The sequence below is a fragment of the Dendronephthya gigantea genome, unplaced genomic scaffold (assembly GCF_004324835.1).
Source record: "Dendronephthya gigantea isolate DGI-Jeju-01 unplaced genomic scaffold, DenGig_1.0 000037F, whole genome shotgun sequence".
Lineage (NCBI taxonomy): Eukaryota > Metazoa > Cnidaria > Anthozoa > Malacalcyonacea > Nephtheidae > Dendronephthya > Dendronephthya gigantea.
This window is the reverse complement of record NW_021163047.1, coordinates 1,113,568-1,185,656: the sequence shown is the minus strand read 5'-3', so window position 1 is coordinate 1,185,656 and position 72,089 is coordinate 1,113,568. Positions and strand designations below refer to the sequence as shown.

Sequence of the window (72,089 nt, the reverse complement as noted above, 5' to 3'; positions counted from 1 at the left end):
CTGTTGTCGGCAGAAGAGGCACACGTTTGTGTAGATGAAATTGATAGTAGAAATTCATAAACTGCTTTTCCCCACTGCTATAAGTTTTAATGGTACCTTGAGCTAACGAGGCAATTTGATAGCGACGTAAATCGGCGTCTAGAGACGAGAAAGCTCCTCGGGTAGAGGTTGAGGTTGCTGGTCTGCATGCGGTGCTAGCCGCCGAAATCTGGTTTGCTGAAAACGGGAGATAGAATCAGCAATGTCATTACAATGGCCTGGGACATGCAGGGCTTTGAAATAAAAGTTATGTTTCAATGTTTGTAAGGTTAGAGCACGCACTAAGTCCATGATACGAGCGCTTTTTGAACGTTTGGAATTGATTATGGAAACCACAGTTTGGTTATCGCAATAAAACACAATCCGTTTTTGAGCCCATAAAGGTGCCCATAAGTAGGAAGCTACCACAATAGCATAGAGCTCTTGCCAATCAATGCTGATATTTTTTGTGTCCAGGGTTTGGTGAGGCAACCATTTACCCTGAAACCACTGGGTGCGGAAAATGCCCCCGAAACCAAGAGTACCAGAGGCATCCGTATACAGGGAAAGATTTGTTGAATTCTCCCAGAAAGAGTTGAGAAATAAGGTTGTTCCATTCCAGTCCTTAAGAAAATTTTGCCACATTTTTATATCTTCGCGAAAACCATTTGTCAAGCGAATGTGATGATGTGGTTTGGAGACCCCCCGTGTCAGACTGATGATACGTTGCAGAAAAGCTCGGCCCGGGGGAATAACTTTGCATGCAAAATTTAATGTTCCAATTAGTGATTGGAGCTCTTGGAGTGTAGCTGACGTTTTTGTGTGCCACGAATTTAGGTCGACAGAGAGGCGGCGCAATTTATCGGCTGGGAGACGAGCCTCCATCGTTTGTGAATCGAGGATAATGCCTAGAAATTCTATGATGAGACTTGGTCCTTCAGTTTTATGTTCTGCAATTGGAACGCCTAGCGTGCGGAAAGTTAGTAACATGCTAGAAAGGCTAGTTTGGCATGCATGAGAAGGAACCCCAGTTTTGGCTGGTGGTTCCATAATAAGGAGATCGTCTAGTATGTGCCCAACATAGCTTATGTAGCACTTGTTGAGTAAAATCCACTCAAGTGCGTCGGAAAGTTGATTAAAAATATACGGCGCACTACGCAGACCAAAGGGCAACACTTTATCGAAATAATAGGACTTGTTCCAGTACATGCCTAATAACTCCCAGTCGTCCGGATGAACAGGGAATTGACGAAAAGCAGACTCTACGTCAGTTTTAGCAAGATAAGTACCTCTGCTTAATCGGATTAAAGCCGCAATAGGCAATAGCGTCGTCGATTTTAATATACTGCAATGCAAAATCATCTTTCTCGATAAAGGAATTGATTGATTCTCCCGTTTTTGGAAACGAGAGGTGAAAAATGGTTCGAAATTTATCCGAATGCTTTTTGGGTACGATACCAATCGGCGAAACCTGTAAATTAGCAAACGGGGGATTGGTGAAAGGACCAGCTGTGTGGCCAAGAGCAACTTCCTTAGCTATAGGTTAGTTGAAACAATAGTTGGATTGTCAATGGCAGACTTGAGATTTTTCGAAAATTTGGACATGCGAGGACAATCGTAGCCAATGCGAGCACCGAAACGCAAGTCCGAACAGAGTTTCAAAACGAATGATGGGTCAGAATGCCCACGCAGAGCATCTTCGAGCGCGTCAACGCGAATTGGCGTAACTATAGTATTATCTAAAGGTATTAAATTACTGCTATTATATATACTAGGTATGAAACTAACAGTTCTATTTTCTGTTGGTCTTTTTGGAACTACGGGCGGATTTTGAGGAGTGATCTTCGTTATGATCGTTTTCTTCACGGGATTGTGTGCATTGGTACCCAGGGTGTTTTCCCCCACAGCCAAATCGGTTACATCGGTGAGTGTAGGGGCAATTGGGTCGTAATGGGCAAGGTCTTCCCCTGTTGTAGCTGTGGAAAAGTCCGTCCCTCGCTGCCCCAGCTTTGATTGAGGGTCCGTTAGAAAAAAGGGAATAATCTTCCCGCAATTGAGTGGAGCTAGCGGTGAAAATACGCAACCATAACTGCATATCAATGTTGGCCCACGACAATGTTCGACACGCGGCGGCTTTATATCGGAATTTATGGTCATATACACACCAGCCTAAACCGCCATGCGTTTTTGCCGCATGACGGATGGTTTCCATGTACTGTAAAAGTTCTGATGCACGGTTTGGGAACTTTTTAACAATAATTAACATATACGTGTTGAAAGCGGTTGTCCACTCTTCAATGTCAGTGAGCACTTGAGGTTTGCGTGGTGTTAATGAGATTCCCGTGGAGGAAATTGTGAAACCCACGTTGTCGGAATAATCGGAACCAACATTTGACTTATTTAAATTTTTAGGTAGTAATCTAGCAAGCTCAAAAAACTCACCACTTTCGATGTCGCGAACGTATTTGCTTGGAATCTCTGGCGTGAAACCCCCGTCCGCTTGCACGTTTGAGGCTGCGGGCTCATGAAATGGGGCCGGCTGCTGCTGGAGTTCTCTGGAACTTAAAAACGGGAATTGACCAAGCTGTTCTAGTCTTTCGAGTGGCGTTGGCGGTGGCGGGTTAGTCGTCTGTTCCTCTACGCGCGTTGAAGCGGTTGTGGGAGGTTGGTTTTCGAAGAATGATGAGATTGACTGCGAAACAATCTGTCTGTTCTGTGCCAGTTGGTCGTCGCTGAAGCTCTCTCTCGCGTCGGGAACAGATGGCGAGTTGTTGGCTGAAACGGTTTGAACGTTTTCAACATTGGTTTGCGGTGTATTCGTATTTAAGCGTTCGCGTTCGTTCTGTAGGCGCGTTGTAAGCACCCGACGGCCACCAGCGCAGGAAAAGTTGAGTTCGCGGCAAAGATTCTTCAACTCTAAAGTTGATAGCTCGCCCAAATTCTGCGGTATTTCGACAGACGGTTGAGTACTGGATGGTCGATCTTGCTGACGAGCCCTTGATCGTGGTTTGCTAATTCTTGGCATTGTTTTTCGTTTAGTGTTAAGAAATAATAAGCGTGAAACGCTGAATTTTAAAAATAAATTTAGTTGTCTCTTTTACTCGGTCCTGAGAGCTCGCAATCCAAATGAGAATGATAGCCAGATACGGCTAACACGGGTAACTGCCTGTGGGCTTAACTATAGTTTCATTGTTATATTTATGAATAGGTCAAACATAGTAGTTTGGACATAGTTAATAAACGATACTGGGTGCAGTAGCCTGCGGGTTTGGCAAGCAAATAATGAAAGTCTGTGATATAGTCTTTCTTTGTTTCGACAATATGTTTAATCTATAAACTTCCAGGTCTATAGTGCGTTGAGTATCGTCCATTAACAATAATTTGTACTCGTAAAAATTATCATTTAGAACAATAAACAATGATAACTACAGTTAGAAAAAGGATAACTACAGTTAGAACAATGATAACTTCAGTTAGAACAAACAATGATAACTACAGTTAGAACAAACAATGATAACTAGAGTTAGAACAAACAATGATAACTACAGTTAGAACAAACAATGATAACTACAGTTAGAACAATGATAACTACAGTAATAAACAATGATAACTATAGTTAGAACAATGATAACTGCAGTTAGAACAATGATAACTACAGTTAGAACAAAGATAACAACAGTTAGAACAATGATAACTACAGTTAGAACAAACAATGATAACTACAGTTAGAACAAACAATGATAACTGCAGTTAGAACAATGATAACTGCAGTTAGAACAAGCACAAATTGCAGTTAGAGCAAGAATGACTACAGTTAGAACAAACGTGACTACAGTTAAAACAATGAAAGGAAATTGAAAGGAACTGCAACAATAGCTGATAACAAGCAATGATTTACACCAATTGCTGCCTTATTAGGTAAGATTTTAACTCGACATTTCAGAACACCAAGAGTGGCTTTACCAATGAGCATTGCACCAAGTTTAACATAAGATCTTCTTTGTAAATACATGCATGATGAAGACAGCAAGTTTGGTCTTCGTGTTACCAACGTACGTAAAGATAAATGGATTGCTTATGGGGATGGAATGCTCAAGAACACAAAGGATGAGGTAAACTCTCAAATGTTCATTTTGTGCTTTGCTAATTGTTTTGAAACCTATTGATTTTAACATGATAAAATATACAGCAAGGTTCCTTAATTATCCTTTTCGCCAAACCACTGTATATTCTTCCTTTGATTGTATATTTCTAATGACAACTTACTACATTGCGCTATTATAATTTAATTCTGTAGCGAAACCAAATGCAATTTTTATTGAGTTCACAAAAATGAATTCAACAGTTAACTGAAATTAACAACTGACAATGTATTTTCGTTAATACGTGATGCATTAGGTGTTGCCATCACCCAGGAACACCTCCGCCAAATTTTCCTTGTAGGTCTTGCAGGGGTGCACATTAGGGAGGTGTATTGTGAAATTAGTCCTAAGCGACGGGAGTCCCAAGACATATGTACTACACCAGAACTACACCAGTGTCTTACACATATTTATGCATTTTACATCATTACAGTAGCAAAATAATATACCAAAATTATGTATTCACTTTATAACTAACAAATGTTTTACCTGTTTATTTGCCAAATGACTGAGTTTAGTCGTCCATACTCCATGGACCATACTCCCGGGGGCCAGGGCGGAGCACAAACCAACAGTCAATTTTACTAGTTTAATTGCACTTTACAATTTCCTATAGCATTTTGCAATATTTCATTCATTTGCTATATAATACAAATATATAAATATTTACATTAGTTTTATCTATTTATATACTTGTCGATTACAATGACAAAATCATCCAAAAAAGATTGTTTATGTTTCTTAAGAAAAATTTCGAAATTGCTGTGGAAGCATCACAAGCATCTGTTGACCAAGTAGTCAAAGCGTACAAAAACCCTGATGAGAAAATAGATCCAAGTGCAGTCACTGATCTCTTACCATTTGTGGACGAGAGTGAGAAAAACAACACCCCATTGTTTCAAGTCAAAGATGGTAAACTTCATCGTAGATCAGATATCAATATTTCTACAAGATAAGAAAACTATCACGAACTGGTGGGGATCAACTACGGCTGTGAAACTACATTGGTCGTATTCACCTCACAATTCTGCCATATAATATTTCTGCGACACTTTTATTATGTAACTTGGACAGTGTTATGAGTGTAGTGTGCGACATACTATGCTTTGATTACCGCAATGCATACTGGGGTAGGTATAAAAAGAGGACTGCCCAGTTTTGTATTTTAGTCTTATATTATATTTGTTATACGATACTTGCCTTCGTTTCTTCTTGCTTTGGCACGTTACTACAATGACTATACAAAACGGTACCCTTAGCTAGTGATCTATATGTATAAATAAATTAGCATGCAGTATGGTTAAACTCAGGGGCGTATCGAAGAGGGTGCTGTTTGGGAGTCGCACCTACCTGCAAAGTTCATGCTAACATGCATGAAAGCATATTTAGACTGGGGATCCAAGAATAGTGCAAAGTTATATAGATAATGCTAAGGGGAACGTTTTGACTTATGGCAGTAAAAATATAAAGTACTAGGTTAAACATTACCCTTGATCATACAGGAAATTACTCAAAGTACTCAAATTACGTTAGCTGGTAAATTATAATTTTAGTTGCTCATGCAAAGTATTACAGGGTTCGGCAAAAAAACGCCATGTCTCTTCTCTGCAGAATATCAGGTATCGACTTGGTATCGACATAATATACATTCGTGTAAGAGATCTATCCATACATAAACAACACAGCGTCGTTTCTTCCTAACCTCTTAGCTCTATTGATGGAATAAACCGTCCAAATTATATTTGTGTTTAATTGAATGCTCGTAATTTATAACATAAGTTATGAATTGCATCGATTCGAGTTACTGGATTTTTGCACCCGGAATGTTTTAAGCAACACTCGTCGCTCCTCGTTTCTTTACATCGTGAATATTTATTGTTCAAGGCCAGGTGGCATAACGAGCGACTAACTCGTTTGAACTTTCGCCACTCATCATTTCGTGGTAAAATATCGGGAGTTCTCCTCCACATCTGTGCATGTATGAAATTACGTATGAATGGTATGATTAAATCCTTTATTATATTTAAAAATTTAAATAAAAAGCGTTTCTCTCAATCTGATTGGTTAAAAATAGTCTAATTAATTCGCAAATCGCACTATTTTTGCGCATTAATCACATCATTTATAAGCCAATAACATTGAAGCTCTGCGCCACAATAACCAATCAGATTTAGTATTTCAGTGTAACTATCCGATCAAATTACAGGGGAAAATGGGACAAAATTTTTATTATTTTAAATTTTTAATGGCCCCGCAAAATTTCTTGAGAAAAATAGATGAAAATTACTCGAACACGAGGAATAATTTGTATCTGTTAAGGTGGAAGTCAAAGCCCTATGTACTGAACAAACTGTTTGTTTACATTTTGAACTTCACTATTTTTTAAAATACGATATGCTGTCTGAATATCCAGTGGCGTAACCAGCCTGACGATTTTGTCCCGCTGTGAAAATTTCCAGTTATTATAATTATTCTTGTCTTTAGAAATTTATTGTTTTCACAGTCAGCTAAAATATTAACATAGTGGGACAAATCGACACTGTGAATATCTAACACTATTTAAGTTCGTTACGCTTCTAAATTAATAAGAAGTAGAGTTTATGTTAAGAAAAAATAAGAAACATGCGAAATTTAGGCAATTTTCACATCAAAGGTCCCTCAATTGTTATGAGCTAAATCTATGCGCAGAACCTCTGGCGCTAAACGGACTTGACTTCCACTTTAAATATCTTCTTTCACTTATATATCACTACTTGTATCCAAATTGTCGTAACCGGCCTGAAAACAGCTCCCACGCGTATTAAAGCTTGTGCTAGCTAACATGCACTGAATACATTGAAAATTCAAACTGCAAAATTACACGACAAATTAAAAGAGCTGATAAAAACTTATTGATCAGCAATACTGACAAAAAATTATATTACGGAGTTTAAGCTTCGCGTTATTCTGGAAAAAGGCAAACAGCAAGGCCTTACTTTCTTTACAGAGTTTCCAATCCTCTCCTTCGAATTCGTCTCATATTTTCGTTCTAATCTTATGTTATATGGCTGATGCAGTGAACTCTATATATATGGAAGGCTCGCTCCAGTTCAAAGTGTGAAGCCAAACATGGCGGATCATGAAGGCTGCTTGGGTACCGAACCAGTCCCCCACGATGCATAAAATGCGCGAACCGCGCGTGGAAATTAAAAACACGAATTATAAAATTATGACGAAAAATAAAAAAGCTAACATTTCGGACGTTACAAAGTTTTAAAATTACGAAGTTTTTAAAAATGAATACATACAATTTGTTACAACCTTACATGGCAATATTTTTCTTTCTAGAGAGGTAACTTATGCCGTATATTTGTGTTGTGTTTACAAAACTGACCGAGTTCAACTCCTACACGTTGCCACCATTTTGAAATATAACAGCTCGTGCGTGGAGGTCTGGTTCGGTACCCAAGCAGCCTTCATGATCCGCCATGTTTGGCTTCACTTTTTGATTACGCAATGTACATCATCATCATCATCATCATCATCATCATCATCATCATCATCATCATCATCATCATCATCATCATCATCATCATCATCATCATCATCATCATCATCATCATCATCATCATCTATTCTATTCATCCATAGAAATTCTATTTTCTGTACATCTTTGGCGTTTTTAATCCACTGCATGAAGGCTATTATCATATTTTCCGTCATCAATCCTAAGCCCAATATAGCTACCGCTGCAGAAAAGGGTCTTTTTGTGTTGTTTTTTTAATCAAGCCCACTAGACATGTCAAGTTGGGTGACAATATATTATAACGTATCCCTGCAGCAAATGATTCACAAAAGAGGCATATTAATTTTTATTTTATCGAGTAACGTTTCGTCTCATTACGTGCAAGCGACATCTTCAGACTAAATACATGCAGCTAAAAATGTATTATAGAGTACAGGCTGTTAGTGTAAGCTCTAACACCATCGAACGCAAACAGTAATCCCAATTGAGGCGGGGAAAACAGTCCAAAACGCACTCAGAATCGGTAGATAGACTTTTTCCAATGGCAACGACAATAATAGTTTATAAACTCGTATACAATCTGAATATAATATTTTTAATCCAAAATTGACGATATGCAATTCGTGAACGTGAACGTGGTTCGACTAAATAGAACAAATACATAAATGTAAATTAATATAGCGTAACTCTAGAACCAAACTTTACAATAACTAAATACAAATAAAAAAAACGACTGACAGATGTTTTCCCAGTAACTCAGAACTTTACTTTAGCTTGTAGATTTTGCTCTTCGCTTGCGAACCTTTAGCTCCTTACTGCCAGAACACCTCAACTATACTGCCAAGTTTCTGGGCCGGCTGCATGCCTTACCCATGCGTAAATCTAGTTACTTAATTTCCTATGGTACTTGAGATAGACTAACGAACATAACATAGACTAGTAGTTCCAAACCCACAATTAGCCTATATTTGTGAAAAAGGGACTGACATCTCATTTTTCAGTCACAAAGAAGTTGATATTTGATAGTATATATTTCTATTCTCACATATTTGAAAATCCACTGTAAACTCTTTTGGGAAAAAGCTAATAAAACTGACCAGTGGTCAGAACATACATAGTTATGAGCTGATTACCGCCGGTTCGCTTGTGGCTGGTTCAGGGTCGACGTCACTGCTGCAAAAGCCCATGCAGCTTTTAAACATAAGTTTGAACATAAGCAAACCCAAGTTGGCTGCCATTGCACCTAATACGCATTCCGTCACCAATGGTCTCACTGCACCCATATGGGTGTCTTTCCGTATAGGGTCAAAGGCGGCAATCATGATTACCATAATAATGTTCACTACGACAATCACGATGTATGTCCATTTATAGTGTGTTTGCATTCGGTTTTCATCATCCTTAAACAGTGCGGTGAAAAGTGCCTTGGACGGATATAACAAAAACGGGATAAAAGCATATGCGAAAACGATGAACAATAAAACCCCACACACTAACGCCGATTTCAAAATATGATTAAAATCTTCCCTGGAGCCAAAGTAATGTTTTTCGATGTAATTTAGAGTCAGCGCGAGGGCAACAAAATGAGCGGCAAAGGCAATAGCCAAAAACAGCGGCGTAAATGCGTACGCAAAGACAGCAATTACGACGAATCGAGAAATGAAACCAGACAGCTCGTGCAAGAAAGATAAAGCAAAGAATAGCAAGTTATTATACTCGTCTTCCAGTATTTTTCTTTCAAGGCCGATAGTACTCGAAGTCAAGCCAAGAAGGGAAAACACGGTGGACAGTATGGTATACCATGGGAATTCCCATTTAAGTAACATGATGTAAACCTGAAAGCACCATTGTGGAGCGGACTCATACATTGCCTCCATATAACGTGCTATAACGAGAGTATCTCCAATATCACGAACTTCGTATAGTTTTTTTGCATAGCAAGGCGCCAAAACGCTGATGACAAGAGGAATGACAGTAAAAACTAGTGTCCAAGCAAACCACCCTTGATCACCATTCTCGCGATGTTTAATAGCCACGTAAATATCTGTGCCCAGATCAGCTGCAAACATAACGAAGCTTACGATATACATTATCTTCCCCATGATCTTAAGATGAGCTGTAAAACGAAAATGTAAAGTTGTATATAGAGTGTCTCAAAAAAACCCACAAACAATTCCGGTCACGCCTGACAAAAAGAATAGTAATGGCATTCATCCTTCGTATTTATTACATGATCAATCTTTTATCGGTTGATCATGAAAACTAATAATCGTACTAGTATTCTGTATCAAATGTTACAGATTGCTGTGGTCTGCATTGGATATACAAAGGCTGCCATATGAACCAAATGGAGCAATATGATGCTTTTTGCATGATTAATTATGCATGAATTTAACAAATATATACAAATGAACACAACGCTGACGTACAAGCTGAATGAAACGACTTTTTACTCTACTATATTTTAATTTTTCTTTTTTAATGAGAAAATACAAGAATCTACCACACGATTTGGGCCTATGGGCTATGGCGCTTAGCAACTGCTCAAACGGTTAAACCAAACTCTCCGATATAGCGTTGATTTTCCCCAAGGGTAGCCCAACAGTCTTGTAAGACAGCTAAATCATTCACAGCGAATGCGGATTGAACCGTTTCGCAAATACAAGGAGTTACAGACATACCGAATCTTTCATAGAAATCTTCGACAAAGCTCCAATGATTTCAGAAGGACAGCGCAGCATATCGTACGCGTCAAATACTAGTATAAATAACAGATGGTCAGTTTTCGCAATTTCCTCCCACTTGTGCAGGCTCATTATGTCAGTGAGCATCCGCAATAATATCTAATTATGGCGTGACCTTTGCGCAATCTGTCAAATTTTAGCACTTCTGTACAGGCAAATACAGGCTGTATAGCGCACAAATTATACAAAATAATGACTTCTTAAAGTTCATCCTTGGACCTAAAGTCCAAAGGTAGCGATACAGGTTGTGGAGAGTAATTTTAGAATCGTATTGATGAAGTTTCGTTGAAGCAAGTATGCAGCATCACTAAGTCTGTAACCCATGAACATATTGATCGTTTTTACTGACTTTGACGGTCACGCATTAATCGAATGCTTCGTATGAAGAAAATATGTCTCTATTTATGCTAACATCAACTTATATTGCGGTGCGCAAATCGCGTGTTTGTCATATGATATCAGGGTGTATCAAAAAAAAGTAGACAATTTTGAAATGTTTAGAAAACTATAAATTTATCAAAATATCTCATAGATTTGTGCTAGTATGGGTACTTTGGCATCTTCAGGTCATTCTAACACTAAAAACAAACAGAAAAATTAACCTCGAAAAATGGAAGAGCGGTTTGTGGAAGCATCATTTTGAATGGCTTTTGCAAACATGAATGAGAAGTTTAAAATCCAATTTGAATTCAAGGGCTGAACGTTTGGGTATTTGATTGATTGATTGATTGATTAAAATTAAGATCACATGGCAGCAGAAACTGAATTGCGTGACTTATTACAAGGGTTGGTTACACTAGTATAGTAAAGCTGCTACTATTAGTATATAAACAAAGATTCTTGATTACACTACTATATTAAAAAAACTACTGTAATTATATATCCAAAAAACCTTATATAGGATGATTACTCTAGAATAAAAAGTTCTGTATTATTTTATGTACAAGATTCTTAATTACACTACTGTATTTAAGGTTCTACTATAATTATGTTAACAAAAGTCCTTATATAGGATAATTACTCTGGATAAAAAGTACTGCTATCATTAGTTACATGTATAAGATTCTTGGTTACGCTACAATTTTAAAAATTCTACTATAATTATATTCAAATTCCTTATATAGGACGTTTAAGGTTTCATTAGCCTAAGATGGACATTTCTTATACAACTGGTTATTATATGCTTTACTACCAGCAATTATGAATGAGTTGGAGAAACGTTTAGTAGTAGTTGTTGGTACTACTAGGGGGTATTGTACCCTCAGGTCATAAGCTTTAGGAACATGACTTTCCTGTAGTAGATGTTTCAATTTATTATCTGGGCTTTCCTTTATGTTTTTGAATAGTCTGTTGGTGAGCGCTTCATGATAATCGTCAATGGTTTGAATATTGGCTAACTCCAGGGCGGTAGAGTACGAAACACCCGGAAAGATAAACCTCAACGCTCTCTTCTGGATGCGCTCCAGTTCTTCTCTCAGATATATTGGGAGGGCGTGATGGAAGACGGGACAGGCATAATCCAATGTTGAACGTATACATGCACAATAGTATTGTACTATATCGGCAGTGTTTACTCCAGATCATTTAAGTTGAATCAAGAAATAAAATTTTTGGAAAGCACTCTTCACTAAATATTCGACATGGTTATTCCACGTGAGGCGCGAGTTGAGCATTAATCCCAAGAGTTTTACACTTGTTACTTTTCTGATTGGTTGACCGTTAATCAATACCGGTGGGCAAATTTCTTCTTTATTTTGTCTGCTGTAGCTGATAACAAGTTCTTTTGTTTTGTCACAATTTAACTGGAAAAGATTATTTTTCGACCATTCGTTAACTTCATTAACAGCCAGCTGGGCACAACTCTGATCTCCTTTCTGTATAGTTTCCGAAACAGTTGAATCGTCAACGTACTTCCATAGATCGAAAGGATAGGCGGTAGAAAGATCGTTTATCATAATTAGGAATAGCCAAGGGCCCAACTTTGTTCCTTGGGGGACCCCTGACCTCACTAGGCCCCAATCTGAGAAACAGTCACATCCTATCTTCACTCTCGGTGATCTGCCGGTGATGAAGCTTATTATCCAATTTAAAATACTGTTCGGGATATTTAATTGTTTTAGTTTGGTTATAAGCAAGGAATGATCGATAAGATCGAAAGCTTTACGAAAGTCAAAAAACATCGCTCGAACAGTGGAACCAGTACCATCGGTGTCATTCAGCCATTATGGAGCATGCTAATTAGAGCTATAGTTGTGGACGAGCCAGGTATAGTTCCATATTGGTTTGGGTCGAGAGATCTGATTACAGATGGTTTAATGTAATCAGTCACAACAAAATCTTCAGCTATCTTAGATATTGACGCGGTGAGAGAGATGGGTCGGAGCTCTTTTTGAGGATCGCTGACCTTCTTAACTTTAGGAATAGGAATTACATCTGCGAGTTTCCAGTTGCTTGGAATTTTTTGCTCTTTAAATGAAGCATTCAGAATGTAAGTGACAGGTTCGGCTAAAATCTCAGCATATTCTTTTAATAACCAATTTGGGATGCCATCAGGACCACAAGATTTGTGTTTGTTTAATTTAATTCTTTTTTGTAGTAATGTTTTATAAACTCTTGCGTCGGTAATGTGCTATTATATAGAGTACGTTGAGTTTGAGCTGTTTTTCATGTTGCGCTTGTGCTGTGTTCGGGTTGTATTTGAGTTGTGCTTGTGCTATATTTGTTCGGGTTGGTGCGATGTTCGTGTTGTATTAGTGTTTTTGTTTGCGTTGCGGTCGAGTTGTCTTTTTGCTGTGCGGTTACGTTTGTGTAGCGTTTGTGTTGTAATGATAGTAATAATAAAGATTTTATTAGCATATCCAGTATTACAAAGGCTCTTCATCTGGAATACAAATTTAAGACTATATAGAATTTATGAAACATTACTACAAAAAAGAATTAAAAAATAATTACTACATTACTACAAAAAAAAAATTCTAATAGCAGCAGTGTTTTGCTTGTGCTTGTGCTTATACTTGTGCGAATATTTGATTGCGCGAAGTGGATTAAAGGCATCGTTGATTTTACCGTGACCGATCTCATGCAAGGATCAGGCAAATGAATAAATTAAAGCGAGAAACTGAACACAAAGACAAAGCGATTTAATATTATTTAATTATATTTTAATAACAATATATACTTTATCTGAATCCTCAAACCATTGTGCAATTATAGGATCAATTTTATTACGCACAGCCTCAATTTTTTTCCTACTAAAAACAGATTATTTAATCGTTTAAATGGCTACATGAGGACCCGCACAATGTGTGAAAAAATTAAGGCAAAAAGTGTTCGTTCCCATGGCATCTGTTTGGTAGGTGTTTGAGGGTTGACATGTAGAAATTGAATTAACTCGCTCCTTTATTTCGTGCAAGTGTAATTTGATACTCCGTTTTCATTCTATGTTTATATATTGATAAGCTGCGTCGATCTGGCTAATAATTTATTAATTCTTAATAGCTAAACACGATTGTCAACGCCGCATTTAGGAGTTATAAAGGCAAACGCGCGCCAATATTTGACTAAAACCGCGAAGTTGTTGAGCCGCTTGAGCGCGACTAGTCAATTCAACTTGCGAAATGTACTACCGAGTATATTCGCATTGCTTAGACTATAGCAAGAATTGGTATGCTTACAATGACTTGCTTTTTGGATATCCAAAATCTGGTAGAAAGCACGAAGGAAGCGCGACATTCTGTTTGTTCTCCAGCGAAGTACAAAAGGTTAATATCGCTGATCTCAGAGACCGCGACGGCAAACAGCCATCGAACAACATCAACAGAAAACGACCTAGAGCCAAGTCCGTTCGAATGGAAAGACATATCAATCTTCTATGCTCGCGCTCGAGAATGCCTAAATAAACTAGGCAAATCCATACCGGTTCAATGTCCCGCCAAAATTACATGCCGCGCGCGCCTTCTAGCGCTCTCATTAAATCGAATGAAATAGCACCACAAAGCGCCACATTGAGGAAATCAATGATGTATCTGTACCATCACCGGTAGGATTTACAAATGTCTCCATTGTTTATTTCAGAGAGTATGTAAACACTAAATGCATTTTTCTACCTTACTAACAATGCATATATAAATACTAATTGAGAGGTAAACTTTTACTCTAATTTCACAATAAATTATACCATAAAATATTTTTAGTATTCAAGGCATGAAAAATACATTGCTGTTGTACAGTATAGAAATTGTGAGAATTCTTTTAGTGGACACTCTTGTGTCAGAAAGATGCAGTCATCTTTTGCTGACAGATTAAGAAGATGTAGTCATCTTTGCTTAATCAGTTGAAGCTGAAAGTTTTCTGATGATTATTACACAGCAAATTATATCTAAATGAGAGTAGCTTGAAAACTCCAATATATATTATAATTTTACCATCAAGTACTGTTCAAGACATAAAAAATATATTGCTGTTGTACAGTATAAAAATTGTGAGAATTCTTTTAGTGGACACTCTTGTGTTAGAAAGATGCAGTCATCTTTTGCTGACAGATTAAGAAGATGTAGTCATCTTTGCTTAATCAGTTGAAGCTGAAAGTTTTCTGATGATTATTACACAGCAAATTATATCTAAATGAGAGTAGCTTGAAAACTCCAATATATATATTATAATTTTACCATCAAGTACTGTTCAAGACATAAAAAATATATTGCTGTTGTACAGTATAAAAATTGTGAGAATTCCTTTAGTGGACACTCTTGTGTCAGAAAGATGCAGTCATCTTTTGCTGACAGATTAAGAAGATGTAGTCATCTTTGCTTAATCAGTTGAAGCTGAAAGTTTTCTGGTGATTATTACACAGCAAATTATATCTAAATGAAAAGTACCTAGAAAACTCCAATATATATTTTATAACTTTACCATCAACTACTGTTCAAGACATATAAAATATATTGCTGTTGTACAGTATAGAAATTGTGAGAATTCCTTTAGTGGACACTCCTGTGTCAGAAAGATGGGGTCATCTTTTGCTGACAGATTAAGAAGATGTAGTCATCTTTGCTTTATCAGTTGAAACTAAGAGTCGTATCACAACTATTGCACAGCATATCTGATCAAAGACAAACATTTATGTATAAAGTACATGTAACATATAATTTCGCACAGGGTGCACTAATTTATTAAATACTAATTATATTTGCCATCATATTCTCTTGTCCTTATAAATTAATGCTCATTGTAAGTCTTATTCTGAACCAATTTGCAAAATTATTACAATCTGACTGATGCAATACAGTGTACGTGATCTTATTTGTTGTTTCCTCTATCAAAGACCAGTTAATTTAATGTGATAGTTTATGGGTACTGTTATAATGCAATCAATTTATTGTGGATAATGTTTTGATAATGCAATAGTTATGTTTGCGAAACTGACCCTTGTCCTTTCCTTACACTGATCTTAGCCCTAACCATAACCCCAAATCTCAACCTCCCAAATTTCTTTTCCCACCAATACAAATGAGCCTAAAAAATTTTAAATTCAAACAGCAGCTACTGTACTGGTCCTACTGATGTTCACTAAACTACAGTCTCATATACAGGTGATGCCAGTACATGAAAAAAGGGTATTTTTTGGCACCTCTCTTGGTTATAACAAAGTATACTGTTTAAATATATATATATTATATTTATATATATATTATATTATATATAATATATATTTATATATATATAAACCTTTTATATATATAAACCTGTTAACCTTTTACTAGTGTTAAAGTGCATGTGTACGGCAAAACATTTTCAGATAAACTGTTTTCTGATTACAATGACAAGACATTGTGCGGTAGCGACTTCATACAAGACCCGAAAAATTTTTTGTCCTATACGTGATCAATAGAACTTGTTAAGGAAAAAGTGGCAACGAAAAAAGTTCCCCCGCATGCAGCTACCGGATTTTATTGTATACAGACATTGGCCTTATTGTATGGCTGTTACAGTGGAATGACTAGGATTTTAGTAATAGCGAAAGCAGTACTGAGAAAATTGCTTTGACAGGGTAAGATATTTGACTCCCTTTCTCTATGCGTTGATACTTGTTCCGCACTGCCTTATAGCTTCACGCAGCGAGCATTTTTAAATTAATAACTTGTTAATAACAGAATTTCAACCGAGTACCTACTGCGAGTAATGAAACTAATAGTGGATTGATGACAGTTTTTGCAATTATATTTAATGAGATAATGCGCTCTGGTTTCCTGACTTTTGCGGATTCAATCCGCAAAAGTTGCTTTTTCCAGGCCGTGCGGGTCGTCATGAACATAATTATAGCTACAGCTCTTGCGCATGCATAGCATATATAATATATGTATTTTGTTATTCACCTTAATTTAAAGCATCCACAAAATCCTTTTCTTTTTGCATATTTTCGTCATGTTCCTTTGTATCCTTAGTCGGAACAACACCCGGTTGTCCAATTAGATAAATTCACGCCGTTTCCAATATTGTTGTACTCGTTAGTTTGAAAACGGTCGATTACGGCATCGTTAATATCGTTGTGGTTGAAAGAATGAAATAGATTTTTCTGTAAATGATACATGTAAATTTGATTAGTCAACTAAGCCCTTTAATTGTTGAATGTGGAATCTAAATTCACTTCGATTTAGGCCTAGGTTAAACGCGCGTCGAATGCAATTCAAACAATAAATGAGATCATGATGAAGCTTAATGAGATTAATTATCTCATTAATATTATTTGTTGTTTGAATTGCATTCAACGCGACCAGAATCAGTGTTGCCAGATTACTGAAAAAAGAAGCCAAACATTGTTGTTGTCGGCCCTTTGATCTCTTAATTTGTTTGAAACAATGAAATTATACTATACAATACTATATTACTACCATGATGTAGAAGGCTTGCGATACTAAATTTTTGCATCATGAAGAAAGTAGTACGGGGGGGGATCTCGTTTTATAGTTTAATGCGAAACAGCGAAAGTGAAAATGGAAAATGTTGCACTATAGTCGTGTATAATAATATTACAATTTTTTTCAAAGAATATAAAATAGACTGTGTAGATATGTGGCACTTTAATTTTCCTGATGCATTTCGTAAAATTGGTAGTAAATGCGTGCACAAATCTTATATTATTTACCAGTAGGATTTTATGACAACCTATGCTCTATTATATTCTGATGATCGATTGATTGTAAGTAGCTTTAATTCTATAAATCCATAGATACATCAACGAAAGACCAAATATGGCTATATAAATGTAAAGTGTAATGTTATACGTCCTAAACATATCACCATGCATGTAACTGATATAACCTCTTATATATTGATGTAATTTTTTCCTGTAATATCAGAGTGAATAAAACAGTCAGACACTAAGTTGTCGTGTAAAGTTGTACTTGTTTGAAGCAGTGGAAAATGGCTACGCCTCAAACCTAACAAGATTTTCTATTACTCGAATTTGATACGATGCGCGTGCGCGCCGGAGCGTCTTTTGAGAATCGGCCCATGGGACCATGACGGGTCTGAAAAACAAAGCGCGCTTCACCCGCGCGGGCGGAGCGGACGTAATGGAGAATCGCCTTTAGCATTGAGTAAACATGTAGTACGGGAACGCGACGACGCGGCTGAAAGATTCCTTTGGACCCTCGCATAATTGTGGGGAGTCGTTGTTAAATCTTGTGAGTTTAGCCTGTGAATTAAGCCTCACTTAAATTATAGCGTTCGCAGGTATCATGAAATGGGAACGTTGTGCTACAAGACGGGAAACACGAAACATATTGATATTTACAGTTGTATAAAGGCGGATTTCCAGCGAAATCGTTCGCTAGTGAAATATTTGCATATTTTCTTTTGAATTTTAACAGCATAAATAAATCAGTGCGACTTGACTGTTCTCAATTCAAAAGTGGAAATCCGCCTTCAACTGCGACACTATACCGTCATTTCAGAAGCACATGCATAAGATGCGAAGGAGTGAATTAATTACGGATGTTCAAATAAAAGCTTTTATATACATCAGAGTATTCTAGGCTAACTAAAATTGAACATAAATACCCAGAAACGAGCGTAAACGAGCCTTAGCTTAAGGTTTAAAGTTTTGTCTTGTTTACAATGACCGATCCGTATGTTCGGATCTTCAATCAACTTTTTCACGTTCGTTACCAACTTCCTCGTGATCATGACTCACACACTTGGCGACATCTGTTTCATCTGTAGATCATAAAATGAAAGATTTTGCTACAAAACTCTGAATTTTAATTTCTTCAACAAGCACTTGCAATGATATTATATAACGACAATTATATTACACACAGCTTCAATTTTTTTCCTTCTGCATGGAAACAGATTATTAAATAGTTTTAATAGCTATTAACACGTAATTATACTAATAGCTATTTTAATAGCTATTAACACGTATTTGCATGGTATATATAACATATGTATTTGGTTCTTCACATTTATTCAATCCTTTCCATTTGTATTCTTAGTCGGAACAACTGACCCCTCGGTTATCTCACGGTCATTAGGTTTTTCAATAGGTTTGCTAGAAGGTAAATTTATGTTGTCTCCAATTCCTAAGTGCTCGGGAGTAGCAAAGGCCACGAGAATTCTTGGTGTTATATTGCTTGCATCGTTAATACCTTTGTGGCTGGAGGAATTAAATACATTTTTCTGCAAAAAATACAAATTTGATTAATCAACTAACACTTCATTTGTTTACACTCAATTCATTGGCAAGCGTGGCTAAAATTGGTACCCATATCCAACTAAAGTGCACAGACTCTAATAGAAAGGTTAACAACAACCTATTATACAGGGTGTCCCAAAAAAAAAAGCAACCCTTAAATATGCAGAACATTAATACAGCTCTAAAGCGCAATAGATAAGCACCTCTGGGAATTGAGAATGGCTCTTAATCTTTCATTTACAATGCTAAAAGTCATTTTAGCTGAACTATGGTGCAAACCCGAACAATATTAATATTCTTGCATATTTAAGTGGTTGCGTTTTTTTTTGGGACACCCTGTATATAGGGACTTTAATTGGAGCGTTTGGGAAATACAACGATAACGGTAACACAAACGCGTTCTTCAACAATGGCATTAATTGATCCTTAAGAAAATGTAAATTACGTGACTTTAAACGTTTTTGTAGTTGCTGACGCTGCATCGTTATTCCACCAATTTCACGTTTCACGACAATTAGCAAGCCAAAACGAAAAAATTTTTCTGATCGACTATAGTTTAACATTTTGATTACATTTTATTATAACTGTTTGAGAGAAAGAGAAAACTTGAATCTAGAAGCAAATAATGTGTAGGGTAACTCGTAATTTTGCTGGAAGACCACAATATCGAGTGAATTAATATATTTTTGCCATTGCCATTGCCATTGCCGTGCTAGATCTAACTCTCGAATAAACATGTGCACTCGGAAACGCGACGACGCAGCTGAAAGACTCCCTCACATAATTCCTTTGGATTCATTGTTTAATCTTGTGAATTTAACGAGGTATAGCAGTCTTTAAAAACATTAGGTTTATATTTGAAAACCATTCAATCTTAAAGTATAGCGCTCGCAGGAATCTTGAAATGGGGACGTTGCGCCACAAGACGTGAAAACCTGAGATTTCCTTGATTCAATGACTGGTTGTATAAATATCTATCAGCGTTTTGCCGTCATATACATGCCTGATGTCCCTCTATAACTGCGATGACGACGTTTGTAAACGATTGTAAGCAATATACAGGCTATACCTGCCCTACCTGGCCATTAATCAAGGAGTACGAATCAGGAATCACACAGGAAAGAGCGATAATTATACAGACAAATAAGTTGAATATTCACCTTTGGTGCTGTTCGACCCTCCTTATCACCCATTTAGTTGAAAAGAAAGTCAGCGTTGTGCATCAACCAACCAAAAATGATGTGCTCTTCTCACTATCAAGCAAAGGATAAATTGCACCAAAATGAAACATCTTATGACTTATGTATATAAACAGAAATCTTCCGGATTACCAAGAAAATATTTAAAGATTCTTTGTTCAGTGTTTCGTAGGATTTCAGTCTTCCTGTATGGAAATCCCTCCTAATAAGAATCAATATTGAAATCCCTCCTAGTAAGAATCAATATTGAAATCCTTCCTAGTAAGAATCAATATTGAAATCCTTGGAAAAGCGCTTTAAATACTATTTACTACACAACTATTGAAGTGCATTAAAAGGATTTCAACTAAACACTTAAGACTCGTTATATTTTAATGTTTTATTGATATACGTATTTTTCTCCCTAATTGGTATACCACATACTTTTATCAAGATGAGCTAGACGTATCATTTGAGAGGGGGCGTATATACAGCATGTCATAACATAAGGACTTAGGTAAACACAATTAATCTCGTTCAAAAGTATGAAGTCGAGGGTCGAGGGTTGATTTTCGGTTATTCGAGGTTATTAAAAAAATTTAGACATTAAAGTCTAACTGAACTTATGCCTCTAACTCAATGTGTTTGAGTGTGAGTGAGCTTTCAGAATTATAAATACAGGACCTGTAAATTTCTAATAGCTCACTCACTCTCATTGATTTTAATCTTCTCGTGACGTTTAATTCCATTGCGGTAATTTCAGTAAAATAACAGCTTGATTTCATTGTTTTTCCTTTAAATCTTTCCATTAAAAAGCAATGTCTCACTGAACAGCAATATCAAAATTTCTATGTCACACTCAAACACAATGAAATAAATGAACGTGAGTATTAATGAATATTTTCAATACAGGCGATAGAGTCGTATTCGCTGTTATGTTAATCGTTTTGTCGTTTTTACGGAAACTAAATTTGTAACATCGGTATATACCTGTTACGTTGACATATATATTTTAAAACCGAATATCATTTATCTTAATAACAAGGAAGCGTCGCATGAGTCCACATTCAAGAGCAATTTTAAAAGCACGAGCGAAAACTAAAGTAAAGTATTAAAGTAAAGTAAGTTAGCTAGTAAGCTAGTTAGTTCATTAGTTAATTGTCTAGTTAACTCGTTAATTTGCACACGAATTCCCTAAATGAGGGAAGTGCAGGGAACGAGATTGCGTTATGCTGGACTTGTAGACATCAGCCTAGCTGATGAATAAGCTATGAAAGTGCCGGACTAAAAGCAGGAGGGCTGTTTCGGAAGGAAGAGGTACGAAGGCTGTTTCACTCAACATATATATTATTATGAATTGATTGACAAAGGCTGCATACTCAACCTACTCCTAGTTTAATGTTTATATTTCATGTGTTTTCTCTTTTGAACGTCTGCAATATTGCCTATTATTGGTTTGAAACTTTGTAATTTGGCTAATATAATATATTGTGCTGTGACGGGAGGTACTTGCGTGACCTGAGAAGTTAAAGCTGTATTATTATCTTATTTCATTTGGTGCATGCTTTTCTTAACTGTGACAGAATACGTGCGATATAAAATTCGATTATAAAGGACCATTTACGTGTAATTTTAAGTTTGCTGATGGATGAAACTGGTATAAGAATGTAATTTAGGCATTCAGTCCAATTTCATCCGCAACAAAACTGAAATTGAACATAGTGTAAAAAGATAAAATTGGTACCGGATGAAATTATAAACTGCGAAATAGGGTTAAATTTCACCCGTAAGTTTGGAAGTGAGCGCCCGTGTGATGCGATAGACCTTTTGTCCGGAGTGAGTTTGACATGAAAAATGTGTGTAGTGTAAATGGGTCTTTAGTTGCTTCGTTGCATGTTCGCCGATGAACGACAAATTTTTTTAACGCATTGACACGTTGTTATATTGCTGTGTTTGTTAGTGTCTCCGTGCATTGTTGATCGATGAATATATTATTCTGGCCAACCTCGCGTTTACATCGCTACGAATGATGAATATTTTAACGAATATTTTTCGCGCAGACAATATATAAGGCGGTAGACTAGGTGCATGGCAGACTTTTCGCACTGATCTTTTCCAATTCCCACTTTTCGTCTAGATCTTTTGATAGATGTGAAGAGTGAATTAATTATGTTCCCATAAGAGCTTTTATACATCAAAGTATTCTAGGCTAATTAAAATTGCACATGGTCTCATTGATCAGCAATAACTGACACAATTTCTATGTCACACTAACACACACAATGAAATGAATGAATGTGAGTGTTAATGAATATTTTGAATGCTATCGAGTCATATTGACATAAGTCAATCGTTTTGTATTTACGAAACATTGTAGCAGCATTATACCTGTTATGTTGACATACTTTAAAATATTAAGCCAATATATATCATTTATCTTAAAAACAAGCAAACTGCAGGTTGTCGTGTCAGCTAGCGGAACTATACCGTCATTTTAGGAGCACATACATAAGATATGTGAAGGAGTGAATTAATTACGGATGTTCACATAAGAGTTCTTACATCAAAGTATTCGTAAGTAGGCTAATTAAAATTACACATAAATACACAGCAAAGAACTCATTTGCAAATAAAGTGTTTAAAGTGCTACTTTGTTTACAATGATCATTCTATGTTTGGATCTTTAATCAACTTTTTTAAGATCTTAGAACACTTTTCAAAGGAGGCTGTAAATTATTACACAAACTGTGAGTTTCGTTACATTTTGTACATACTTAGGCACCATACCCGGGAACAATATAGGGTATATAACTCGAACACTTCTGTTGATAGATTTCCTGCATTTCCTATAAACAGTGAGTATTTTAAACAGTGAGTATAAAATTATTGTATCAACTGTTTATTCTTAATTGTGATGGTGCTACCTGAAGTTACGAGCAAGCTAAAAATGTGACTTGACCACGGTGGGAATGAAAGCCATGAATTTCTTGTATATTTATTCCTCTCTTTGGCATAAAGATGCTATTCATGTGTTGGGTGGAATATCTAACAGAGATGTTGGAATATTTATTGTTATAGCACATTGACTACATTCTTATTTTTTCGGCAAAACATATAAGCTGCAGTTGTCATGGGACTTATCTAAATGTTGTGATTTGCATTTCCACCACGTCATTGCCTTAAGGGCTGCTTTCCACTGTCGCGTTTTTTGCACGCGCGTAAAAGCTTAAAACCTTTTTATGCCAGAAGAAACACATGAAATCATCAAAAGAATCCAACCCCATGCATCTATTCAATCGTTTTCATAAGTATCATTTAAATAATTTTTCGTTCGTATATATACGTACAAAAACGCAACAGTGCGAAACAGCCCTAATATTCATGCATTTCTGAAGATAAAATCATAAATAAGGGTAATATTATATTTCAATTTCCGCATTATTAATCAATTGCCAAACGAGAATGTCTGATGCTCCTATATATGAGGTGAAATGCAATGCAAAAATGCATGGTAAATATATGGCGCCAAAACCACAAAATAATAACTATGTATAGCATTGGCGTCAATCGAACGTAAGCAGAATATATGAATATGGCCCCCCTCAGTTACCGTTCGATTGACGCCAATGATAACTAGTAATTACAAAATGACATAATTGCAGGAAATAAAACAAATTCACATTTTTGCGATGATGTTATTTCTTCCTAAATTAATTGATACGTGTTTACCTCATTCTTGCAAGCAATTATCTACAATATTTGAACAAATATTTACTTATTCAGGTCCACCTGGTAAACGTTATTGCTGTATTTTGCAGATAGAAAACGAGAAGAATTAACTGATATAATCGTATCGGGCAAGAAAAGCTTGTTTGAAATATGAAATCAGCTTTTTTATTATATTTTCTGGCAGCTGTGATTTTAATAATTTCATTTACACTTCATCGAAAATAGTGTAGTGACTCACGATCTAAAAATTTTCAAAGGAACTCGGAAAAGTATAAAGTATTTATTAGATAGATATAAGCTGGAATTCCCGAAAAGAGACTTTTGGGTCTCTTTAATGCCAGACGCTCACCATATTTTCGCGTGCACGTGCGAAAGCTTCGTTTATGTCCCGGTGTTACGTGCGTCGGGCTTAGGTAACCCCAGCCGGCGGACATGCGCTCTCTGGGACTAGTAGTTAGACGTCGAGTAGTTACGAACGTCGAACACGAGTAGCATGAGCCTCTTGTTCGGCTTGACCCTGCAGCTTTGTGACACTTTGTGCATTGCTGCACCAGTCTCTAAAAGATCTTCTTTACGGAGAAACGAGCCGTGCAAGCGTGGTTCGATAATGCCGTCAATTCTCCAGCATCAGGGCTTGTCACCAGTGTCTTGCTAAGCGAAAAACCAGCGCCAGTTTATGTCGACGCGGGACGCTACAATCCGGATCAGGTGGTCTCTTTTTGCCTTGCCTTCGTTGGCGGAAGTTCGTCGTCACCATCACCCAGACCACGGGTGCCACCACGAGCACCACTGTGGTCATCATCCACTGTAGTCATCATCCACTGTGGTCATCATCCACTGTGGTCATCATCCACTGTGGTCATCATCCACTGTGGTCATCATCCACTGTAGTCATCATCCACTGTGGTCATCATCCACTGTGGTCATCATCCACTGTGGTCATCATCCACTGTGGTCATCATCCACTGTGGTCATCATCCACTGTAGTCATCATCCACTGTGGTCATCATCCACTGTGGTCATCATCCACTGTGGTCATCATCCACTGTGGTCATCATCCACTGTGGTCATCATCCACTGTGGTCATCATCCACTGTAGTCATCATCCACTGTGGTCATCCCTATGCCCTGTCGACCACCCTGGACACTCATAACTTATAGTAAGCACTAATGGAAACGTTTCTTCATTGTACAGCCTTTCCCCGACTTGATTTTCACCAGTACTGACAGTAGTTGACGCCGAATGACTCCTATAATTAAGCAATATAAAATGAGTGAAGAATCGCGTATTATATAAATCATAATTATTACATATTTGGCATATAGGGAGAAATGGCAAACAATATTCCTACTCCCGTTTCCTTCTTTAATACTGGTGAACATGAAACGATAGGATATCAACTAGATATTGGTAAGATTATAAAACATAAATTTGAAATGAAATAATAGCCTTTTTCTTCTATACACGAACCGTACTACAATTTATTAAGCTTTATATCTCAGACGTAATACAAAAATACTTCGTCTGCAATAATATCGCATTCACGAATTTTATCGTGTTGGTAAAGAGTGTTTAAGGAACCGCATATTGTAGTTGATTGAGCAATCTTCTCTGAAGGCAACAGTGTGGTATTAGAGAGTTTTAGTTTGACGTTTTTTCTTGACGTTGAAATTTTGCCGTTTGACGTTTGCGGTTCGCGTTTTCAACCGCTGGAGGTGTATTTTCACGTAGCCCCAATACCAGAGCGTATTGTCATTGCAATAGTGTGTCGTTTCACGTATAAACACTCCTAGTAGACATATTGAATACCCAAATTTTATTTGTGGTAATTTTCAAGCCTGTTATGTAGTTCGATAGTCGCTTATTAAAATGGAGGGCCCTCTCAGCCCGAGTGTAAACGCGACATTGGTTTTCTAAAAAATTAAAGCATTATAAATAGCTAGAAGCGATTTCACAGCGAAACTGTTTACTGGATGCCAATTTTGAATCGTTTTCATAGGTATAGGTGAATGACTACTAACTAAATGTCAAATTTGCAACAACGGCCATTTATGGCAACGTCAAACCGCTAACGCGACACCGCGGTTTGCGGTTTGCTGTGAACGTCTAACTAAACTTCTCTATTAATAAAGACAGAAAACCCTAGAGATTTCGGAGAGCTGGAGTGTTGTTCGAGAAGACGACTGGGTCAAAAAAAACTGCTTGAAATGTGTTAGGAGGATGAAAAAATGTTTAGAGAAGTGTGCTGCCCACCGTTTTGAGCAAGAACTTTCAGTAAATTTAATTTTTTTCACAATTTTACACAGGGAAGAAAATAATTACTCTTCCAAATGGAGTATCTCTGAAATTTGCAGATATCATTGCACTTGCTGGGGATTATTATGGCATACCAGATGCTCCCATTGCAAATCCTTTGGAAAATCCTGGTCAGCCTGATCCAGGTGTGACAAAAAGATTCAAGAATGCGTACTCCACGTTGGCAGAAACCCCATACAAAGGAAAATATAAGGTTATAGATATTAATATTTCACTCAATACCGTTGACTAGGAAAAGGAAAGAACAAACAGAAATTAATTTCCCCAAGTCTATAGGGAGGTTTATATCATGTAGCAGTTATGATATATGATCCTAACGAATTAGCCATTCTAACAAAGGCGAATATGCGGCCATTTTGAGGTTAGAGTACATCAATATCGTAGGATTTCTCAATACCAGCGACTGCTTTTATTCATAGATTGTACATCAATTCGTAAAAATTGCATTTTATACTGTTATGTTTGTTTAAATTCGCTTAAAGATTCGTCATCGTGAGAAGGCTAACATGTATTTATAAGTCTTTGCATATATAATGCAGTAGCTACAAACGAGTTCAAACTCCTTGTTTTCATATTTTATTTGTAAAACAAAGATAAATGATAACTGATAATTTATATTCTAACATTCATACATCAAGGAGCAACTGGACAAACTATTAAAAATGATCAAAGACGAGATGCTTTGCAAAACTGCAGGATGTCATCACACTGACAAAGAATGGGACGAGGCAACAGGCGGAATATGGGTGGGTGGAATACCTGTGGTTCCTGGGAGAATGCTTTTACTTGGAGAAAAAAACTTTGATCACTTTGAACCCCATGCTCAGATGGCCTATCTTGCTGGACACGTATACTCTATTCAGAAAGCAAGAGAAGCAGGTAGGTACTTTACTCATCAGCATTAATTTAGTCTCGTTCACATTGGACGTCAGAAAATTCACTACATTTTCTTTAGAAAAAAGCAGTGAAAAAGATCGAGAAAAGTTGCTTGATATGGCGTACTCAATTGAAGCATTTGCCCTTCACTTCTTTACCGACTCATTTGCAAGTGGACATATCAGGTAACAAAAAACGTTAATTTAAACAACCGAAACTTTTGCTGACTAGGATTAAACAAATTCAAAGTATCCAGTGATCATGAATAAAGACAAATAACATTACAACAGTGGTAACAACGAACAAGGATTACTACAGTTAGAACAATGATAACTAGAGTTAGAACAATGATAACTAGAGTTAGAACAATGATAACTAGAGTTAGAACAATGGTAACTACAATTAGAACAATGAGGATAAATACAGTCAGAACAAAGATAACTACAGTTAGAACAAGGATAACTACAGTTAGACAAGGATATCTACAGTTACAACAGTGAAAATAACTACAGATAGAACAATGATAACTACAGTTAGAACAAGGATAATTACAGTTAGAACAAAGATAACTACAGTTAGACAAGAATAACTACAGTTAGAACAAGGATAACTAAAGTTAGAACAACGATAACTACCGTTAGAACAAAGATAACTACAGTTAGAACAGCAGGTATTACTACAGTTAGAAAAATGATAACTACAGTTAGAACAGCAGGGATTACTACAGTTAAAACAAGGATAACTACAGTTAGAACAAGGATAACTACAGTTAGAACAGCAGGGATTACTGCAGTTAGAAAACGGATTACTACAGTTAGAACAAGGATAACTACAGTTAGAACAATGATAACTACAGTTAGAACAATGATAACTACAGTTAGAACAATGATAACTACAGTTAGAACAATGATAACTACAGTTAGAACAATGATAACTACAGTTAGAACAATGATAACTACAGTTAGAACAATGATAACTACAGTTAGAACAAGGATTACTACAGTTAGAACAATGATAACTACAGTTAGAACAATGATAACTACAGTTAGAACAATGATAACTACAGTTAGAACAATGATAACTACAGTTAGAACAATGATAACTACAGTTAGAACAATGATAACTACAGTTAGAACAAGGATTACTACAGTTAGAACAATGATAACTACAGTTAGAACAATGATAACTACAGTTAAAACAATGATAACTACAGTTAGAACAATGATAACTACAGTTAGAACAATGATAACTACAGTTAGAACAAGGATTACTACAGTTAGAACAATGATAACTACAGTTAGAACAATGATAACTACAGTTAGAACAAGGATAACTACAGTTAGAACAAAGATAACTACGGTTAGAACAATAATAACTACAGTTAGACAAGGATAACTACAGTTAGAACAAGGATAACTACAGTTAGAACAATGATAACTACAGTTAGACAAGGATATCTACAGTTACAACAGTAAAAATAACTACAGATAGAACAATGATAACTAAAGTTAGACAAGGATAACTGCAGTTAGAACAATGACAACTACAGTTAGACAAGGATATCTACAATTAGAACAGTAAGAATAACTACAGTTAGAATAAAAATAACTACAGTTAGAACAATGATAACTACAGCTAGAACAATAATAAATACGGTTAGACAAGGATATCTACAGTTAGAACAGTAAGAATAACTACAGTTAGAACAAAGATAACTACAGTTAGAACAATAACTACAGTTAGAACAAAGATAACTACAGTTAGAACAATGATAACTACAGTTGAAACAAGGATAACTACAGTTAGAATAATGATAACTACAGTTAGACAAGGATATCTACAGTTACAACAGTAAAAATAACTACAGATAGAACAATGATAACTACAGTTAGACAAGGATAACTACAGTTAGACAATGATAACTACAGTTAGACAAGGATATCTACAGTTAGAACAGTAAGAATAACTACAGTTAGAACAAATATAACTACAGTTAGAAAAAGGATATCTACTGTTAGATCAGTAAGGATAACTACAGTTAGAATAATGATAACTAGAGTTAATTAGAACAGTAGGGATAACTACAGTTAGACAAGGATAACTACAGTTGGAACAAGAGTAACTAGAGTTAGAACAATAGGGATGACTACAGTTAGACCAGTAAGGATAACTACAGTTAAAAAAAGGATAACAACAGTTAGAACAAGGATAAATAACTACAGTTAAAACAAGGATATAACCACAGTTACAAACAAGCATATTTATACAGTTAGAACAAGGATAACTGCAGTTAGAACATGCAATGAAAGGAACAGCAAGAATTAACATAATTATAACAAGCAATGATGTATACCAATAGCTGCCTTATGAACTGAGATTTCACTCGACATTCAGAACACCAAGAGTGGCTTTACCAATGAATGTTACACCAAGTTTAACAGGAGATCTTCTGTCCAAATACATGCATGATGAAGACAACAAGTTTGGTCTTCGTGTTACCAACGTACGTGGAGATAAATGGATTGCTTATGGGGATGGAATGCTCAAAAACACAAAGGATGAGGTAAACTCATTATGTGCTTTGCTAATTGTTTTGAAACCTATTGCTTTTAACATGATAAAATATACAGTATAAATACACAACCTCAATAATAATCCTTTTTGTCAAACCACTGTATACTCTTCCTTTGATTGTATATTTCTAATGACAACTTACTACATTGATTGCGCTATTATAGCTTAATTCTGTAGCGAAACCATGTGCAATTTTCATTAAGTTCAAAAAAATTAATTCAACGTTTACTAAAATTAACAATTGACAATGTAGTTTTGTTAATACATGATCAGCGTTAGCCAATTCTAGATGTTGCCATCACCCCGGGACACCTAGCTCCGCCGAGTGCACATTAGAGAGGTGTCTTGTGAAGTTAGTCTTAAATGAGAGGAGTCCCAAGACATATGTACCACACCAGAAATACACCAGAACTACACATGTTTGTTTTTGCATTTTACTTCATTACAGTAGCAAAATGATACACCAAAATTATGTATGCACTTTATAACTAACAAATATTTTACCTGTTTCTTTTCCAAATGACTGAGTTTAGTCGTCCATAGTCCATACTCCATAGTACACTCCTGAGGCCATGAACAGGGCAGGAACCAACAGTCAGCTTTATTAGTTTAATTGCACTTTAGAACTTCCCATCACATTTTGCAATCCTTTTCATTTGCTTTTGCTTTTGATCACAAAGAATTTGAACATTCTTCATTAACTGCAAATTTATTTAACAAATAGCACCATTTGGGATGTAAATCACTGATTTGTAAATGTTAAAGTGCTTCCAATCCCACGTGTCAAAAAGCAAATTTCCCCATTCAGCATGGATTTTCAGTCCATTTCCCGAAATTGCAATGTGGATTGATAATGAAGACACGGGGAAGAGCAGAAAGAAAGTCGGCATAGTGGGTTAGCCAATTTTAATCTTTGAGATTAGGGTTAAGATTACGTCTTAAATTAATATTTACCAAACATTATTACCGAATTATTGCCAAAAGTTCTGCAAATTTTAAGGTCATTTGCCAGCCCTATTTAGGGGTTATACATTATTATTATTATTTACAATGGCAAAATCATCCAAAAAATATTGTTTATGTTTTCTTAAGAAAAATTTCAAAATTGCTGTTGAAGCAGCACAAGCATCCGTTGACCAAGTAGTCAAAGCGTACAAAAACCCTGATGAGAAAAAAGATCCAAGTGCAGTCACTGATCTCTTACCATTTGTGGACGAGAGTGAGAAAAACAACACACCATTGTTTCAAGTCAAAGATGGTAAACTTCATCGTAGATCAGATATCAATGATCTTCAAGATAAGAAAACTATCACGAACTGGTGGGGAACAACCACGGCTGTGAAACTACATTGGTCGTATAAACCACACAATTCTGCCATCCTATAACATTTCTGTCACACTTTTAATGTATAACTCAGACAGTGTTATGACTATAGTGTACCGCGACATACCTGTGCTTTGACTATCCTGATGCATGCTGGGGTAGGTATAAAAAGAGGCGGCGTCATTTTGTAATTGTAATTTAGTCTTTTTAGTATAATTTTATTAACATTTGTTATACAATTCTTGGCTCCGTTTCTTCTTGTTTCGGGCACGTTACTACAATGATTTAAGCAGTGAAATGAAATGTGTTGACAGACTGAGCCTATTTACACAATTCCTACAGCTTCATTTTGGTTTTCGAGCTCGGCCATGCTCATGGTCGTGGGTTGTTTATTGTAACATGTTGTTGGTTCGATTGTTTTATCATGTTAAACGCGTTATATCGACATCGACCTGGTATCATTTTATAATAAAATCTTAAAATATTATCAGAATTATTTCTATAATCCATATATTCAGATGCTTCCCAACGGGCAGACTTTGTGTGTTAGCATGCACCAAGAACGCAGGCAGATGTTGAGGATTTGGATGCGGCCATGCTTACGAGAGGTCACTATGGTTTGCGCCGAGGGGAAATTTTGAGAAACGCCTTGGCTTTTGGGAGGCAATTTTTCATACAAAACGACGCTTTCAGGGAAAATGTATAAAACAAGCGCACTACTGCTAGTGATCCATCTAAAATAAAGCATGCAATGCCCTTATGCTGCACTCAAGGGCGTTTCTAAGCGGAGAGGGGGGAGAGTCGCACCTGCCCCACAAACTTGGTCCAGACATCAAGCTATATTTGGCAGAATCAAGCTTTCTCGGTAAAATATCGCCAGGGAGTTTCATTCGCAAAATTTTGCTCAGCAACCACCTACTCCTCTACATCTGTGCAAAATATGAAATTACGTAACTATGAATGATGACCTAATAGGTCCAGCAGTAACCTAAATTTCAAAAATTATTAAATTTGCTTATTACAGTGAAAAAATCGTAATTTGTTTATAACGAGACCAGGATTTGGGTCTGCAAAATTAATTAAATTATAAATATTTAATTATATATTTAACTTTCATGAAATTTTTGAGGTTTAGGTTTATAAATAAAATAAAATACTGAAAATTTTATGTAATTAGCACAAATGTTGAATAAGCTAGTCTTCCCCAAAGTCGGTGAAATGTCATTTTGTGAAATTTGAGCTTAAAGTTTGGAAACAACTGTCATTGATAAGGCCTTTATTATTTCTAACATGATTAAAATGCTTCTGGTTCATAAGTTTTTCCTCCTCTTTGTTCATTCTTGTCCACTTGCTGTTTTCTTTTCCCTCTCAACATCTTCCTTCGCTTTTTGTTTTTGTCCATTGTCTTGTAGTCAGCTTTCGTAACACGGCGTCGATCTGCTTCATTCACCCCAGAAACACAAAAGGATCCTGGTTTCATTCCAAGAGCTTCCAACACTTGAATAGTAGCCTTGTCTCCAATGTTGAAATGTGCCACAGCATCATATACCCAGAGCTGAAATGCATCACTTCCAACATAGGCCGTCTTGGGAACTCGCTGCCAAATCATCCCATTAAAGCTCTCATTCTGATTTTGTGTCTTTCCATCAAGACACTTCTTTAAAAGTGCCTTGTCACTGAGCCTAGTCACACTGGGCTTTATGCTCTATTTTTATACACATGTAGGACTTGAATGTAAATCTTATAACATAGGAGCGTACAGGAGTTAAAATTTATACATTCAATACAAGGGTATATTCGAGCTGTTTAACAGTGAATGGCAAAGCCAAGGCATTGCAAAGAGAAAAAATCCGATCAAAATTTGCTGCAACAAGGCTATATATGTATATTTGGCACTATAGACAAATTAGCGGCAAATTTTTATAGTAAATAATGTCTCGCTTATTCTATATTTATTCAACAGCACTTAATAATATGACCAAGTGTGAATATCCTACCTCAAAAATATTCACACAATATTCGAACATATTCTAGGTGACAATATGGGGTGTGTTTTATTCACAGGTATTCACGTCGGAATACCCCTAATATTCCGAGGATATTCACAGTGAATATCGGTGAATACGCGTGAATACTAACCATATTCGAACTCATATTCGCACGTATTCACCTGTGAAAACTCGGCTTTTCATGCAGTGAACAATCTAGAGTCCGCAGCCCGCAGTCCGCGTTTCCACCACACCATTTAAAGTTGACAAGTACGAACATTTTTTACGGTCTGCTAACGTTTTCTTAGGATTTCGAACACCTTTTATAAATTAACATTCCTCAAAATTATAATTGCATTGCAAGTTGCAAGGAAAGTTGTATAGTGTAGCTAACACCGCCTTAAATAAAGACTAACTAATTTTAACTTTAGTCAGTCTGATGATGATTTTGTAATGAAATCAACATATTACAAACTCATCTTTGTCTCGTTTTAACCTATATTTGGGTTTCAAATCGACTTTGAAGTTTAACATTCCCATTTTGTTGGATGTAATTCACTTTTGAATTCTGATGATGTATTACAAAGTCGTTTGGCAAAATACATCGTAGCTGGTAGTTATATCAGAGTATATGGACAGCGAATCAACTAAGACAAGGCAGTACTACTTTATCAATAACAAACGACATTCCACGCGAAAAATAGTTTAAAGTTGAGTTCAAATTGGTATAAAATTCTACTGACGTTGTAATTTGTAATGACATTTTCCTTTGAGAGATGTGAATTTGGCAAATACGAAACTTTTGTGTTTACACACTGCACAGATGTCCACACCATATAAGGAAATTCGCTCTTAGCAACGCTTTGTTCGCACGAAACATTTTATAAATTATGTTAATGCCACGCAAACAAAACTGTCCTATATATTCTCGAAAGAAGTTTGTTTTACTTTATAACAATTCTTTTAATATACTAACGCAAAATATTGCAACGATTGGAAAACTATACTGGAGATCTGGCAGAAATTAATCTAATATTTTTCATCAACGCAATTGCTCATGAGAATATAGTTTTTAAAAATGTTACGGGACATTATTTGTTCACCAATTATGCACAAAGTTTATAAGGTTTGTATAACATAATATTTATAGGCCAATAATTTTGTATATACTTTGTCGTTAGGATGGGCAAGCATGTTTGTACGTTTAAGTGTAATTGTACTTCATAAAGTGTCGCCTCATATATCGCCTGTATTCTAAAAGCTCACTCACACTCACACACATTGAGTGTGCCATTGAAATTTTGTTATTACTGATCAATGAGAACGTTTTTTCTTAATCATTGGAAACATTCAAGGTAAAACACTGAAAATCAAGCTTTTATTCGAGTGGAAATACTTCTGTGTAAACGCTATGAGAAGATTAAGATCCGCCACTCGATGAGTTGAGTGTGAGTGAGTTTTATCTTTATTACTTCACTCAAAATACAGCGATTAAAAATAAATACAACAATAGCAAGAATAAGAGACTGCGTCCCACTGTTCCCTGCCAAAATACCACGTCCACCCCGCATACAACATTTTTGTGCTTCGCTCACGAGGAAAGAAGTATGGCTGACACAGCGGCCGAAGAAAAAGGCTCTAACTCAAGCGACATCTCAGGTAATCGATCTCTTCAGTGCGGCAAAGCTCTGAGTTTATCACTGCACTGACGGAATCTCTACTTACAAAATTACAGAGTGTTAAAAGCTCGTTAAAGGAGCCCACGGTTTTCGAGAATCATGCTGACGAACAGGTGACCGAGCTATAGATAAATCGTTACGGAAAACCCAGGGCTATATTCTAGACGTTGTTGGTCCAGTAGCAATGGCCTATGAAACCTTAATTCAGGCCAGAGATGAAAATTCTGAAGTAAATATTGCCATTATTTTAAATTACTTAGCAAAATCTCTCCGAGTAGTAACCTTTTTAGCAAACGTCGAACACAAGCACTTAGTAAATTGGGTAAGAAATACACGTACCGCATTGTCTTAGGAAACATGGGGATAATACTGGCAAGGACCAGTTTGCTGAAAATTCTTAAGTTCGGTCGTTCAAAGCAACGGCATTAATGGTACGATACCTGATGATACAAGTCGCAACCCTCGCGCCTCGAAACAAAAATCAGGTGCAACGTTCAACCAACTACCCCAGCAAAACAGCAAATCGATCTTCCATTAGCAACAGGTATGTTTTCAGAAAACAACAATACTCAACTTGCTTCATTTTTACCAAAATTGGGAAAAAATGACAAACGATCCGTGGGTTTTAGAAACCATACAAGGTTACAAAATAGAATTTGTCACACCCCCAACAAAATTCTATTTCAAAAATGTAAATCACTCCAGCACAAAGGATAGTGATCAACGAGAAAGTGCAAGCTTTGTACAAAAAACATGCAATTTATAAGGTCCACGACACCAAGGCTCAAATAAAAAATCAGTTCATAAGCCCTTTATTCACTGTCCCCAAAAAAGTAGGGGCCACAGACCAGTCATAAATCTCAAGGACCTAAATTGCTATGAACAGTATTAACATTTCTAAAATCCAAAGATTTTATGACAAAAATAGACTGAAAAGGCGACTGTTTTACTGTCCCAATTAGGTACAAACACAAAAAAATACTTTAGTTTTTTTGGAGAGGCACTCTTTGGCAGTTTGCGTGTCTTCCCTTCGGATTGGCGAGTGCCCCTTGGACATTTACAAAAATTCTCAAACCGGTACATGATAGCCCAGTTGAGGAACGACTGGTAATCGACCTAGAGGATATCCTGTTAATGGCAAAGTCCACAAACGTGTGCCGTGAACATACATAGTTGTCGGTCGATTTACTGACAATCTAGGGTTGATAATAAATCAAACCAAGTCATTGACAGAACCCAGTCAGGAACTAGAATTTCTGGGTCCTAAGTAAATTTAAAGTCAATATCCCTGCCTTTCCCAAAGAAAAGATCAAGGGAATAAGGAAGGACTGTTTCAGAATACTAAACAATCCATATATGTCAGTCAGAACACTATATAGAAAAACTGTCGGCCTCTATTCAGGCAACATTTCCAGCCCCTCTCCATCGCCTTATAAGTGGATTGGTTAAAAGTAAAAGGGTATGCCTTTTCCCTTTCACTCTAGTGGGACGGTGTCTGACTCAAGTCAATTCACAAAAAATCTCCCAGTTGTGCCTTGTAATACCAGTCTGGGAAACTCAATCATGGTACCCAGTACTTCTCGAGATAAGTATAGATTTCCCTTGCTTGTTTCCCAAGGGAGCTTGGGTTCAGTACAAAGGGGGAAGCCCTCACCCCATTGCCCAAGTTCATCTGGCCGGATGGCTTATCTCAGCAAACAATACTCATCAATGAGAGTTTCAAAACAAGCTCAAGACTTGCTTGTGTCTGCTTGGCGCAACCAGGGGCCGGTTGTTCGAAAGGCGTTTAGCTTAAACGGCGTTTAGTCGCTATGCGATAAAATCGTGTTGCACAAAGCCCGTTTAGTAGCGCGTTTAACTAACCGCCGGATAACCACAGGTTAAAATGATTTAAACCCGATCAAACCGGTTTTTGCCGTCAACGTTTTTCCCGTCAATGATGTATCTTATGGTTAACAAAATCCCATTCGTTGTCAGTGCGGGCAATTATGCGTATATGTGTGCCATCAACACAACCAATTGTGCAAGGAAAATTGGCAATATCGTATAAACCTTGCTTTGCTGCATCGCGTTCTTGCTGTGTTCGAGGAAACCGTATAAATTGGTCAACCTTTCGAGACAACGCTATAGGGTAACTGAACAAATATATCTACAGACAGTAGATTTGTCTAAACGGGCAACTGTATCTCCGGTGACCTGCTGAAAACTGCCAGTCTGTTGCCAGAAATCTCAGTGTTATCAACACCTGTCGTGTCGCGGAAACAGCATGATTACGGTTTGTCGCTGGACTTACTGCTCTTTTCAAATGACTGCGCGGCGTGCCGATTTACTGATGAGTTTGCATTGTGTCAACGTAACGTCATTGATTATGATGTGCTACGTTTAAGCAAGGCCTCGCTATGTTGCGCTGGCGAGAATTTTACAATAGAGAAAACGTAGTTTTCACACCAACAAACACTTTTCAACACGGATATATGAGCTACTGGATATTACTAATAACAGTGCAAAGCTTCGCTTTATCCTTGCATTATTCATAAGAATGAAGGTTGAAAAAAAATTGGGTATAATCCTGGGACGTTTGTACTCAACGTGGTGTTTTCGCAGGAAACAATGGAACCCAGTCTCTTCTTGTTGTTATAATTGTTATAGTTTAGTTAATATATACTTACTTTTAATCACATTGTTATATTCGTCTCCATTTATTCGTACAATGCAACTTATAATATATACTTCAACCCCACCGGTAAATTGCTACTTAGCAATATAACATAACCTTCTATAATCCGTTAATGTCACCATGTATATAGTGTATATATTAACCTTGGCGACAAAATGCGCGTATTTTAAATAAAATTATTGTAAGTCGGCGTCAACAGATGATTCTATAACGAAACCAAATCAGTGTAATTGTAGAAATAAATCCTCATGCCACTGAATGGTAAATGTCTAACAACCAATGTAGTAGTATACCAAGCAACGGTTGTTAGAAACGATTCCAACCATATAGAATCGTATGTTGGTCATACCGAAGGCCAATTCAAATCAAGATATAATTGCCACACTAGCTCATTCAGATTAACTCACTAAATATAGAAATGCAACAGAACTAAGTAAATATCTTAAAGAGGCAAAGGTCAATTATGTGATAAGCTGGCGTATCATGAAACAATGCAAGAGTTATACAGTAATACATCTTAACGCTGTAGTCTTTTACTCACGAAAAATTCATCATAATCTACCACCCTGAACTTTGTTCCCTGAATTCAAGAAGCGAACTTTTATCAAAATGCAGACATAGAAATAAATTTCTCTTAAGTAATGTAACCTAATACAATACGTATATGTATATATGCAATCTGTTTTCCTTCAAACATGTAAATAGTATATATATATATATATATATATATATATATATTAATATATATATTAATATATATATAACCATTGCGACCATATAACAACAAAACAACCAAATTTTAGAAATCACATACGTAATAATTTCTCATCTTAACATATGTGTCTAAGATTAATACTGAAAGAAAATAATCGTTTACCAAAAAATAATATACACCGAGTAAAATAAAATTATATATAGCTACTTTTTCTATTTTAGGGGCTTTTTATCGCACTGATTTTCCTCCGAAGCTTTTCACTCGTAATTTTTGTGCACTACGACTCGAAGTGTCTCATCATTGAACACAGTTCTGCTCTCGCCTGCGAACAAGATGGGCTTGTACCAAACTCGGAAAGATTGATGTTTGCCTGGTTGCTTTCAACAATTGCATCAGCAGTGGTATTTGTTTTGATTGTTGTCGGGGATGAAGATTCTCTTTTCGAGTTTTCGACAGCATCATCGGCGTGCAAGAAAGGGTCGTTCTGGTCGCTGTCGATTTTACTCCTGCTGACAGTTATATACTACATTGTCCGAGTTGCTGAAAGTCCTTCCAAAAGCAAGCATATATCAGTTGCACTGATTTTTTGGCCGATCGCAATGTTCTTGGTTGTAGTTTGTTTAAACTATACGCCGCAGGAACCTTGTCCTGCAATATGTCTATGTCTACGCAATTGTCTATTGACGACGTCTTGCGAGCGTTTTGAACGTTGTGAACCTTGCCCTAGAAGTTGTTGTGAATGTTGTACCAAGTATGAATTGCCTGAAAGTTGTCCTGAAAATTGTTGTGAATGTTGTAGCCAACTTAGACGGCAAAATCATCCAGCTACACAAAAGATCTGGCGTTGCATTTTCTACTGGATTTCACTTATATTGTTCTTTGTTGAAGTAGCCTGCATATGGTTAGCCCTCGCACTTGATGCTGCATATGATGTGGCACCATTGATGGAAGGTTTGCATCGAGACGAAAAATGGGGAGGTATCGTTGTTTTACTTCTTGGTTTCAGAATAACCTTTCATACTAGGTTGTTGACCTTTTTCTGGCAGAAAATTTTCCATGGTGACAAGGACCTTTTCTCTGAACCTGGTTCGAAGATATCAGGATGCGGTAAGAAACTGTGTGCAGGCAAACCAAGGGACGACGGAGGACATGAGGATCAAGTGGAGGATGATGAAAATGACGGGGATCAGGTGGAGACGGGTGAATCATCGAGTAAAGCCATGAGGTCAGCAAAGCCAGCGAGACCTCCACAACCAGAAAAATTTACGGAAACCAGGCCTGCATATCACAGCAAAGCCGAAAAGGTCTCAATATAAATGAGGCTAAATTAATTCATTGAACATAAAATTTGAAGAAGGAGAAATCATTCAAAATCAGAATTATCAAAGCTAGATCGAAAAACTATGTCAGTGCAACTGCATGCAAATAACAATCAGTCTGATTACTTAGTCCCGCTATTCTAATATTTTTTAATAGACGGTGAAATAGACGGTAAAAACAATCAACTTAAAACTGATTGACGAAATTGTCAGTACGGTTACGCCAGAGATTCATTTACACTAGTACTGCACTCGATTTTAGGTATACGGCAATTAGAAAATTGGCTGCCGAACTCGTCCGTGAATGTGTTGGTTGTGAGTTGTTTTAAAGCGCAAGATATGGACTATAATATATAGCAGAATCAAGATTGCATATTATATAATAAATAAATAATTATAGGATATCACCATTTCTGTAATGTGTAATCTATATAATTGGTTACAATATATGATTAGCACGTAGGATTTATCAACATTATATCATGTGACAACTTAGGAATTTACATCGCATTTATCTGTTTCTACAGTTATAATAATTATTATTTAATATTCATTTTTTGTAAGCTTACATTCTGATTGGTCGATTTGTACCACGTGAGTGAATTTTATATAGCAACAACGCCACGGCAGTGCCGTTATAGGATTTATTGCACGATCAAAATGGCGGCAATAAACAAAAAATTTGCCGAACTTAGTTAAGAAGAAATTAATGTAATTATAGATGAATCCACACCGAAAAATACTAAACGGGCAACCGGTTAGGGTGTTTTAGTATTTAAAGGTAAGCATGTGTTGTTTATTTAAGTTTTAAAATGATATAAAGTCTTTACGAGTTTACTCAAAACGAATATTAAAAGCATTAAAGCACTCTTTGTTTGTGCATTATCGGCTTTTACATTGGATTCATTGTAGTAATGACATTGAAGCCGTACGCTTTATACCTATTATTTAGAGGCATATTGAAAAATTTTGACACGCCAGCCTACTGCAAACTAGAAATTAAGCTGCACTGAAAAGGCCATATTAACTAATAATTATTAGTTACAAAATATTTAGTATATACCAGGACAAAATACAGGTATACAATGCAGAAACTAATTAAGCATGCACTGAATTTTCTTAATAATTATTAAGAAGCTTCTATATTGCTACACTGTTTTCTATGTTATACTGCGTATAATTACACTAAATGTAGCGGATTTTATGACTGTAGTCACTTGACGCACTGTATATTAGAAAATCTGGGCATGGTTTATATTAAACGGCCCTGCACAAAAAACAATTGTTTATTTTCTTGAAGAATATTTCTTCAGAATGAATTTCAAAGAAAAGCCTCTTAAAACACCAGACATTTTTCGGAGCTAGGAAACAAATGCCATGCAGAGTGTTATTATTTATTCATTTTAGTTGCTGTACTGCAAGAGAATAAGCTACCAACTCAATGAATTCAACATTTAGAAGACAAAATAGTAAACGAGGAAAGTGAATCAGATACCTCACAAAAAAGCGTGGATAGCCTATGGATTCAATGGATTACATTTTGGGAAAACGTACAAAAAATTATATTTAAATTTCTCATTACAAATTACGTGTAGATGACAGGCGCGTAGCCAGCCCCACACGAGTGGGGGGGTCCAAAATGCCAAATATATACTTTCTAGTAAAATTACTGTTCTAAAAGCCAAAAAAAATAGTCGCCGGAAATGATCTATATGCCACAGATTTGGTGTATCTTATGCCATAGGTGAAATATTTACAAGATTAGCAAAGCATGTGTGTAATAAACTAATAATTAAAACGCCAATTTATTAGATAAAGAAAGTTTTAAGAACTTGTTATTAAGTTGAGAACTTCTTTAATGCATTTTAAGATCACTTTCCTTTTGGACGGAAATCCAATTATGTTCTGTTTTCAGGAGTATAACTTTTCATCTAACTTTTAGATTACACGAATATATTACAGTGGAAGTTTTCTAGGCTTCAAAGCAAATATATCGACAAGAGAATCTAACTTAATATCTTCGGCTACATCTCTTTCGCTACTAACAAGAACCAAGCTCTCAAGTCGATCTTCACCCATGGTTGCTCTCATATAATTGTTGATAATTTTAACTTTGCTGTGGCATCTTTCGCATGAAGCTATTGTAACTGGAATGGTGGCCGCAATACAAATAATTCTGTAAAGGTTGGGATAAAGGCCAGCATGATCACTTTCACCAAACTTCTTTAATATTAATGGAAGGTAAGGGTTCTTCCACCCCTGCTTCTTGCGTGTTTCCATCTCCTCCATCAAACTGCGAAAGCATCCAGACTCTCGAAACAAGGAATATTCCCGACAGGTTGCTTCCTCTGGGATTGCGTATCTTCTTGCCAAACTCTTCACCTTTTCTCTATTATCATCACTCCAACGCGCTGGATTGAATGCCGAGAATTGTACCAAGACTTCACAAGATTCTACTGAAAATCGCCTCTTCAGCTCCGTCAGCAGCAGATCAAGCAGACAATAGTAAAAATCAGTGCGAAATTTACTTTCTAATGACACTGTTGTGCTGTTTTGAGTTGAGGAGGCAACGTGGTGACTGAATGATGCATCAAGCAATGTTTGCCCATCAGCTAGACGATTTGGAAGCGTTCTACGGCGTTTGTTGATGGGATCTCTAAATGAATCTTCAACTTGAAATTCGACTGCCTTGGATTCAGCAGTGCGCACAAACTCGGCAAATTTCTCCTCATTCCGGAAAGAAGAAAATTTAGCGATTAGCGAAGTTACCGCATCCACAGCGGTCACTAAGTCCATTTCTTCTCTTTGAAGATATTCTGAGGCGTACCTTGAAAATTCAAAGAACTCTTTCAAAATCAGCAATTGCAGGAGGAACTCGAACGAACTAATTTTATTCAATAGGCCTTCACAAGTGGCATCAGATGATTTAAGCTCTTCTAGAGTGGCAATCAATGCTGGTAAAGTGTTTATCGTAGCATTAAGATTGTCCGCCTTAGCCGTCCAACGAGTGTCAGAAAAGGCACGAAGAGCAGTTCTTCCATCTTTAATGGAAAATAATTCTAGCTTTCTTTCATAAACGGCGTTTCGTTGTGGTGACCCTTCCATGACTTTGTAGATTGCCCCAATCGTCGAAAAAACATCTTTCACAGGCTGCAAGGTTTCAGCGCACTTCTCAAGGACTAAATTCAGGCAGTGGGCAAAACAGTGGAAGTATAAGGAAAGAGTTGCTCCAGCATCGGTTAATTGCTGCTGCATGCCTTTTTCTTTTCCCGACATATTACTGGCGTCGTCGAAACCTTTCCCAACCATGTTACAAAGTGGTATTTGTAACTTGCCCAGTTCTTGAACTAATACATCGCATAACGATTTCCCTGTGAAACTAACTACTTTCTTGAGCCCTATCACGCGTTCATAGATGATGTTGTTAAACACATAACGCAACACAATTGACATATATGAGTGCTTATGACTGGTTACTTCATCACATTCAACCGAATAGTACTTGCTTTCCTGAACTTGTATCTTTATAATATCCAAAATGTGATTTGCTAAAATTTCTATCATTTCGTTTTGAATATCGGGACTGATCCACGAGACATTTCCAGGATGTGTGTCAAGCCATTTTTGCAGCGGAGGATGATACTTTGCGAGAAACTTGATTTCCGCTAGGAATTTCCCCTGGTTTAAGGACGAATCTTTTTCATCATGGCCCCGAAAAGCTTCGTTTTGAAGAATGAGGTGACGAACGACATCAAAAATAACTTCGGCTACTTCTCTATTTTCTTTTCTTTCTTGTTGTTTTCTGGATATGTTTTCAGCCGCTACAGCAGAAAGCTGAGCGTTGATTGGCACGCATGTTTTCCTATAGATGGCCCTTTCTCTACTTAACTGATGCATCCTTGACTTGCTATGTTTTTCTAACCTTCCTTCGCTTCCGACTGCGTTTTTCCAATTTCTAAAGCCTTCCTTCACGAACACAGTTTCTGAACAACCCACTGGAAAACAAGATAATGTTCATACAACATGTCCGCACTTATACAGGCGATTAAGGTTGGTCGAAAATTTTGTTGCGTTTGTCGTAGGCATTTTAATTTTTCTAGGGCGTTTGATAGACATTTCGAGGCTGAAAAACGGAGAAAGTTATGTTTGTTTTTGACCTAAGGGTGTGGCTACCAACTAGTACTTTATATTGCATCTGCTGATGCCGTATGTCAAAAACAAACATTACTTCAGTGAACTTTTGTGTTTTGGGGTCCCGAATCTCGTGAAACTGCTGTAACGCCCAACTGATGAAACCTAATTGCTAGACGGTTATGTAAACAAATAAAAAACAAACGCTATAGCTATATGAACCAAAAACAAATATCAATGCATCGATCAAAATAAAAATTTATAGAAATTTGAGCCAGTATGAGCTGTTTTCTTGGGGAAAGTTTATAGTTGTAGAAAAAGGATAATTTCCCTCGTAGAAACGTAAAATGCATTAAAAGCAAAGTCTGTTGAGTGATGTGTTTTAGAAGCGCTTTTGTAAATCTTCAAAATCAAATTCAATTTAATTAAGTGCCATAAAACAACATTAAAAAACATTGTTCAACAGGCGCTATAGACGCATCAGACACTTCGACAAAACAGCAACCTGATTCGGCTGATGATCATTTTGTTTTAAAACCGAGTGCCCTATTTATTTTATGTCTTATCAGTTATCAGTCAATTTGTTGAAATTTACCCTTAATTTTAATAAGTTGTCTTTTAAGTGGTAAACGAAGAAGAGTCGCTCATGTAAACCTCTCCTGAGTTATCGCTTAGAAAGAATTAGTTTTAAAATGCAGTATATACAAATCAAGAAAAGATATATCGCAAGCGAACAGTTACTCTATAACTTTCCTAATAGGCCACAATTGTATACCTTGATTCCCAAATACTCTGCAACAGAAACAAAATACTGCGTCTTTCTCTTCCGAATACTCGAGCCAATCATACAAAGCATACCACCTTTCCTGAAATCGTAGCGATTTTGCACCAAACGTTGTTCTTGGAAAGTCTAATTTCGGTCTCACAGGACCCAGCGACATAATTCGCTCCACATCTACAGTCGATTCACTTGCAGGATCACGGGATAAATCCATTACTCCATTTCAGAATAGTATTTAATTATTCATAAAGTATTAAGTATATACTAGCTTCCTACCGTACGTACTGCTGTTTACATATTCACTTCGCATTCTGAGCCTGCGTTGCAGAGAAAATTGCCGTATACTTCACGTCATTTTGCATAAAAATACGTAAAAGCAGTAAAAGTGCTATACTGAAATTGCATGAAACTAAACTGTATATAACGTAGGGGTTAGCCTGTGAACGCATATATACACAATTATTTCTATTTCAACAGGTGGTTTCTTTAAAAATATTCGCAACTTGCCCCCCCCCCCTAGTTTCTTTTCAATTTTGGAAGAATTACAATATTGATCTTTAACAAAAGTGGGGGGGTCCAGACCCCCCCATTCCCCCCCCATGGCTACGCCACTGGTAGATGACACATTGGAGGACTTTCGACAGATTGTTTATATCAAAGGTATCGCTGGATTCTTTGGTTTGTACCTCCACAACTCCCAAGCAGTTGTGCTTCCCCACCAGTCCGTAGTAGTTTCTTTACACTGAAGATCATTGATATCTGATCTACGATGTAATTCACCATCTTTGATTTGAAACAGTGGCGTATTATTTTTTTCTTCTTCATCCAAAAAAGGCAAGAAGTCAGTGACTTCACATGGATCAAGTTTTATATCGGGATCTTGGTAAGCCATGAATACCTGGTCCACTGATGTCTGGGCAGCTTCCGCCACAAAGTTGAAATTATCCTTTCCGAGAAAAAAATCAATAGAGTTATTCTCTATGAAAGCATTCCTCGGTCACATTTTATGAAATTTAAAAGCCACTAATTTAGCAAAAAGTCAGGGTATACGAAAATAAATAAATAAGACGAAGATTTTAATGCACTCCTTAGAAAATACTGACATAATTAAGCGTCATGATAACCAAATTGCCTCCCGTCTCTTTACACTGAGAGCGAGAAGGCAAAGTGCATGCGTGATGCAATAGCGAGCTTATGATGCATCGTAGATTTAGTGAATCTTAAACTCGCTAATAAAATGTCAAGGGCCGTGGGACCGGGGGCACAGGGACAGGGTGCGCCCGTAGTTTTTTTAGAAATACGAAAATGTGCCTCTTTTTTCAAGCGAATATTCCCTTATTTGAGTCGTTAAATGTGCATTATTGTTAACGAAAAAAAGGAAACAAGACTTAGGAGTACATATAATCTCAAACTTTGTGTGTAGCAAAATTTTGCATTGCAGTTGTAAACAATAATTACGTAGTTCAGTGAATTTCACTGTTTTCGAATCCAAGATGTATGGGGGGAATTGTGATATTACGTGATGTGCCTACAAGCTAATTTACTTATGAGAAAGTGCCCTTTTTGTTAGTGACAACCTTCTCCTCCCCCCACTTTCTAAATACTGTAGTTCCGCAGTCCTTAAAAAAAATGTAATTCTTTTATTTTTTATTTTTTACTTTTTTTTAAAAACAACTTTTCGGAAATTAAATGCAGTTACCAAACAGTTCAATCAAATAATTACGGTGAGTCACCTTGTCATTTTTTTGAATCAGCATTCCATCCCCATAAGCAATCCACGTATCTCCACGTAGGTTGGTAACACGAAGACCAAACTTGTTATCTTCATCATGCATGAATTTCGACAAAAGATCTCCTATCAAACTTGGTGTGACGTTAAATTGAAGTTCTGCTCTCGGTGTTCTGAAATTTCAATTAGAATATCGCTTTGTATGTGTCAGAGTAATCACTTTTTTTATTGTTTCTGCATGGTGCGTCATTTGTTTTTACTTCAATTGTTCTTGTTGTTGCAACTGTCATTGTTTTCACTTGTACTTCTTGATATTTTGTTAGTCCTCGTTGTTGTTGTTGTTTTTCTTCCTGCCCAGAATGCACATTTTGTTGTTGCTATTCTCGCCGTCGATTATGCAAAAATAGATGTTAGGCATTGTGTGCAAATAGACTATATAATATCATACCTAATATGTCCACTTGCAAATGCATCAGTAAAGAAATGAAGGGCAAATGCCTCAATTGAATAGGCCATATCGCGCAGCTTTTCTCGATCTCTTCCCATTGAGCGACCTAATCAAAATATGATTCAATTGATCGTGAGATATATGTCTTCTGCGCATGTTCGGTTTAAAGGCAAAAGGATATAAAAGCACTGAAAAAAAAGTAAGAAAAAACTCAAAAACATCGATGGAAATTCCCGCAACGAAATTTTGCCCTTTACTTTTATGGTTGCATTGTAAAGAACGCTTAAAATATTCTCAAATACTGAACATTGTAAGATATCTAAATAACCCAACTAATGACATCACACGGCATAAAGATTTTTAAAATATATTATGGCTTTGATTAACCCTCGTGATAAACCTCAGTAATAATCTCATTATCTACTGTTTGAATTCATTCGACGCAACCAAAATGCGACGTTTAAACAAGGCCTCAGTTATTCCTTTGCACATTTTTATTGGGACTTAGTCTTTTTAGAAGCCACGCGGGCACCCCCTACTATAGACAGCAAACCGGGGGGGGGGAGTTCTTGTTACCTGCTTCCCGCGCTTTCTCAATGGCATATCCATGTCCTGTTTCATAAGCTCTTTTAGCACGGGATCCAAAGTGATCAAAATTTTTGTGTGCAAGTTTCAACATATTGCCAGGCCATATGGGAATTCCACCAATCCACCATCCGCCGGAAGCTTCGTCCCATGCTTGGTTGCTGTGATGACAGTGTAGATTCGGTCCATCCGTTTCCTGCCTGATCATTTCAACCAATTCTTCTAATCGTTCCTTAAAAAGATATTCTTTGAATGAAATTTTTTTGGAACTTCCCAAGTCACAACTACTAAGTGCCCAAGCACTTTCTAAACCATTTTCATTTATCACTAAAACCCAGGTAATTATTAATATTGATCTTGAAATTTCAATTTCATGCAAATGATGAAAGCGGAAGGAAAGTCAGCTCAGTAATAACATTTTAGTATCGCATGACATTATAATCACATGGAGTGTCTGTTTTATTCCTTTATTTTTCAAATTTATATATAAATATAGTAATATCATATAATACATCTCAAACCTTAAACTTTCCCGTGTGTGGAGTATTCGCCAAAGTTGAATAAGCATTCTTGAATCTTTGTAAACTATCCGCAGATTGGTTAGGGTTTACCAAGGGATTTACAATCGGTTCTTTAGGTATGCCATAAAAGTCTCCAGCAAGAGCAACGATATATGCAAACTGAAGACGAACTCCATTTGGAAGAGTAAGATTTTTTCCCATCCCTATACACGATGAAAGTAAATCTTGTGAGAAATTTAGCGCGTTCAGAAGACCACAATGTTTTTTTCTGCTCTAGACACTTCTCCGCTCAAGATTAGGGCATGCCGTACCTCAAGCCATGTTGTTATACGCATTAACCTCAACCTGATGAAATTAAAAGCTGACATTATCTGTAAATAGTGTTACCAATTGTCAATCTCTTCCCTATTTCCTCATGTTCGTCTGTATTAAATGTTAAACGATGAAACGTGAATTCCTAAAAAAGAAAACATTGGAGACAATCATTTTCTTCAGATTTCTTCGCGAAATAATCAAACAACTTCAGCCTTCTCCACAGTGCCTGCATGTGCCTCCAGAACAGGTTATAACAAAGTTAAGTGTATGATCATATTAAAATTTTTCGCTCATGCGTTCTCCAATGTATTTACATTGTGAATTTGGCAACTACTGACGAAACTTTTGTGTTTATAAAAACTCCACAGTTCAGGGGCGGATCTAGGGGTAGTCACACCAATCACGCGACTAACGTAAACATTCCGCACTAATTTGATTCAATGAAAGTGAAATAATATTTATTTTTCCGAACGCAGTCCAGTTGTAAATTTGCAGCGGCATAATTAATTTTCTGGCCGAATGAATTAAATTAACACTGATCTCTCTTGATTTCCCCGCTCTGAATTCAAATTTCAAACTGCACAATCGTGATCGTTCTGGAGGTTGGTTAGGGGCGTTTCTGGTCAATCTGATTGGCCCATTCGGTGGTTTCTAAGGAGACAAAAATGGTGATAGTTTTGGGGGTTTGGTCTGATCGTTTTAGAGGTTGGTTATGGGCGTTTTTCATCAATCTGATTGGTCAGATCGATAGTTTCCATAGCGACGCTAATTGTGATCGTTTTGGAGGTTGGTCTTATCTTCATTTCTTATTGGCTGTTTAATTCCTGACCGATCACGACCGATCAAGCGATCAGAGTCAGACTAGCCTCCTCCGCAGGCATCTCTTTAATATGTATTTATATTATGCATTTATATTTGACCGTGAGTAATATCACCGATCAGAGCCCATGTTTTGCAGTCAAATGAATAGTTCTTTGCAAGGGAATTCAAAAGAAAAACCGGTGTAGAGCAGTTTTAATGCGGGCGCTATATTCATGACACTATTAAATAACATGTCGTCGAGAGATGGATGTTTTCGTATTAACTATACTCGCATGTGTTCGACGAATTGAGAAGTGTACTGTTATACGGTAATTATAAATTATCCAATGTTGATGTTTATGTAAACTATACCCTGATAATACTATAAGTTCATATAAACAATGGTCCGATAATTTAACTATGTTATTGTTAGCTTATATATTTTACCTAGGCTTTGAGGCTGTTGTTATTAGATATTTGCATTCGCCCGTCGCCCGTCAAATCGATTTAGAATTTCGAGCCCATTCATATTCTCATTTGTTGTATTGATTATTCGCATTACCCAGATTCTTCTTGCTGGCATTGTATAGATTGTGAGCTAGTGTAATAATCTGTAATTTGCAGTTTGAAAGATTTAGAAAGCTATGGATATTTGCGAAATCATTATAATATATAAATATAAAGCAATTTCGCTTTCACCAAATTCAATGATAACGTAATAAACCTGTGTTCTTACATTTCACTAGACAATAACATTTTAAGCTGAAAATTTCTTGAGAGGTCTGTTCGAAGGGGTAAATTTCTACCATTATTGAGATTTGACTATTGCTATAAAAACATGCATTTTATACCCACAAAACGTCCCTTTTTAAACCTTCCATTTCAGTGCCTACACAATGTTTTGTGTGGCATTCAATAGCTGTGCCCTAGGAATTTAGCAGACTATAACCTGGCATTAAGCTTGGAAAGCCTCACAAATTTCATAAATCTGGCGGAGGGAGGACGATTGGTGACGAAAATTGGCCTACGAAAATTTTGACTAACGTAAAAAAAATCCTAGATCCGCCACTGCCACAGTTGTACAACGAATGTTTTCTTATATACATTTGTTTCAAAACTCTTAATTTACTTTATCACGTCTTTTAAAAGTTGAAATGTATTGCAAGTGAAAGGAAAATCGTGTCGTCCCCAACGTGTAACAATTAGAGCTCGCACGATCGCCATAAGGATAAGATATCGCCATAAACTGGCCATATAAAGGAACAAAAGCCGGAGAAGGTGGCCGCGACAATAATTGCTTTCGTCAGGCAAATTTGCTTCATAAGATAATATGCATCAACACTCTTACAAATACTATAATACTCGATGAAATCGGCGTCTCTAGATCTCTTATCGTCTTCCTAACACGAAGTCTAAAATTTATCTTACCACTGATGATATTATTATAGACATATGCCATGACATTGTACTACAAGTCTATTTGTCTTTTCTACTTATATACTTTAATAAGAATCAAAGGGTATTTATATACTGTGTAATTGCAGCAAACGTGGCTAAGTGTTGATGAAGCGTATTTCAATAAATAATAATAACGATATAAAAAACCTACCTTTAGTGTTATGATATATAAAAAAACCTACCTCTACTACCAGCGTTCGACTATCAGCTGTCTCTGCCATTTTGGAGAGAATTCTGACGACTATATAAAACGTGAACTAATAATTTCAAGTAAAGAGGGCACGTTTATATGGAAAGAATGTCAGAATGTGGTCAAGACTTCCTTAGAAACAGTCCTGCTGTGGAATTCACATCCTGTCTATCTTCAAACAATGGTGTTAGTATGAAACGGAGATACGGACAAACAAATTCAAGGACTCAAAAAATTTAAAACACGTGTTCTCTCTGTCTCAATTTAAGGACATAAAATAACGACTTTAATATACTCGTTGTTCTGTGATAAGGATGATGATACTGAATTCTGATCATGGTTCTTGTTTGCCGCTCGGCTATCTTGCATTAGTTCAGCTTAGGATTTTATCATTCTTATAAAGATATGAAGTACAAGGTTATCAATAATTATACGGTGGTTTATCTTCATCATAACAGGATAACCTTTTTCCGAATGCATCCTAATAAACGTTCTTATTATACACAAGCGCCAGATATGAGGTATGCTGTAATTTCATTGGTTGGCTACTAGACTCAAGCTTTAGTTGACAATAGCACACCAAAATGCACCGAAAGAGCGACAAAGTTTGGGTATATAATAAACTCACTCTCGTCGTATACTCGGTATACTCTCTATCAGCTCATATACGACTCGAGTTCGCAGAATAACTGTTAAATATATGACGTAGATAGGATTACATTTTACGTATACTTAATAAACTTCATTATGTTTCCACAGACACCACATGTCAAAACATGTTTGCTATTAAAAATATTGTCAAATGCTTAATAACTTTTGTGCTATTCAGATCGTATGGAAACATGAGTAAGTTTCCACAGTCACCAAATAATATTGTTACAATCATTCAAGCACAACCTACGCTTCCTTTTACACTCGCGTTCTCGCGACGTCTTCCAGTTTCCATACTGGACATCTCAATATGACTATTAAACCAATGGCGATGGGAGATGTATAAGACGTATCTTATAATGAATTTAATGTATAATTTTTAAGAATAAATGTATTTTGACTAGTAGAGTTATAAAAATATGCAAGTGTTAATTTTGAAAGAATTGTCATACTAAAGTGCATAAACATGGTGAACATCAATTCTTATAAAGGAAAGATTCGGCATCGCTAATACTAAAGATAACTGACGTTATATTTCCCAGAAAATTTTGAGGATGAGATTTTGATTTTAAACAAAGGATGCTGAAAATCTTCTCGTAAGGCTATTCAGAAGATCGAATTAGTTATACGTACGTGTGGGGAATGACGCAAATGGAAGACAAATGAATATATAAGAACCTAAATATAGATTTCACACAGGATGAGATTTTGATTTTGAACAAATATGCTCAAGATTATCTCGTAAGCAATGCATTCAGAACTCAGAAGATCGAATTAGTTATACGTATACGTTTGAGGAATGACGCAAATGGCAGACAAATGAATATATAAACCTAATATAGATTTCACACAGAATGGATTATAAATCAAAGTAAGATCGGCAATCGACTGTAGCCCACACGTTCATCAGGCATGAAGTTTAGATCATCACATAAGATGAAATTCCGGGGAATAGACTGGGGGAAAACCCCCTTCCAATAACCATGTTCTGAAGAACCAATTCCCCTCTCAGATCAAACAAATCTTGGCAAGTAAACACACAAAAAACGCCTCCCTGTAGTCTGATATTGTTATGTTGTAGAAAGTGTGCTCGATATTGCTTTGAAAGTCACAATTCCTACAATTGATAAATATTTTGAGCTCAAGCGTCAAATATTTCGAGTGGACTAACTCCATTGTGAAGACCATTTCTTGATTTTTTTTATTCAATATATCTTAAATAAGACACTATGGTATAAAAAAGTGGGGAGGAGACAATTACATATTCGTCCCCTTGGGGGACCTGTCCCCCCCGTACCCCCAGGATCTACGCCCTTGCATGCCGTCCAAATTATAACATTCTTAATTTCATCCGTAACAAAACTGAAATTGAACACAGTGTTTGGGTGAAATTTTATACTGCCAAATAGTTAGTCTAATTTCAACCAGACCATTTTTTTCAAAGTTTGGAGTCAGCGCCCGTGTAATGCGATAGACCTTTTATCCAGAGTGAATTTGACATGAAAATCGTGTGTAGTGTAAATGGGTTTTTAGTTGCTTCGTTGCATGTTTGCTGGTGAACGTCAACTTTTTTAACGCATTGACACGTTGTTATATTGCTGTGTTTGTTAGTGTCTCCGTGCATTGTTGATCGATGAATAGATTATTATGGCCAATCTCGCGTTTACATCGCTACGAATGACGAATATTCTAACGAATATTTTTCGCGCAGACAATGTATAAGGCGGTAGACTAGGTGCATGGCAGACTTTTCGCACTGATCTTTTCCAAGGCTCGCATTTCTACCTTTGATAGATGCGAAGGAGTGAATTAATTACGGATGTTCACATAAGAGCTTTTATACATCAAAGTATTCGTAAGTAGGCTAATTAAAATTGCACATAAATACGCAGAAAAGAACTCATTTGCAAATAAAGTGTTTAAAGTGTCATCGTAATTGTTTACAATGTTTGATCTATGTTTGGATCTTCAATCAACTTTTGCAAGATTTTAGGACACTTTTCAAACGAGGCTGTAAATTATTACACAAACTGTGAGTATATTTAAACAGTGAGTATAAAATTAAACTGTAAAAACTGTACATTCTTAAGCACACGAGAGCTATCAGCTGAGCTGGGGGTTACTCGTGCCTGTTCGCTCAGCCGACAGATCACGGTGTGCGGATATATAGATTTTTGCGAGTTTTCTGCAAAGAAAAGGTTGCATATGGCAGAAAACTCACAAAAATCTATCCGTACACGGTGATATGTCGCCTGAGCTAAAAAGTACGAGTAACTCTTAGCTCAGTTGATAGCTCTCGTGTACTGCAGGCTTTATTGTGACGATCAAGCTAAAAATAAAGCTCCACCACGGCGGGAATGAAAGGCGTGAATTTCTTGTATAATTATTCCTCTCTTTGATGTTAGAATATTTAGTGTCATAGCACAATGGCTGCATTCTTATTTTTCAGTCGGCAAAATATATAAGCTAGATATAAATAAGCAATATATATATAAGCTGCTATAGTTTTCACAGGACTTAATAAAATCTAAATGCTGTGATTTGCACTTCCACCATGTCATTCATTGCCTTAGGGCTGCTTTTCACTGTCGCGTTTTTTGCACGCACGTAAAAACTTAACGAAGTTATTGCATAATTAATTTTATGCCAGAAGAAACACATCAAATCATCAAAAGATTCCAACCCTATGCGTCTATTCAGTCGTTTTCATAAGTCAGTATCATTTAAGCTTATATACGTACGTACAAAAACGCAACAGTAGGTAACAGCCCTAATATTCATGTATTTCTGAAGTTATAAATATATACCTAAGGGTAATATTTCATTTCGATTTCCGCGTTATCAATCAATTGTCAAACGAGAATGTCTGATGCTCGTATGAGGTAAAATTATATGCAAAAATACATTGTAAAATGGCGGTAACATCGCAAAATAATAACCTAGCATTGCGTGAATCAAACTTTGATTGGGGGGGAGCATATTCATAATTATATTCTGTTATGCCAGGCTGATTTCTATTGAATGTGAAGTTGTTTTCAAAAGAAATGTTTCAGGCATAGCAGAATATATTACTATGGTCCCCCTCGATTAACGCACGATTGACGCCAATGATAACTAGTAATTAGCTACAAATGACATAATTGCCGGAAAGAAAAAAATTTTTCCACCGGCATTTTTGCGATGATGCATGTTATTTCTACTATGAATTGATATGTGTTACCTCATTCTCGCAAGCATTTATCTACAATATTTGAACAAATATTTATTTATTCACGTCCACCTGCATGGTAAACGTTATTGTTGCATATTTCATTTTATCGATAAATCAGATAGAAAACGACAGGAATTAAGTAAGCATCTTTTTACACTCATTAATGATAACTTACAATTGGGGATAAAAATAGGCATTGGAATTTTACCGTGATGCACTGTGAGATCAGTACCGTGGGGTTCCATGCAATAGGTCTCCGTGGTGCACCCCTGTACGCTATATCAAAGGTTTTATTACTGGGAAGCGAGCGAAAAAGGCAATAAACCTTAATTTTCTTTAGCGCTTTGTATTCAGGTGCCATTAAATTTTAAATAATAAACTGATATCGGGCAAGAAAAGCATGCTTGAAATATGTCCACAGCTTTTTCATTATATTTTCTGGTAGCTGTGATTTTAATAATTTGATTTACACTTGGTAAAAGTAAATGACTAACGGTCTAAAAATTTCCAAAGGAACGTAAAAAAGTATATTTAATTAAACTTGCTACAAGGCTGTTCCAACAAGTCTGGTACAAACATGATGTGATCAGATATCATACAACAACATTGCTACGAACTTGACAGCACATGCAAGATAAGACTTGTCAGAACGATCTGGTAACAATTAAGTCTGATAATGCCATCGGACTTGCTACAAGTTATTAACAGCTTGTCCCGAACTTGTTACAACAAATTTCAGTAAGCATGCAGTGCAAACAAGTCTTGTTGCAAGCTTGTGAACAGACTTGTATCAACTCTGCTGCAGACTTGTTACAACTTGCGCGTTTTTACGCGTGTAACCCCAGCCCGCGGACATGCGCTCTCTAGGACTGGTTATTAGACTCGTCCCCGTTTGTTTCTGCGCGAACGTCGAACACGTGGAGCATGAGCCTCTTGTTCGGCTTGACCCTGCAGCCTTGTGATGCAGGCCTCGACGCCTACGCATGGCGTAGTGTTGATTGCAGCCTTGTGATAAAGGCCTCGACGCCTACGTTTGCAGTCTGCAGCCTGCAGATCCCTTTGCACAACTGCTTTACTCCCAAACAAACAACCTCATCAATTCATCATTGTCCGGTCACACAGCGGCCGCGTCGTCAAACCAGCCTATAATTCTCTCGCAACGAACGCCAGAAAGCTTGTCGCCATTTCTGATCTGATGACGGGGAAATGAAGTTTCCACACGCAATCTAAACTAGCAAATTTGCTGCTGAGCCGTTGTTATCGCCTCTGGCAGCACCGGTCTATAGAGTTTTTTAGCGAGTCAACAGGGCCTTCCGGTGAGGCGAACGATGTCCTTGAACGCCCCCACAGAATGATACTACCCTCATATTCAGCAGGTTTATACATGGCAAGCTAAATACATGCCGCAGCAGACTCACGTTGTCGGAAATCGTGTTAAAATTACGCTGCCAAATAGCGTCACCGCGATCTTGCCTTTCCATTGCGATCCAGCGAGACTCGTGCAGTTGCCTAATGGAAGCAATGTGATGTGGTAACGTTCAGGTGAAGGATCAGTGTTTCATATGAGGGTTACCAATTTCGGTATTGCTGCGCCGGTCTCTGAAAAATCTTCTTTATCGTGCAACTAGCCCTGCAACCGTGGTTCGATAATGCCGTCAACTCCCCTGCATCAGGTGTCTTGCTAAGCTGAAAACCAGCGCCAGTTTATGTCGACGCGGGATGCCTCGATCCAAATCGGATGGTTGCCTTTTGCCTTGCCTTAGTGGACGAAAACGTTCGACGTCACCATCACCCAGACCACGGGTGCGACCACGAGCACCGCTGTGGTCATCATCCCTTGGCCCCGTCGGCCGTATTGTAAGCATTAATGGAAACGTTTCTTCATCGTACAGCCTTTCTCTGGTTTGGTTTTCACCAGTACTGACAGTAGTTGACGCCGAAGGACTCCTATAATTAAGCAATATAAAATCAGTGAAGAATCGCGTATTATATAAATCATAATTATTACATATTTGGCATATAGGGAAAAATGGCAAACAATATTCCTACTCTCGATTCCTTCTTTGATACTGGTGAACATGAAACGATAGGATATCAACTAGATATTGGTAAGATTATAAAAGATAAATTTGCTATTGGAAAACCAGCCATTTTTTTTCTATATTTCTATACTCGAACTAAATACAAAAATACTTTGTCTACAATAATATCGCATTCACGAATTTTATCATGTTGGTAGAGAGTGCATGTGGGTGTTTAAGGAATCGCAGATTGTAGTTGATTGAACAATCTTCTCTGAAGGCAACAGTGCGATAAGACAGAAAACCCTAGAGCTTTAGGAGAGCTGGAGTGTTGTTCCAGAAGACGACTGGGTCAAAAAAACTGCTTAAAATGTGTTAGGAAAATGAAAAAATGTTAGGAGAAGTGTGCTGCCCATAGTTTTGAGCAAAAACTTTCAGTAAATTTCATGTTTTAACAATTTTACACAGGAAAGAAAATAATTACTCTTCCAAATGGAGTACCTCTGAAATTTGCAGATATCATCGCACTTGCTGGGGATTATTATGGCATACCAGATGCTCCCATTGTAAATCTTTTGCAAAATCCAGCTCAGCCTGATCCAGGTGTGACACAAAGATTCAAGAATGCGTACTCCACGTTCGCAGAAACTCCATACAAAGGAAAATATAAGGTTTAAGATGTTAATATTTCACTCCATACCGTTGACAAAGAAAAATGAAAGAACAAAGAGAAATTAAATTCCCCAACTCTATAGGGACGTTTACTGTAGCTATATCATGTAACAGTTATGATATATGATCCAAACGATCTCTCAAAGACAAATTTGCGGCCATTTTGAGGGCAGAGTACTTCAAAACCGTGAGATTTCTCAATAACAGCGACTATTTTTATTCATAGATTGTACACCAATTCATAAAGATGCATTTTATACTGTTATGTTCGTTTAAATTTGCTTAAAGATTCGTCATATGTCGTGAAAAGGCTAACACATATGTCTATGCATATATCATTAATGAGTAGCTACGAACGAGTTTAAACTCCTGTTTTCTTATGTTATTTGTAAAACAAAGTTCAATGATAACTGATACATGTATATTCTAACATTCATACGTCAAGGAGCAACTGGACAAACTACTAAAAATGATCAAAGACGAGACACTTTGCAAAACTGCAGGATGTCGTCACACTGACAAAGAATGGGACGAGGCAACAGGCGGAATATGGGCAGGTGGAATACCCGTGGTTCCTGGGAGAATGCTTTCACTTGGAGAAAAAAACTTTGATCACTTTCAACCCCATGCTAAGATGGCCTATCTTGCTGGACACGAATACTCTATTCAGAAAGCAAGAGAAGCAGGTAGGAACTTTACTCATCAGCATTAATTTAATCTCGTTCACATTGGTGCAAATACTCTTGAAGGAATAGCAAGACGTCAGAAAATCACTACATTTTCTATAGGAGAAAGCAGTGAAAAAGATCGACAAAAGTTGCTTGATATGGCGTACTCAATCGAAGCGTTTGCCCTTCACTTCTTTACCGATTCATTTTCAAGTGGACATATCAGGTAACAAAAAAACGTTAATTTAAACAATTTTGACGGGGATTAAAGAAACTATCCAGTATAGGACTAAAGTATCCAGTAATCACGAAAAAGACAAATGACATTACAACAGTGGTAACAACGAACAATGATAATTACAGTTAGAACAAAGATAACTACAGGAAAACAATGAGGATGACTACAGTTAGAACTAGGATAACTACAGTTAGAACAAGGATAACTACAGTTAGAACAATGATAACTACAATTAGAACAATGATAACTACAATTAGAACAAGGATAACTACAGTTAGAACAATGATAACTACAATTAGAACAATGATAACTACAATTAGAACAAGGTTAACTACAGTTAGAACAACAATTAGAACAATGATAACTACAATTAGAACAAGGATAACTACAGTTAGAACAAGAATAACTACAGTTAGAACAATGATAACTACGGTTAGAACAAGGATAACTACAGTTAGAACTAGGATAACTACAGTTAGAACTAGGATAACTACAGTTAGAACAAGGATAACTAGAGTTAGAAAAAGGATAGCTACAGTTAGAACAATGATAACTACAATTAGAACAATGATAACTACAATTAGAACAAGGATAACTACAGTTAGAACAAGGATAACTACAGTTAGAACAAGGATAACTACAATTAGAACAATGATAACTACAATTAGAACAAGGATAACTACAGTTAGAACAAGGATAACTACAGTTAGAACAATGATACAACAAGGGTGACTACAGTTATAACAATGAAAGAAAAATGAAAGAACTGCAACAATAGCAGATAACAAGCAATGATTTATACCAATTGCTGCCTTATTAGCTAAGATTTCACTCGACATTTCAGAACACCAAGAGTGGCTTTACCAATGAACATTACACTAAGTTTAACAGGAGATCTTCTTAGTAAATACATGCATGATGAAGACAACAAGTTTGGTCTTCGTGTTACCAACGTACGTGGAGATAAATGGATTGCTTATGGGGATGGAATGCTCAAGAACACAAAGGATGAGGTAAACTCTCAAATGTTCATTTTGTGCTTTGCTAATTGCTTTGAAACCTATTGCTTTTAACATGATAAAATATAGAGTATAAATACACCGCAAGGCTCCTCAATTAATTTCTTCTCGCCAAACCACTGAATACTCTTCCTTTGATTGTATATTTCTAATGACAACTTACTACATTGCGCTATTATAATTTAATTCTGTGGCAAAACCAGGTGCAATTTTCATTGAGTTCACAAAAATGAATTCAACATTTTTTTCAAATTGGCAATTGACAATGTATTTTTATTAATACATGATCGGCGTTAGCCAATTCTAGGTGTTGCCATCACCCTGGGACACCTCCGCCAAATTTTTCTTGTAGGTCTTGCAGGGGTGCACACTAGGGAGGTGTCTTGTGAAATCAGTCCTAAGCGACAGGAGTTCCAATACATATGTACTACACCAGAACGACACCAGTGTTCTACACATGTTTATGCATTTTACCTCATTACAGTAGCAAAATGATAAACCAAAATATGTATTCATTTTATAACTAACAAATGTTTTACCTGTTTATTTGCCAAATGACTGAGTTTAGTTGTCCACACTCCATACTCCATGGGGGCCGGGGGACATGAACCAACAGTCAATTTTACAGGTTTAATTGCACTTTACAATTTCTAATCACATTTTGCAATATTTCATGCATTTGCTATATAATACAAATATATAAATATTTACATTAGTTTTATCTATTTATATATTTGTGGATTACATTGACAAAATCATCCAAAAAATATTGTTTATGTTTTCTTAAGATAAATTTCGAAATTGCTGTGGAAGCAGCACAAGCATCCGTTGACCAAGTAGTCAAAGCGTACAAAAACCCTGACGAGAAAATAGATCCAAGTGCAGTCACTGATCTCTTACCATTTGTGGACGAGAGTGAGAAAAACAACGCACCATTGTTTCAAGTCAAAGATGGTAAACTTCATCGTAGATCAGATATCAATAATCTTCAAGATAAGAAAACTATCACGAACTGGTGGGGAACAACTACGGCTGTGAATCTACATTGGTCGTATTTACCTCACAATTCTGCCATATAACATTTCTGTGACACTTTAGATATATAACTCAGACAGTGTTATGACTGTAGTGTACGACATACTATGCTTTGATTTCGCAATGCATGCTGGAGTAGATATAGAAGGCGGGCTGCGCAATTTTGTAATTTAGTTTTATATTATATTTGTTATATGGCACTTGGCTTCGTTTCTTCTTGTTTCGGCACGTTACTACAATGACTATACAAAACGACACCCTTAGCTAGTGATCTAATATAAATTAGCATGCACTGTCATTAAACTCAAGGGCGTATCTAACAGGGTGCTGAGGGGGGGGGGGAAGTCGCACCTACCCACAAAGTTTGTCCTAACATGAAGGCATATTTAGACTAGGGATCCAAGAATTGTGCAAAGTTAGATAGATAATGCTAAGCAACCAGACATTTGTCCCAACGTTTTGACTTATGGCAATAAAAATATAAAGTACTAGGTTAAACATTACCTTAGATCAAACAGGAAATTACTCAAAGTACTCAAATTACGTTAGCCGCACGTGATATGGTCATTATTAAATTATAATTTTAGTTGCTCAGCAAAGTATTACAGGGTTCGGCAAAAAACACCATGTCGCTTCTCCGCAGAATATCAGAGTATCGACTTGGTATCGACATAATATACATTCGTGTAAGAGATCTATCAATACATAAACAACACAGCGTCGGTTCTTCCTAACCTCTTAGCTCTATTTATGGAATAAAACTTCTAAATTATATTTGTGTTGAATTGAATGCTCGTAATTTATAACATAAGTTGATAAATTGCATCGATTCGAGTTACTGGATTTTTGCACCTGGAATGTTTTAAGCAACACTCGTCGCTCCTCGTTTCTTTACATCATGAATATTTATTGTTCAAGGCCAGGTGGCATAACGAGCGACTTACTCGTTTGAACTTTCGCCACTCATCACAATAAGTATGCAAAGTTTCGTTGAAAATCGATCAAGCTTTTGTGGTAAAATATCGAGAGTTCTCCTCCACATCTGTGCATGTATGAAATTACGTATGAATGGTATGAGTGAATCCTTTATTATTTTCATTTTGAAATTTAAAAGTTTTTCATGCAATATGATTGGTTAAATATAGTCTAATCAATTCCCACATCATACTATTTTTGAGCATCAATCACATCATTTATAAGCCAATAAGCTTGAAGCTCTGCACCACAATAACCAATCAGATTTAGTATATCAGTGTAACTATCCACCAATCAAATTACAGGGGAAAATGGGACAAAATTTTACTATTTTGATATTTTAATTGCTCCGCAAAATTTCGTGACAAAATTAGATGAAAATTACTCGCAGAGGAGGAATAATTTGTATTTGTTAATGTGGAAATCAAGTCCGTATGTAAACAAACTGTTTGTTTACATTTTGAACTTCACTATTTTTTAAAATACGATATGCTGTCTGAATATCCAGTGGCGTAACCAGCCTGACGATTTTGTCCCGCTATGAAAATTTCGAGTTATTATAATTATTCTTGTCTTTAGAAATTTATTGTTTTCACAGTCAGTGAACGTTAAAATATTAGCATAGCGGAACAAATCGACAGGTTGGCTACGCTACTGTGAATATCTAACACTATTTAAGTTCGTTACACTTCTAAATTAATATGAAACTAGAGTTTATGTTAAGAAAAACTAAGAAACATGCAAAATTTAGGCAATTTTCACATCAGAGGTCCCTCAATTGTTATGAGCTAAATCTATGGGCAGAACCTCTGGCGCTAAACGGACTTGACTTTCACTTTAAATATCTTCTTTCACTTATATATCACTACTTGTATCCAAATTGTCGTAACCGGCCTGTAAACAGCTCCCACGCGTATTAAAGCTTGTGTTAGCCAACATGCACTCAATACATTGAAAATTCAAACTGCAAAATTACACGACAAATTAAAAGAGTTGATAAAAACTTATTCATCAGCAATACTGACAAAAAATTATTTTACGGAGTTTAAGCTTCGCGTTATACTGGAAAAAGGCAAACAGCAAGGCCTTACTTTCTTTACAGAGTTTTCAATCATCTCCTTCCAATTCATCTCATATTTTTTTTCTAATCTTATTTTATATGGCTTACGTCAAAGCAATGATTGCGCCCGGTGCTTTAAGCCATTGTTACGCCAGGCAATTTCCCTTGCACCTTGTGGATCTAAAAAATCTTCTCACTTTGTGCATAAGGTGTGCCTGTCTTCTTCACGGGGCTTCGGTGGCGCGCAGGGGTTAGCATGATCGCTTTTCGCCTCTAAGTCGTGGGTTCGATTCTCAATCAGGACTCTTGAATTTCTCATGTGAAAAGAGTATGCCAACGCTCTGCCGAAAGTCGCAGGTTTTCTCCGGAAACTCCGGTTTCCTCCCACAGGGAAGGTTGGCGGGTGGGTTAAAGGATAAAGTATGTTATTACGCAATATTTGATGTAAACTGTAAAGCGCATTTGAACGATATGAAAAGTGCGCTATATAAATGTAATTCATCATCATCGTCATCGTCATCGTCATCGTCATCGTCATCGTCATCGTCATCGTCATCGTCATCGTCATCGTCATCGTCATCGTCATCGTCATCGTCATCGTCATCATCATCATCATCATCATCATCATCATCATCATCATCATCATCATCATCATCATCATCATCATCATCCTTTCTATTTTCTGTACATCTTTGGCGTTTTTAATCCACTGCATGAAGGCTATTATCATATTTTCCGTCATCAATCTTAAGCCCAATATAGCTAACGCTGCAGAAAAGAATCTTTTTGTGCGTTTTTTTTAATCAAGCCCACTAAACATGTCAAGTCTGGTGACATTATATCATAACGTATTCCTGCAGCAAATGATTCACAAAAGAGGGATTTTGATTTTTATTTTATCGAGTAACGTTTCGTCACATTACGCGCAATCATTTACATCTAAATACATGCAACTAAAAATGTATTATACAGGGTGTCCCAAAAAAACCGAAAACTATTGAAATCACTCATTGTTAAAATTGGAATGCCGTGTGCACGAAATTTAGCCCGTGGGGATTTAATGCAACTCAGTGAAATGCTAAATGCTTTGTGTTGCTAGAGAAAGGGGACATGTCGAAGGTCATGGTGATTGAGATGCACATTTAGATATTGTTCATAAATATCATTTTCGCGTACGAGCAAATTATACTGCGTCATATGCATGCATAGAAATGCTTATGGCAAACATTAATTTATACCCTTGGGGGTCCCAACAGTGTGCTTAGGCATTCAAACTCTAACAATTACATTGTTATGGGTGATTTCAATAGTTTTCGGGTTTTTTGGGACACCCTGTAGAGTATATTATATTGTGCATTTAAAATGTATAATATTTTCGTCAAATTACACGCATCATCTACATCTAAATACATGCAACTAAAAATGTATTATAGAGTATAGGCTATTAGCCTATATTTGTAAAAAAGGGACTGACATCTCATTTTTCAGTCACAAAGAAGTTGATATTTGATAGTATATATTTCTATTCTCACATATTTAAAAATCCACTGTGATCTCTTTTGGGAAAAGGTTAATAAAACTGACAAGTGGTCAGAACATATGAGCTGACTACCGCTAGTGGCGTAGCCAGCTTGACGATTCAGTCATGCTATGCAAATTTTATGTTAGTATCATCATTCATTTTTTTTAGAAATTCATTGTTTTCACATTCAATGAACACCAAAATATTAGCATAGCATGACTAAATTGTGGGGCTGGCTACGCCACTGATTACCGCCGGTTCGCTTGTGGCTGGTTCAGGGTCGTCACTGCTGCAAGAGGTCATGCAGCATTTGAACATAAGTTTGAACATAAGCAAACCCAAGTTGGCTGCCGTTGCACCTATTACGCATTCCGTCGAAATTGGTCTCACTGCATCCATATGCGTGTCTTTCCGGATAGGGTCCACAAAAGCAATCATGATTAGCATAATGATGTTCACTACGACAATCACGATGTATGTCCATTTATAGTGTGTTTGCATTCGGTTTTCATTACTCCTAAACAGTGCGGTGAATAGTGCCTTGGACGGATACAACAAAAACGGGATAAAAGCATACGCGAGAGGGATGAAGAATAAGATCCCAAACAACCCACACTTAAACGCATTTTTTAAAATATAATTAAAATCTTCTATGGAGCCAAAGTAACGTATTTCGATATAATTTAGAGTCACCGCGAGGGCAATAAAATGAACGGCAAAGGCAATTGCCAAAAACAGCGGCGTAAATGCGTACGCAAAGACAGCAATTACGACGAATCGAGAAATGAAACCAGACAGCTCGTGCAAGAAAGATACAGCCAAGAATAGCCAGTTATCATACTCGTCTTCTAGTACTTTTCTTTCAAGGCAGATAGTACTCCAAGTCCAAGCCAAGAAGGGAAAACACGGTGGACAGTATGGCATACCATGGGAATTCCCATTTAAGTAACATGATGTAAACCTGAAGACACCATTGTGGAGCGGACTCATACATTGCCTCCATATAACGTGCTATAACGAGAGTATCTCTAAAATCACGAACTTCGTATAGTTTTTTTGCATAGCAAGGCGCCATAACGCTAATGACAAGAGGAATGACAGTAAAAACTAGTGTCCAAGCAAACCACCCTTGATCACCATTCTCGTAATGTTTAACAGCCACGTAAATATCTGTGCCCAGATCAGCTGCAAACATAACGAAGCTTACGATATACATTATCTTCCCCATGATCTTAAGTTGAGCTGTAAAACGAAAATGTAAAGTTGTATATAGGATGTCTCAAAAAACCCACAAACAATTGCAGTCATGCCTGACAAAATGAACAGTAAGGGCTTTCATCCTTCGTATTTATTACATGATCAATCTTTTATCGGTTGATAATGAAAACTAATAACCGTACTAGTATTCTGTATCAAATGACACAGATTGTGTGGTCTGCATTGGATATACAAAGGCTGCCATATGACCCAAATGGAGCATTATGATGCTTTTTGCATGATTAATTATGCATTAACTTCACAAATATATACAAATGAACACAACGCTGAAGTACAAGCTGAATGAAACGACTTTTTACACTACAATATTTTAATTTTTCTTTTTTAATGAGAAAATACAAGAATCTACCACACGATTTGGGCCTATGGGCTATGGCGCTTAGCAACTGCTCAAACGGTTAAACCGAACTGTCCGATATAGCGTTGATTTTCCCCAAGGGTAGCCCAGCAGTCCTGTAAGACAGCTAAATCATTCACAGCGAATGCGGATTGAACCGTTTCGCAAATACAAGGAGTTACAGACATACCGAATCTTTCATAGAAATCTTCGACAAAGCTCCAATGATTTCAGAAGGACAGCGCAGCATATCGTACGCGTCAAATACTAGTATAAATAGCAGATGGTCAGTTTTCGCAATTTCCTCCCACTTGTGCAGGCTCATTATGTCAGTGAGCATCCGCAATAATATCTAATTATGGCGTGACCTTTGCGCAATCTGTCAAATTTTAGCACTTCTGTACAGGCAAATACAGGCTGTATAGCGCACAAATTATACAAAATAATGACTTCTTAAAGTTCATCCTTGGACCTAAAGTCCAAAGGTAGCGATACAGGTTGTGGAGAGTAATTTTAGAATCGTATTGATGAAGTTTCTGTTGAAGCACAGTATGCAGCATCACTAAGTCTGTAACCCATGAACATATTGATCGTTTTTACTGACTTTGACGGTCACGCATTAATCGAATGCTTCGTATGAAGAAAATATGTCTCTATTTATGCTAACATCAACTTATATTGCGGTGCGCAAATCGCGTGTTTGTCATATGATATACAGGGTGTATAAAAAAAAGTAGACAATTTTGAAATGTTTAGAAAACTATAAATTTATCAAAATATCTCATAGATTTATGCTAGTATGGGTACTTTGGCATCTTCAGGTCATTCTAACACTAAAAACAAACAGAAAAATTAACCTCGAAAAATGGAAGAGTGGTTTGTGGAAGCATCATTTTGAATGGCTTGTGCAAACATGAATGAGAAGTTTAAAATCCAATTTGAATTCAAGGGCTGAACGTTTGGGTATTTGATTGATTGATTGATTGATTGATTAAAATTAAGATCACATGGCAGCAGAAACTGAATTGCGTGACTTATTACAAGGGTTGGTTACACTAGTATAGTAAAGCTGCTACTATTAGTATATATACAAAGATTCTTGATTACACTACTATATTAAAAAAACTACTGTAATTATATATCCAAAAAACCTTATATAGGATGATTACTCTAGAATAAAAAGTTCTGTATTATTTTATGTACAAGATTCTTAATTACACTACTGTATTTAAGGTTCTACTATAATTATGTTAACAAAAGTCCTTATATAGGATAATTACTCTGGTATAAAAAGTACTGCTATCATTAGTTACATGTATAAGATTCTTGGTTACGCTACAATTTTAAAAATTCTACTATAATTATATTCAAATTCCTTATATAGGACGTTTAAGGTTTCATTAGCCTAAGATGGACATTTCTTATACAACTGGTTATTATATGCTTTACTACCAGCAATTATGAATGAGTTGGAGAAACGTAGTAGTAGTTGTTGGTACTACTAAGGGGTATTGTACCCTCAGGTCATAAGCTTTAGGAACATGACTTTCCTGTAGTAGATGTTTCAATTTATTATCTGGGCTTTCCTTTATGTTTTGGAATAGTCTGTTGGTGAGCGCTTCATGATAATCGTCAATGGTTTGAATATTGGCTAACTCCAGGGCGGTAGAGTACGAAACACCCGGAAAGATAAACCTCAACGCTCTCTTCTGGATGCGCTCCAGTTCTTCTCTCAGATATATAGGGAGAGCGTGATGGAAGACGGGACAGGCATAATCAATGTTGAACGTATACATGCACAATAGTATTGTACTATATCGGCAGTGTCTACTCCGGATCGTTTAAGTTGAATCAAGAAATAAAATTTTTGGAAAGCACTCTTCACTAAATATTCGACATGGTTATTCCACGTGAGGCGCGAGTTGAGCATTAATCCCAAGAGTTTTACACTTGTTACTTTTCTGATTGGTTGACCGTTAATCAATACCGGGGACAAATTTCTTCTTTATTTTGTCTGCTGTAGCTGATAACAAGTTCTTTTGTTTTCTCACAATTTAACTGGAAAAGATTATTTTTCGACCATTCGTTAACTTCATTAACAGCCAGCTGGGCACAACTCTGATCTCCTTTCTGTATAGTTTCCGAAACAGTTGAATCGTCAACGTACTTCCATAGATCGAAAGGATAGGCGGTAGAAAGATCGTTTATTATAATTAGGAATAGCCAAGGGCCCAACTTTGTTCCTTGGGGGACCCCTGACCTCACTAGGCCCCAATCTGAGAAACAGTCACATCCTATCTTCACCCTCGGTGATCTGCCGGTGATGAAGCTTATTATCCAATTTAAAATACTGTTCGGGATATTTAATTGTTTTAGTTTGGTTATAAGCAAGGAATGATCGATAAGATCGAAGGCTTTACGAAAGTCAAAAAACATCGCTCGAACAGTGGCACCAGTACCATCGGTGTCATTCAGCCATTTATGGAGCATGCTAATTAGAGCTATAGTTGTGGACGAGCCAGGTATAGTTCCATATTGGTTTGGGTCGAGAGATCTGATTACAGATGGTTTAATGTAATCAGTCACAACAAAATCTGCAGCTATCTTAGATATTGACGCGGTGAGAGAGATGGGTCGGAGCTCTTTTTGAGGGTCGCTAACCTTCTTAACTTTAGGAATAGGAATTACATCTGCGAGTTTCCAGTTGCTTGGGATTTTTTGCTCTTTAAATGAAGCATTCAGAATGTAAGTGACAGGTTCGGCTAAAATCTCAGCATATTGTTTTAATAACCAATTTGGGATGCCATCAGGACCACAAGATTTGTGTTTGTTTAAACGAGTCAGAGACTTATAAACTCGATAAACAGGGAGTTCTAGGATGTCTGGATCGTTTTCCAAAGATACGCGTTCAGTAGGGTCAAGTAAATGGAAAGCTTGGAGGGGTTCCAAGAAAGCAGCATTTAATTTGTTCGGAATGTCCCTACTTGGCATATCTTGTAATTCAGAAATTCCGTGTAGTTTATTTAGAAAGTTACCTGGGTCTGTTTTTTTCGCTCCACTCAGCCTATTGATCTCCTTCCACCACTGTTTGGGGTTACAAAGAATCGAAATTTCAGAAATTTTGATGAAAATTAAGTCAGCCGCGCAATTGCGTAAACGTGGGCTTTTTTCCGTTTAACTCGCAGCTTGAGTAACTTTTTTCACAACACCATTGTTAGTTTAATCACCCGAGCAATCACTCATGCATGAAATCATTCGTGCATGAAAAAAGTTACTCAAGCTGCGAGTTAAACGGAAAAAAGCCCACGTTTACGCAGTTGCGCGGCTGACTTAATTTTCATCAAAATTTTTGAAATTTCGATTCTTTGTAAACAATTACCGAAACGTTCAGCCCTTGAATTCAAATTGGATTTTAAACTTCTCATTCATGTTTGCACAAGCCATTCAAAATGATGCTTCCACAAACCGCTCTTCCATTTTTCGAGGTTAATTTTTCTGTTTGTTTTTAGTGTTAGAATGACCTGAAGATGGTAAAGTACCCATACTAGCATAAATCTATGAGATATTTTGATAAATTTATAGTTTTCTTAACATTTCAAAATTGTCTACTTTTTTTAATACACCCTGTATAGGAATAACACTGCCGCATATTATCTACAAAGCAGTTAGTTGCGTGATCATTATTCGCATATTATTGTGCACTTGAACACAAAATTAGCGGAATCTAACAACAATACTATAAAGAATAGCCATGCAAAAACGTACACAACTTTGAAACATGTCAAATACCTGTCTGCGCAATTGCGCTAAGCGCTAGCGCAAGTGCCTGACCGCGGCCTAAATTTGACGGAAGGCCTTAAAATCGCAATCAAAATGAAAATGGGTATTTAAGCGACTTGTTATTACACTTTCTGTCCTTCATTTGTACCATTTCTTGAAGCTATGAACTGAAATTTTAATCTGAATTTTGAAGTTCTAGTGTCGATGTGTCAGAAAGAAAATATTTGACAAAAACTGCCCAAGTACGGCTCCCAGAGCAGTAATTGTCAATTCTTGAAAAAATAATGCGTAAAATCTATAGATTCTCAAATTCATTTTATTTGTTTTTTCATTCTTCACATTGGTATACCAATCATTATGCCTGACAGTTCTCCAGACTGCTGTTTAAATCAGGTTGTGGCGGACTGAGTGGGGTGCAGGAAAACCTTCGTTGTGGCTGAATTATTAGGGAGCTTTAGCAGTGACTACGACTACGAGAGTCGTCATCCTCGCGCGTTGTTTGCTTACGCCATCAGCCAAAACTCGTAGTCGCCGAGCTTTCGAGTACGAGTTTTTTGATAAATTTCGCACTCGAAAGTACAATAGTAATTGTACTATACCCCTTCCTTACTATTTATCTATGGTAGAGAGGCCTGACTTGCAAATAAATTATGTGAAATTTATGAACAAAACATTGTAATATATTTTCATTCCTGTGCATCGGGAATTTGTCACGTGAAACCACATTCCAGATGGCCTCTGAGTAGGAGGAAATTTGAGAAAACTGACCACCATGTGGAGAGGAGGTTAAAATCGACTTCCGCTACGAATATCAATTCCGAAATATATGACGTGTCCTCCGTTTGGTAGTTGAAGTTTCAAAAGGTTAAGATTGTGACCTCCGCATGTTGCTTCATTCTGCTTTGATATTCACTTATCCATTGGAAATTACATTTAATTTTTCAACTTATGCTTAGGATGATGACGTGCACGTGGATATATATGTCAATACCATGTAATATTGTAAGATGTTTTTGCAATGAGTCGTTGCTGTTGCCCTCAAATATTCACCGTGTAACGTCTGCGCCTTCAACTGATGTGTACTTTTGGATAGATGGGAAAATACTGTTCTAAATAACGTTTGAAACGATCGTATAATTTATATGCGTGTGAAAGTTGCGCCAGGTTAAAATTATAATCCTAACGTCGTTGGACCATTGTTTGTCATATGGCAATAGTACGTTTGATTTGTATGCACATCTACGCTAATTCTTGTTGCAGCAACTGACTTTGGCAAATTGTAATATTAATAGCGTCGGTGAGAGGATCATATATTAGTCTTTAGTATTTATATCATAATTAAATTTTTAATTTGAGGAAGAAGGCAAATAATCCCGAGTATGTGGGACTGTGCAGCACAATGATGCACGCCATTTGTAAGGCCGTATAATTCTGTAAAATATAGACGTATACACAGGAATTGCAATAACACATTTTAATTTATGCCATATGTATGTGGGTCAACCACTTCTCACACAGTGCCCTAAAATAATAATCAATTTACTCTGTAAATCTGTATAAAATTGACTGCTTTATTCTAATTACAGTCTAGCTATACATCTTCGTAATTTAACAAAAAAATGGCAAAAAAACCTGTTATTATTAAAAAGTCAAATTCTACTTTTGAATGATTGAACACAGTTGAATGTGAGGCCCAATAAATGGTCGGATTACGAAGACTTTTCAATAGAATGATATCAGCTGTGTTCGTATTTGAACTAACACTCAAAATAACCAGCCTCCAGGTTATAGAAATAACTATATAAGTTTATCTCAAAAGCTTTAAAGCAACGCGTACTACCTGATTTACCTGCTGTATTCGTACGTTTGCGTACTACCTGATTTACCTGCTGTATTCGTACGTTCGGCGTAAGCCGAATCAAGGTATGGCTAGCTATGTTTACATGGCAAAAGCCCCGTTTACACTACACTCAATTTATCGGCACGGTACGGCTAAATTTGGTACCCGTACCCAATTTCATTAGTGTTCAGGATACCAAAACAAAGGCCGAGGAAATATGAAATGGTACGGGTACCCATTTTAGCCGTGCCGTGCCAATAAATACAGTGCAGTGTAAACGGGGCTAAAATCTTCACGCAATCCTTCAGTCTTGCCAAACAAAGCAGAAACATTTTGTAGGATGAACGGTTAAATGATATAACTGCAGAACTGCTGCTTGAAATGACGATTATACGGCAATTATAGTTCACTACGTACCTGGTAAGTCTCATTCACTGACTTGTAAACGTTGTAAGCTGTATAGCACAAAGTATCTCACGCTCAAACTGGGAGAGCACTTAAACAAATACAGCCATTCGCAGTTGAGAACTTGAGCTGGCATTTCAAACGCGTTGTTCCATTGTTTGAAACGGTACGTTGATTGGTTAGCAACACCTCGTTGCTAACGGCAAAATTGATACGTTTCCTAGGCTATAAATAGAAATGTCATATGTAGGAAATGTATTACAGAATTTGTAAACGCATGCATGGTAGAAAACGCGGGTAGTGGACTACGGATTACGGACTATGGATTACGGATTACGGACTACGGATTGCGGACTACAGATTACGGACTATGGATTACGGCTTACGGACTACGGATTACGGACTACGGCTTATGGACTACGAATTACGGACAATGGTCACAATCTTTAAAAAAAATGCGAAGATGCTGCCTTCTCAATAAAACATTTTGGCATTTTTTACATATTTTTTAAGGCTTTCGGTAAATAAAAGATCTTAGCATTTGATAACATGGCGCTTTTTTGTAAAAATTAATGACGTTAGCAATATAAGTAGGATCCTCGTTACGTGTAGTGATTATGTCAAGCAGCTAGGAATTTTATGTGTTTTTTGCGCTTTTATAGGCTTGCTTTTTCGGCAGTGACTGTATCTTCGCTCGACGTCGGTAAGCGTGCGACTGATAAAGTGGATTGGCTGCCACCCTTCGTGGTACGTTGAAACAGATCACCTGAGAGACCTTCATTGTAGCTTGCTTCTGTGCGAACCATGGTAGGTAGTTGAGGGTCGAAGAATGCTATGGTATTGTCGTTGGAGATACTGCATTTTAGCTTCTCGAAGGCAGCTTGTTGTGCAGGACCCCAGTGGAATTTATTCTCGTTGTCGGTTAATTCCCTTAAGGG

General features: G+C 36.8%; 4 protein-coding genes and 1 pseudogene across 4 annotated transcripts; 3 read left to right on the top strand and 2 right to left on the bottom strand.

Moving 5' to 3' along the window:
• Positions 1 to 3,776: 3,776 nt before the first annotated feature.
• Positions 3,777 to 5,198, top strand: LOC114526109 (annotated as a pseudogene).
• A 21,143-nt stretch (positions 5,199 to 26,341) lies between these two features.
• On the top strand, positions 26,342 to 31,164 carry LOC114526108. Its single transcript, XM_028547610.1, has 5 exons — positions 26,342 to 26,521; positions 26,967 to 27,207; positions 27,284 to 27,389; positions 29,599 to 29,767; positions 30,871 to 31,164. The coding sequence occupies exons 2-5, from the start codon at positions 26,991 to 26,993 to the stop codon at positions 31,162 to 31,164; spliced, it is 786 nt and encodes a 261-aa protein (XP_028403411.1). The 5' UTR covers positions 26,342 to 26,521; positions 26,967 to 26,990.
• A 10,272-nt stretch (positions 31,165 to 41,436) lies between these two features.
• On the bottom strand, positions 41,437 to 44,606 carry LOC114526107 (zinc finger MYM-type protein 1-like). The gene is made up of 2 exons (XM_028547609.1): positions 44,387 to 44,606; positions 41,437 to 43,475 (listed from the first exon to the last, which is right to left on the bottom strand). The coding sequence occupies exons 1-2, from the start codon at positions 44,604 to 44,606 to the stop codon at positions 41,437 to 41,439; spliced, it is 2,259 nt and encodes a 752-aa protein (XP_028403410.1).
• A 10-nt stretch (positions 44,607 to 44,616) lies between these two features.
• LOC114526071 lies at positions 44,617 to 50,689 on the bottom strand. Its single transcript, XM_028547573.1, has 7 exons — positions 50,432 to 50,689; positions 48,063 to 48,132; positions 47,676 to 47,878; positions 47,146 to 47,386; positions 46,570 to 46,675; positions 46,126 to 46,294; positions 44,617 to 45,338 (listed from the first exon to the last, which is right to left on the bottom strand). The coding sequence occupies exons 1-7, from the start codon at positions 50,468 to 50,470 to the stop codon at positions 45,042 to 45,044; spliced, it is 1,125 nt and encodes a 374-aa protein (XP_028403374.1). The 5' UTR covers positions 50,471 to 50,689; the 3' UTR covers positions 44,617 to 45,041.
• Positions 50,690 to 57,463: 6,774 nt separating this feature from the next.
• On the top strand, positions 57,464 to 59,998 carry LOC114526106. The gene is made up of 4 exons (XM_028547608.1): positions 57,464 to 57,680; positions 57,783 to 57,888; positions 58,745 to 58,913; positions 59,708 to 59,998. The coding sequence occupies exons 1-4, from the start codon at positions 57,464 to 57,466 to the stop codon at positions 59,996 to 59,998; spliced, it is 783 nt and encodes a 260-aa protein (XP_028403409.1).
• The last annotated feature ends 12,091 nt before the right edge of the window (positions 59,999 to 72,089 follow it).

What these genes read in the sequence shown, in the direction of transcription:
- LOC114526108 (XM_028547610.1), top strand. Translation starts at nt 26,991, where the DNA reads ATGATCAAAGACGAGATGCTTTGCAAAACTGCAGGATGTCATCACACT. An exon ending in TTTGCAAGTGGACATATCAG is followed by an intron (nt 27,390 to 29,598) that starts GTAACAAAAAAC and finishes CTCGACATTCAG; the next exon opens with AACACCAAGAGTGGCTTTAC. An exon ending in TCAAAAACACAAAGGATGAG is followed by an intron (nt 29,768 to 30,870) that starts GTAAACTCATTA and finishes TGTTTTCTTAAG; the next exon opens with AAAAATTTCAAAATTGCTGT.
- LOC114526107 (XM_028547609.1), bottom strand. Translation starts at nt 44,606, where the DNA reads ATGGATTTATCCCGTGATCCTGCAAGTGAATCGACTGTAGATGTGGAG. An exon ending in CAGAGTATTTGGGAATCAAG is followed by an intron (nt 43,476 to 44,386) that starts GTATACAATTGT and finishes CTTGTTTTCCAG; the next exon opens with TGGGTTGTTCAGAAACTGTG.
- LOC114526071 (XM_028547573.1), bottom strand. Translation starts at nt 50,470, where the DNA reads ATGGCAGAGACAGCTGATAGTCGAACGCTGGTAGTAGAG. An exon ending in AGGGAAGAGATTGACAATTG is followed by an intron (nt 47,879 to 48,062) that starts GTAACACTATTT and finishes CATCGTGTATAG; the next exon opens with GGATGGGAAAAAATCTTACT. An exon ending in TTTGCAAGTGGACATATTAG is followed by an intron (nt 46,295 to 46,569) that starts GTATGATATTAT and finishes TTGAAATTTCAG; the next exon opens with AACACCGAGAGCAGAACTTC.
- LOC114526106 (XM_028547608.1), top strand. Translation starts at nt 57,464, where the DNA reads ATGATCAAAGACGAGACACTTTGCAAAACTGCAGGATGTCGTCACACT. An exon ending in TCAGAAAGCAAGAGAAGCAG is followed by an intron (nt 57,681 to 57,782) that starts GTAGGAACTTTA and finishes CATTTTCTATAG; the next exon opens with GAGAAAGCAGTGAAAAAGAT. An exon ending in TCAAGAACACAAAGGATGAG is followed by an intron (nt 58,914 to 59,707) that starts GTAAACTCTCAA and finishes TGTTTTCTTAAG; the next exon opens with ATAAATTTCGAAATTGCTGT.